The 70299-nt window shown below is 50.1% G+C and overlaps 2 protein-coding genes across 4 annotated transcripts in view; one reads left to right on the plus strand and one right to left on the minus strand.

Moving 5' to 3' along the window:
* Window positions 1-18416: 18416 nt before the first annotated feature.
* TRMT44 (tRNA methyltransferase 44 homolog) lies at window positions 18417-51551 on the minus strand. 2 transcript variants are annotated; one of them, XM_025385940.1, is made up of 11 exons: window positions 50893-51551; window positions 47392-47506; window positions 43814-44033; window positions 41696-41764; window positions 40779-40886; window positions 38975-39046; window positions 30852-30958; window positions 29540-29723; window positions 26762-27194; window positions 23890-24006; window positions 18417-19203 (listed from the first exon to the last, which is right to left on the minus strand). In XM_025385940.1, exons 1-11 carry the CDS (start codon window positions 51509-51511, stop codon window positions 18974-18976), a joined length of 2274 nt encoding a protein of 757 aa, XP_025241725.1. In that variant the 5' UTR covers window positions 51512-51551; the 3' UTR covers window positions 18417-18973. The 2 variants fall into 2 exon arrangements, with proteins under 2 accessions (XP_025241725.1, XP_025241726.1); XM_025385941.1 differs by having other exon boundaries at window positions 43814-44004; window positions 50893-51537.
* An 11842-nt stretch (window positions 51552-63393) lies between these two features.
* Window positions 63394-70299, plus strand: part of ACOX3 (acyl-CoA oxidase 3, pristanoyl) — a 55392-nt gene continuing 48486 nt past the window's right edge. The window contains exons 1-5 of one of the 2 annotated variants that reach the window (XM_025385942.1): window positions 63394-63527; window positions 68139-68296; window positions 68674-68907; window positions 69751-69825; window position 70299. The exon at window position 70299 is cut by the window's right edge and continues 89 nt beyond it. In XM_025385942.1, the coding sequence (XP_025241727.1) occupies window positions 68153-68296; window positions 68674-68907; window positions 69751-69825; window position 70299 (454 nt within the window). In that variant the 5' untranslated portion in view covers window positions 63394-63527; window positions 68139-68152. Of the gene's footprint in view, window positions 63572-68138; window positions 68297-68673; window positions 68908-69750; window positions 69826-70298 lie in introns of both variants that reach the window. The other variant, XM_025385943.1, reaches the window with a different exon arrangement.

Consider the following 70299-nt stretch of genomic DNA (forward strand, 5'->3'; position numbering starts at 1 on the left):
CCTGTGGTGGCCCATGTTCCCCGCCTCCTGGTGCTGACACCTTTGATTAATCTCTGCTGAGTGCAAGTGGGACCTGGGACCTGCGTCTCACCAACAGCATCCACCAAGGCAATGGCACTGCTTCCTTGACAACCTTGCATAAGATGGTAACTGGTTGTGCTGCTGTGTGTGAGCTGACCCTGGGAGCGGGCACTGTGGCCAGGAAAAATCAACCCCACTTTGCCAAGGAGGAAACTGAGGCACAAGAAGTCTCTGGCCAATAGCCAGCAAGGAATCAAATACTGCAAACATCCTGGTGAGTGTGGATGCAGAGCCTGCCCCGGCTGAGCCTCAGCTGAGACCACCACCCTGGCTGGCACCGTGACTGCAGCCTGATGTGACCCTGAGTGGCGAACCCTGCTAAACTGCCCTCATACTTCAGACCCACCACACTGTGAGATAAATATGTGTCCTTGAAATCACTAAGTTCATTGTAGATTTTTAAGCAGCTGAAGATTAGAAATATTCAGAAGCTTCCTCTCCCTCCACCTCACCCCCTGCTCCATCAGAGGCTTGCAGATGTGGTCAACAAACACCAACAGGAAGCAGGCAGGGCAGGATGTCTATTTCACGGCAGCTGCCTGTCCCGAGGACCATCCCCATGGATGCACTCAGGGCAGTTTCTGGAGCCATTCCCAGAAAAGTGTTCTGAAAACATACCCATTAACCTTCAGGAGCCCTCGTTTTATGGGTCAGAACCATTTTGGAGAATGCCATGTTATGACTCACAAAACCAAATTTGTTCTCCCTCTTTGAACAAAACAATCAATAGCCCTTCTGTAAACTTTAGCTGCTGCTCAGAGGACCAGACATGTGTCTCCTCCTGGGAGAGGGGTGACTTCCCCAGGGACCCAGGGAGAGGCGGGAAGCCAGCTGTCCCCAGAGTGGAACCAGTCTCCTCAAAAGATAGACGTGGGCAGGGGTCCGGGCCAAGAGCAACTTCTGGAACCTTCCAGGCAGCCTTCTGGTTTTTGGATGAAGAGGCTGGGGCCCAGAAAGGGCAGGGGCTGCTGAGCTCACAGCCGATGGCAGCAGAGCCTGAGACTCTAGGTGCTGAGGGCCCCAACTAAGCACCTCCCAGCTAGCTTCCCATAGGAAGGAAAAAGGGAAGAAGAGGAAAGGAAAAGGGAAAGGGGCAAAGAGGGAGAGGAAGAGTCCAAAAACATCTTAAATAGCAAAGGAATGTCCCAACTTCCGGAGCCTGGTGTGAAGGCCCTTGTGTGAAATCGCTAACCCTCACAGAGTTCTCACAGTGGCCAAGCGCCCGCTAAAGCTGTTAGATTACAAATGTACTCAACCTTTTCAACAATCCTCTACCAAGATTATCCTCATCCCTGCTTTTCCCAGGAGGAAACTGAGGCACAGGAAGTTGAGTGACTTCCCCAAAGTTGCAGGTTCTTAAGAGGCAGAGCAGGAATTTGAACCCAGGACATCCGGTCCCAGAGCTCACACTGCTATTAATAGCAGCACCCTACACATCATCTCTCAGACTTCTAACTGCAGGGGCCAGTTGGGGGGGAGGGGTCTCTCCTGCCCCACACCCCTGGATAGACCAGGTGTCCCCCCAGGCCCCCTGTCAGCCCCACCACAGGCCACCTCCCGCCCTGTGCATGTACAAGCCATCACCTCTGCTGTCACTCTATCCCCAGCACAAGCCATCACCTCTGCTGTCACTCTATCCCCAACACATGGAATTGCTGGCCACGTAGTAGGCACTCAATCAGATCCACTGAGTGGTGGCACAGCCGCCTGCCCCTCAGCTAGGGGCCTGGCAGGGCTGCATCCAGGTTTCTGGCCCAGGGCAGTGCCTCCTCATACAGCGCTTCCCAAGCCGTTCTCACCCCCACACCGGAGAAGTCGTTCAATCTATGGGTGCTACGGCACAGGGAGGGGGTCCCAGCATCACAGGAAATACACCTGTCTTCCCAGCACTTTGGGAGGCTGAGGTGGGCAGATCCCTTGAGCCCAGGAGTTCAAAAACAGCTTGGTCAACATGGTGAAAACCCCATCTCTACTAAAAATACAAAATAATTTAGCTGGGATTGTTGGTGCATGCCTGTAATCCCAGCTACTCGGGAGGCTGAGGCACAAGAATTGCTTGAAGCCAGGAGGCGGAGGTTGTAGTGAGTCAAGGTCAACGCCACTGCACTCCAGGCTGGGCAACAGAGTGAGACTCTGCCTCAAAAAAAAAAAAAAAAAGAAAAGAAAAAAAAAGTAAAACAGTGCCTGCCAGACACTTGTGAAAAGTGGCAAGACTGGCTTCATTCAGACCCCTGGACTGGGGAAGAGATTCCAGGACAGACTGAGCTCAGCCCCAACTAAGACTAAGGGGACTAGGGCTTTTATTTTATTTTATTTTTATTTTATTTTTTTCAAGAGGCAGTCTCACTCTGTTGCCCAGGCTGGAGTGCAGTGGCATTATATTGGCTCACTGCAACCTCACTCTGCCTCCCAGGTTCAACCGATTCTCTCTTGTGCCTCGGCCTCCCGAGTAGCTGGGATTACAGGTGCATGCCACTAAGCCCAGCTAATTTTTGCATTTTTAGTAGAGACAGGGTTTCACAATGTTGGCCAGGCTTGTCTTGAACTCCTGACCTCAGGTGATCCACCTGCCTCGGCCTCCTAAAGTGCTGGGATTACAGGCATGAGCCACTGCACCTGGCCGTTTTTAATTTTTTAGACACAGAATCTCAGTTGCCCAGGCTGGAACTCCTGGGCTCAAGCAATCCTCCCTGCCTCAGCCTCCGGAGTAGCTAGGACTACAGGCACATGCCACCACTCCCAGCTAATTTTTAATTTTTTCATAGAAACAGGGTCTTGCTATGTTGCCCAGGCTGGATTTGAACTTCTGGACTCAAGCAATCCTCCTGCCTTGGCCTCCTGAAGTGATGGGATTACAGGCATGAGCCACTGTACCCATCGGCTGACAGCTCTCTCTATTTTAGCTTTTATTTCTTGCTCAAGTGTACATGTGCAGGTTTGTTATATAGTAAACTCCTGACTCAGGGATTCAGGCTGCAGATTGTTTCATCACCTGGGTACTCAGCCTAGTACCCAACAGTTTTGTGTTTTCTTCTGAACCTGTCCCTCCTCCCAACCTCCTCCCTCAAGTAGGTTGCCATGTCTATGGTCCTCCTCTTTCTGCCCACGTGTTCTCATTATTTAGTTCCCACTTACAGATGAGGACACGCGGTATTTACTTTATTGTTGGTTTCATCTTTGGTGGTGCTGGTGAAAGAGGCATCACCCTCAACTGACCCTCAGGACACTCCCTTCCCTCCCCACCCCACAATCTCTCACACACACACCCTCACCCCTGCCCCAGCCTACTCAATTCTAAAGGGAGAATAGAGAGGAAACCAAAATTGGAGGGTTGAAGAAGTGGGAAGGCAAAGGCCTGGGGCTCCGTGGATGGAGAATGTATGGAAGGTACAGGAGGAGAATTCCTGGAAAGGGTTTGGCCGGGCAGGCTGCTGTTTGGCAGCATTGCATTTTCTTGTGCAACACCTCAGCTCAGGGGCTGGGGTCACCTTGACAGACACAGCCCAGGGCAGGCGGCCCAGGCAGAAGATGGGGCAAGTCTCTCAGCACAGTGTTGGGGCAAGTCCCCTGTGCCGGATGGCAGTTCACAGCTCACCCCAGAGCCCCAGGCCCCTGGAACCCGGAGCCACATCTCAGGAGGCCACCTCTAACCCAGGCCTCCTCGATGGCCACACTCTGAAGCTTCTGGGGAACTGAATCTCCAGCCCCTCCTCCTGGGCTGAAGGCCACTGCTGCAGCTGCCCCTGCTGCACCTGGAGCCACAGAACCACAGAGAGGGGAAAAGACAAACTCACCTCCCACGAGGGACCCCCTTATCTCTCAAGCTCCAGCTCAAGGGTGCCTCCTCTGGGCAACTGGACCACACAGGGTCCACCATCCCCCGACAGATATAGAGGGCCCCATGGCTCTCACTGTAAAGGTGGGGTTCACTCCCATGCCCCCTGCCCCTGCATCTGCTGACTCCCCACCCAGAACACGTGGCCCCTGGCATCTCCGCACAGGGCACGGGGGCATCATTTCTACTCACAGACCATCAGCCAGACCCGTAGCCCAGGCTAACGCAGGCAGCTGGGAATGAGGGAAGGCGTGGATGTTGGGCGGGTCTCAACATGGGACCCTCCTTCAGCACCCTGGCAGGGGTAGACACTGCATTTTATCAAACCTAAGTAAACAGCAGGAGGCATCATCCTTTCCATAACATTGAGAAAGAAAATCGCGGCCTCTTCTGTCTTCCTCCTGCACTGGCCATATGGAAACATGCCTGCTTCCCCTTTGCCTTCTGCCATGACTGTAAGTCTCCTGAGGCCTCCCCAGAAGCTGAGCAGATGCCAGCATCATGCTCCCTAGACAGCCTGCAGAACCATGAGCCAATTCAACCTCTTTTCTTTGTAAATAGCACAGTCTTGGCTATTTTTTTATAGCAATTTGAGAACAGATGAATACAGGAGTCCACCCCTACAAGAAGGGAGGTGCACAAGGTAGAATCTACATTTACCCGGCTTTCTGGAAGAAACTGCCAGACCACGCAGTGCACAGGCTACAAATCAAGAAAAGTGTCATCTTCACTCCCTGAGGAATCAGGGGATGGAGTTCACAGCTGCCCAAACTACTGCAAATTGAGGAGAAAACCCCAGAGAAGGGGGACCCACAAAGGGAGGATCTCCAAAACCTGCATGTCCACCCTCCTGATGTCTTCCACTGAGTTCTGATTTGCACTGGAGTGGGTGGGAGTCCATAGAGCCTGGGGAGGGACCGTGAGAAGCACAGCTGAGCAACGCTGTGCTCTCAGCCCAGCAGAGGGCACAGCTCCTGCTCCCTGCCCCTGGGATTTTCCCAGCCCTGCCATGACAGCCCTAGTGGCACAGCTCCCATCCACCATGCTATGAAGGTAGCTCAGGTGGGCAAAGGGAAGAACCCTGAGGGGAAAATCCTCACTGCCTCTCACCTGAGTGGCATCTAAAATGTTGTGGGAAATAGAGGACTAGAGAGACGACTGATATGGAGAACAGGAGGATTGTTTATTTTAAGGTACACACCGGCTCAGTGGACTCACATCTAAAAAGCTGAGCCTTGAACAAAGACAGAGCCAGGATTTTATAAGCCGGCTTACAAAAGCAAAACAAAAGCAGTTAATCATATAGTGCATAGCTTGTGGACCTTGCATAGCCAGTGGCCTTGTAGCTGCATCGAAAGAAAAACAAGAACTGGCTAAATACAGACATTTGTAAAACATAATCATGCTTAAGAGACTAAGGAAAGGAATAACAGTAAAGGAATTTGTTTTTTTTTTTTTTTTTTTTTTTTTTTCCGTCAACCTTGCTGTGGAGAAGGAAAAAGTGTCTAAAGCCCATTCCTTTAGCCTTGGCTTTTCAGACAGCGTTATCTTATAACTCCTTGAAGTGAGCTGCTAAATAGAAAAAAACTTGTTCTTTTCTTTTCAGCCCTTGCCTTGCCACATTCTAGGCCTTAGCTTTTACTTTTCTTAGACTGAATAAACACAGTATTTATTTTTCTTTAATTTCTGCTTCAGAATAAGTGAGAGGGAAGCCCAGGGCACCATCATAAAGACCTCTTATGGTCTCCTTTCATTAAAAATCACTAAACTCCTTTTAAAAATTAATTTTTAAAAATTAATTTAAACAAATTTTAACCCCATTTGGTGCTTAAAAAAAAAGAAAAAAAAATCACGGAATTCCTAATTACCATAGAGGTGAAAATTTACTGGGCGCACCTGAGACTCAGTCCTCTCTCCGAGGGAGCCACAGTGACCGCCTGCATCTGCAGGATAGATTAATTTGTGTTTCTAATTAACGACACAGCTCTGTGACGCTGAGCAATTCACTTTCCTTCTTGGGGACCTCTGCATCTCATTTAGAGGAGCTGCCTCTGGTTCACTGCCCAGAGGTCTTTCTACTGTCGAGTGCCCTGCAGCAACCGACAGTCCCAACTACATGGCTAAGCTCCTGCGTGGGGTGGGCTTGAGACGTAAACACCCACTCCTGCCTTCCATTTCAACTGCAGCCTGGCCAGCAGGTGTCCCACCACCGTCTAAGAGATGAGGAGACCAAGGTGCTGCTGCAGCCCAGGCCGGGATGAGAACAAGGAAGTCAGAGACTACTGTTACTGAGTGAGGGCAGTTGTCCAGGTTCTTGGTGTTTTGAACAAAGAATTGGACACAATGCGCAAAGGAAGGAAGTAAAAGCAGAGATTTATTTTAAACAAAAGTACACTCCACAGAGGGAGTGGAGTTGAGCAAGTGGCTCAAGAGCATCTGTCACAGAATTTTCTGGGGTATAAATATCCTCTAGAGGTTTCCCACTGCTTCACTCTATGCAAATGAAGGCTTCCCATTGGTTCACTCTATGCAAATGAAGGTTTCCCATTGGTTCACTATATGCAAATGAAGGTTTTCCATTGCTTCACTCTATACAAATGAAGGTTTCTCATTGGTTCACTCTATGCAAATGAAGTAGTGGCTTGTGACCAGTCTGATTGGCTGCAGGGGGGGAACAATCAGAATGAAGAATAGGCCTTGGCCCACAACCAGTCTGATTGTTTGTGGGAGGGAACCAATCAGAGGTACTTTCATGTTTCAACTGCCACCAAAAAAAGGAGGGGTCAAAAAGGAAGTTGCCTTCGGTATCCAGTCAGCACGAACTGGCCTTAGGTTCCCTGCCTCGAGACTCGATTCTCCTGCCTCACTGTCAGGTGCAAGACAGTGACAGGGTGTGCGCTGAGATGCGGGTGCTGCCTGCTCCTGATTCTGGAAGGAGGCATGAGGCAGTGGTTTCCAAGCTTGCATAATTTGAGGGTTGCCTTTGTGATATCGTCCCTCTCCATGCACCAAAAAAACTGTCACCTAGTTAATATTTTTTATTTAGTTGACCCACTTTTTTTACTGAAATGGATTCATTTTGAAAGCTCCACTTCACCACCAATGAGAAACCACCATCCACCATGACTGGAGGGTAAAAAACAAATGCATGCCCACCCCCAGACTAAACCCCGAGTGTCCCTCTGGTCAAGGGCCTCACAGGGAAGAGCCCTGCCAGGAGGCTGCAGCCCAGCGTGGAAATCCTGACTCTGGCAATTGCTGTGTGACTCTGGGCAAGTCACTTAACCTCTCTGAGCCTCAGTTTTCTCCTCTGTAGCACCAGGTCACTGACACCCCATGGGGGTTTACCTATGACAATGGATGCAGACTGCCAAGTGCAGCAGGGCTGTGAGGAACAGACAGGGGCATAGCTGCCTCCTGTTCCAGGTGTGAACAGTCTCCCTACCCTAACCTGGGGTCTCCAAATGTTGTCTTCTCCTGAATGAGGACTCTCATGGTGGACAAGTCAGGTTGTTCCAAACAGCCATGGCAGCCATTTCCTGGATGAAAGCCAGTGTTGGGAAAGAGCAGCTGGGAGCTGATGAAAGCCCACTGTTCACCCGTGTTTAATGCTTACGCATGCGCTGCATCGCGATGTTTCAGTCCACCACAGAACACACCGACGATGGTGCTCCCGACAATCACCAAGCCACGGGGAAGAGTCAAGCTGGGAACTGCATCAGGCAACCTGCCTCCCATTTTATCCCTAAATAAGACAGCTGCAAAGCCTGAAAAAAAAAAAAGCTTCATACCTCCCTTAGGTATTTGAACCCAAAATATCTGAGACAGGTCTCAACCAATTTAGAAAGTTTACTTTGCCAAGGTTAAGGAGACGCCCATAACACAGCCTCAGGAGGTCCTGATGACATGCGCCCAAGGTAGCCAGAGCACAGTTTGGTTTTATACATTTTAGGGAGACATGAGACATCAATCAACATATGTAAGATGAACACTGGTTTGGTTTGGAAAGGTGGGACCACTGGAAGCAGGGGCTTCCAGGTCACAGGTAGACAAGAGACAAACAGTTGTGTTCTTTTGAGTCTTCGATCAGTCTTTCACTGAATACACAATTTAGTCTGGCTCGGTGAACCTATTATAAACGTAGGACACAGGAAGCCATCAGGTATGCATTTGTCTCAGGTGAGCAGAGGGCTGACTTTGAGCTCTGTCCTTTGTCCTGTACCTGTGAAGATGAGTTATCCATTTACATTGTGAGGGTGAAAGTTAACACAACTGTTTTAGGGTAAAGATCTTGGGGCCCACAAGGAATTTCCCAGGGGACAAACTGTGAGGGAGGTATGTAGCTTTTTAAAATCTATGTAGCCATCTTATTTAGGAATAGAATGGGAGGTTTGCCTAGCGTAGTTCCCGGCTTGACTCTTCTCTTCGGCTGAGTGATTTGGGAGTCCCGAGATTGATTTTCCTTTCACACTTTGTGCGTTCCATCACCCCACAGCTGCCTCACACACCTGGTGTTTTCTGCATCTCTCAATTGCACACTTTTCTCTTGTGCCTGATCTCATGTGGTTTGTTCATCATGGTCCCTAAGCATACGAGATCCACAGCTACTGTTGCTGGTAAGAGACCAGTAAGAGTCATTATTGCCAGTGACTGACCTGCAAATGGAATGACAAGCGACTAAGGACCACGAAGGTGGAAAATCAGAGGCGGTTATGCTCGCCAGGCAGGCAGGTCCCTGATGAGCCCTGATGAGCAAGGACAAAGTGACGGCTGCTCAAAGAGCCCACCTCCGTGAAAGCAAGGCGACCATTGTAAAGTGGATGCCGAAAGGATCCGCTTCGCTGAAAGCAAGGCGACTAACAGAAAGTCGAGAGGTGCCTGGATCCGACATGGACTGAAGACCAGACAGAGCAGCGAATCCCTCTCCGCACTGTAACCGCCCAGTGGGTTCTCCTTGCCCACTGCCTAGACAGAGCCGATGTATCAAGACAGGGAAATTGCAATCAGGAGCTGCATTCACGCAGAGTTGGCTGTGTGGAAGACGGGAGTTTTATTATTATTCAAATCAAACTCAGGGATTGAGGTTTTTAAGGATAACTTGGTGAGTAGAGGGCCAGTGGCTTGGGAGTGCTGATTGGTCGGGTCCAAGATAAAATCTTAGGGAGCTGAAGTTGTCCTCATGAGCTGAGTCCATTCCTGGGTGGGGGGGCCACAAAACCAGATGGGCCAATTTATCTATTTGGGTGGTGCCAGCGGACCCACTGCATACAGGGTCTGCAGAATATGTTACCCACTGATCTTAGGTTATCACAGGAGCAGTTTAAGGAGGTTCAGAATCCCACCCCCTGCAGCTGCGTTACTCCTGAACCATAATTTCTAAGCTCATGGCAAATTTGTTAGTCCCACAAAGGCAGTCTGATCCTCAGGCAGGCAGGGACTTTGTTTGGGAAAAGAGTTGTTATTGTCTTTGTTTCAAAGTTAAAGCATTGTGAACCCCAAATATCTGAGACAGGTCTCAGTCAATTTAGGAAGTTTATTTTGCCAAAGTTAAGGATGTGTGTCCGTGATGCAGCCTCAGGAGGTCCTGAAGACATGTGCCCAAGGTGGTCGGGCACAGCTTGTTCTTATACATTTTAGGGAGATATGAGACGTCGATCAATATATGTAAGGTATACATTGGTTCCGTCTAGAAAGGTGGGACAACTCGAAGCACGGAGGGGACTTCTGGGTCATAGGTCGATAAGAGACAAACGGTTGCATTCTTTTGAGTTTCTGATTGGCCTTTCCAAAGGAGGCAGTCAGAGATGCATCTATCTCAGTGACCAGAGGGGTGGCTTTGAGTTCTGCCAGTTGTCCACAAGGAATGTCCTTGTGAGGGAGGTATGTAGCTTTTTAATCTTAGTAGTTATCTTTTTTTAGGAATAGAACGGGAGGCAGGTTTGCCCTAAGCAGTTCCCAGCTTATCTTTCCCCTTTGGCTTAGTGATTTTGGGGCCCCAAGATTTATTTTCCTTTCACACCATAAACTAAGTTCCTCCCAAAGTCGGTTGAGCCTACGCCTGGGAATGAACAAGGACAGCTTGGAGGTTAGAAGCAAGATGGAGTCGGTTAGGTTAGTTGTCTCTTTCACTGTTATAATTTTGTTATAATTTTTGCAGAGGCGGTTTCAGCACCATGGCGATCATGGCCAGAGCAAAAACTAAGTTTTCAATGTTGAAAGGAAAGGCTGGACCCAACTTTGGTGTCGGATTTACTGCTAGTTCTGGGTGGTTTACATGGTTCGAGAATCGTTACGCATTACATAATGTTCATGTGAGTGCTGGGTCTGTGGGTGCTGACGTGAAGGCAGCTGAAGAGTTTTGCAAGTTCGATTACGGAGGAAATTTACCTGCTACAGCAAATCTTCAATATGGAGGAAACCTCCCTATTCTGGAAACAGATGCCTGAAAGGACTTTTGTATCCGCCCAAGGGATTTTTCCTGTCCACTGCACAAAGACAGACCGTGGCATTTTTGTAGAGAAAGAGTTTAACAGACACAAGGCTGGCCACTCCATGTGGGAGACTGAGTCACTACTCAAATCATTCTCATCCAAAGCTTGTAGGTTAGGGGTTTTTCAAAGGCAGTTTCGGGGAAGGCGTGGGGGTGGCCAGGTAAAAAGTTCCTGCTGCTGATTGGTTGGGGCAGAGATGAAATCAGAGGATCGAAGCTGTCCTCCTGTGGGCTGAATTGCCTCTGTGGGGGCCACAGGAGCAGAGGTTGACGGGTCCAAGTGGAGCCATGGGTGTCAGACATGCAGAAAACCTGAAAAGATACCTCCAAAGGCCAATATTGGGTTCTATAATAGTGATGCTATTTGCAGGAGTAACGGGGGAAGCTGCATGTCTTATACCCTCCGATATAATGGCTGGCAATCACTCATGTCTGTGCCTTAACAGGACTCCTCTCCTCCCCCAGTCTGATGCCTTCCATTAGCTTTACAAAAGCAGTTGAGTTTGGGGCAAGGCCTACTGTAATTTAAACTACAGCCTAGGCTGGGTGCGGTGGCTCACGCCTGTAATTCCAGCACTTTGGAGGGCCAAGGCAGGCTGATCACCTGAGGTCAGGAGTTTGAGACTAGCCTGGCCAACATGGTGAAATCCCATCTCTACTAAAAATACAAAAATTAGTCGGGCGCCTGTAATCCCCTGTAACCCCAGCTACTTGGGAGGCTGAGGCAGGAGAATCGCTTGAACCCAGGAGGCAGAGGTTGCAGTGAGCCAAGATTGCACCACTGAACTCCAGCCTGGGCAACAGAGCGAGACTCCGTTTCAAAAACAACACCACCACCACAACTACAGCCTGTCTTCCAAAGTTAGCCCAGCACTATTAATTCAGGGAAAGGTAAGATGTGGGGTGGGTTAGCTCAGATCTTTCACCGTCATTATTTTCTCACTGATAGAATTTTTGCATAGGTGTTTCACTTTCATCCATAAGAAGGCCAAGTCAATGCCAGGCTTCCAAGCTTTTAAGGACAGGATACCAGCCTTGCCTGGTGGCCATGTTGCAGACTATGTGATCCTGCACAATGAGAGCCCCAGGCCCTTCAAGACAGACAGTGAGCATACAGGGCCAGGGCAGCGCGGGAACAAGGGAGTTAGGAATGGCCCACTCCTCTTCCAAGAGGCCCTCCTGAGTTGCCGGATGACAGTTCCTTTCAAGGTCTTGCCTGTGGGTGGTGCTGCTCCTGCACATCCTGCTCTTACTGGTGATTTTCATCCCTCCTGTGTTGCCAGATAACACAGTTCCTTTCAAGGTCTTGCTTGTTGGTGGTGCTGCACCCATACTTCCTCCTCTTACTGGTGATTTTCACCCCTATGTCACAGTGGCTCCCCCTCCAAACACCACTCTTTTGATCCGATGGACCCAGCACTCACAGCAGCTTTTAAGGCCTCCTGGCTGAGGAGGTCCTTTGCCCGGGCTATAGCTTCAGCTGAAGAGTCTGCCAAGAAGGCACTCATGCAACTGTGGAAGGATGGCAACTAGGGCTGCGCCAGAAACCTTGTTTGAGCTTGTGGTGATGACCCAGGCGTGCTTGCCAAGGTGTGCGTGAGTGGCATCGAGAGGAGGACACGCAAGAGTTCACCCAGGACTTCAAGGGTTTTGCCCAGGATGAGGAGGCTGCAAAACTCAACACGGCCGTGGCTGGGATGGCAAACAACTCCAGCCTGGACTGGAGGAGGACGGCGGTGGGAGCGCCTCCAGGTGGTTCCTGAAGAACTGACCAATGAGGAGCTGTTGGAACTGGAAGATGGACGCAGAGCTGAAGAAGGGGCAAGAGAAAAGGCAAATGGCAAAAAACAAGATGAGCCCCAAGAAAATTTACAAAGAAGGGTTTAGCAAAAGCTTTGCAGACCTCAACAGACACCTTAAGTCTGAAGCATAGACCTCAACACGGAAGGCTTTCTTTCGTAAAGAGGAACGTTCATAGTGCCTTATCTGCTTCCAAGCAAATCTATGATGAAAAAAGGAAACGAAGCACATCACCATGATCATGTTTCTTTAAAGAGTGACGCTTCCTCAAGAAGAACCTCAGGCAGGCCTTTCAGGACGGATTCAGAAGGCAGCCGTTATCATAGGCGGTGACAGCCCTAGGTGTGCTAGTCCCCTAAAGACCTGATGGGACAAGATGAGGAGGCGGGAGACAGTGATATTGACGATCCTGAACCTGTGTAGGCCTAGCCTAGGCTAATGTGTTTCTGCTTTCATTTTTAACAAAAAAGTTTAAAAGTACAAATAAAAAGAAAAACTGATATAATATAAAGAATATTGGCCTGTAACCCCAGCACTTTGGGAGGCCAAGGTGGGAGTGACACAGTAGGCTGGTAGGCGGGCAGCAGCCGGACAGGAAAGGGCTACCCCAACCCACCAGGAATGTCAGGTGAGTGAGTATCAGGTTGACAACGAAGAGAGTAAAACTCTATAAAGTATTTGTTTTCTGTAAAATATTTGAAGAGATTTATTCTGAGCCAAATATGAGTGACCATGGCCGGTGACACAGTCCTCAGGAGGTCCTGGGAACATATGACCAAGGTGGTTGGGGTACAGCCTGGTTTTATACATTTTAGAGATGCATTAGACATCAATCAAATACATTTAAGAAATACATTGGTTTGGTCGGGCGCGGTGGCTCACGCCTGTAATCCCAGCACTTTGAGAGGTCGAGGTAGGCGGATCATGAGGTCAGGAGATAGACGCCATCCTAACATGGTGAAACCCCGTCTCTTCTAAAATACAAAAAATTAGCCACATGTGGTGGCGGGCGCCTGTAGTCCCAGCTACTCGGGAGGCTGAGGCAGGAGAATGGCTTGAACCCAGGAGGTAGAGCTTGCAGTGAGCCGAGATCGCGCCACTGCACTCCAGCCTGGGCGACAGAGCAAGACTCCGTCTCAAAAAAATAAAGAAAGACGGCCGGGCGCGGTGGCTCAAGCCTGTAATCCCAGCACTTTGGGAGGCCGAGACGGGTGGATCACGAGGTCAGAAGATCGAGACCATCCTGGCGAACACGGTGAAACCCCGTCTCTACTAAAAAATACAAAAAACTAGCCGGGCGAGATGGCGGGCGCCTGTAGTCCCAGTTACTTGGGAGGCTGAGGCAGGAGAATGGCGTAAACCCGGGAGGCGGAGCTTGCAGTGAGCTGAGATCCGGCCACTGCACTCCAGCCCGGGCGACAGAGCGAGACTCCGTCTCAAAAAAAAAAATAAAAAAAAAAAAAAATAAAGAAAGAAAGAAATACATTCGTTTCATCCCGAAAGGCAGGACAACTCAAACGTTGGAGCAGGGGAGGGAAGCTTCCAGGCTATTGGTGAATTTAAACATTTTCTGGTTGACAAATGGTTGAGTTTGTCTGAAGACCTGATTGATAGAAAGGGAGTGTTCAGGTTAAGACAAAGATTGTGGAGACCAAAGTTCTTTGAAGTCTTATAGTCGCTGCCCTTAGAGACAATAGATGACAAATGTTTCCTATTCAGACCTTTCAAAGGGTGCTAGACTTTTAATCTCTTTAGGATTGGGAGGGTCTGGAAGAAAAAGATCTAGCTATGTTAACAGAGATTCTTTACAGATGCAAATTCCACCCCCCAACACACACACAGAACAGCTTTGTAGGGCCATTTCAAAATATGGCAAAGAAACACATTTTGAGGTAAACTACTTTGATTTTTCTTCCTTGACTTGTAATGTTATGCCAGAGTCAGGTTGGAAAGTAGGTCATAATATACAGGGTTAAATAAAACCCATCTGATGAGAATTTATGATTTGCAGGGCAGGACTCCCCAGACCCCTTAGACAGGAATTTGGGCGAGATAAACAATCAGTTTAGTCCTCAAGGTGATGGTCCTGCAGTTGTCACTCTGCCTCTCTAAAAATGATCATTGGTCGCACACGCCAGGGAGAGGCAATTTCCCAACAGATAAAGTTACTTGAAATTGGTCACCAATGGCTTCCAGTAAAGTCTCAGGAATTGGGTGAGTGGGCTAGAGCATGCGCATTAGGAGACAAAATGGCAAGAGCATGACCTTCTGGGGGCATCCTACCAGAAAAGGGAAGCAGCCTCAGGTGAACATACATACAACTTTTCAAACACACTGCGAATGCTCACATCCTGAGTGCAAGGAGGGCACCATGCATGCAGGTAGCCCACCCTAAGGTAAGCATCACAGGAAAACAGACACAAGACCCCAGAAGTATGCCAACATATAAAACCCCAAGTCAAAAGGTCAAATGCTGCACTTGACCTCCAGAGTGCATGCTTGGGTCTCTTCCAAGTGTACTTTCTTTTCTTTCCTGCTCTGAAGCTTTTTAATACACTTCCACTCCCAATCGGAAACTTGCCTCAGTCTCCTTTTTCTGCCTTATGCCCTTCAGATGAATTCTTTCTTCCAAGGAGGCAAGAGCTGAGGCTGCTGCAGATTCATTAAATTCGCCACTGACAGCTGGGATATTCGCCACCCCTAACAGGAGGATCGCTTAAGTCTGGGAGTTCAAGACCAGTCTGGGCAACATGGTGGTGCGTGCCTGTGGTCCCAGCTACTTGGGCTGAGGCAGGAGATCAGTTAAGCCCAGGAGGCTGAGGCTTACTGTAGTGAGCAGAGATGGCGCCACTACACTCTAACCTGGGCGACACAACAAGACCCCGTCTCAAAAAAAAGAAAAAGGAAAAACATTTTTATACAGCTGTACAATGTGTGTTTTAAGCTAAGTGTTATTACAAAAGAGTAAAAAATGTTTTTAAAGTTTATAAAATTAAAAAGTTAGAAATAGGCTCAGGTGAATGTGTTATTGAAGGGATTTTTTAGTATAAACTGAGTGTGGCCTAAGTGTGCTGTTCATCCAGCCTGCAGCAGGGCCTCAGAGGCACCCCCCTCCCTCACGGACACCCACAGCCTTGTCCACAGGCCCCAATCAGGGTGAGTGTCCTTCACAGCTGAAGCATGTTTTCTCTTTTACATCATATTTTCACTGTACCTTTTCTATGTTTAGCTGCACAGACACTTATCATCGCGTTACAACTGTACAGCATTCGGCACAGTCAATGAGCCGTGTAGGCGTGTGTTCCGAGAGCGAGAGGCCGTCCCCCATAGCCTGGGTGTGGGGCAGCCTGTCTCATCTGGGAGCGCGGGGCACACTCTCATGTGGCAGGATGATGAAATCACCTAACAACGCATTTCTCAGAATGCATCTGCACTGGTAAGTGACACATGACTGTGCTTTCTCATGCACCACCTTTTCCCAGAACGATGAGGTCCACAATACAGTTTTCTGAGCAAAACCAGCAACAAGGAAGGGTCAGGCAGAAATGAGCTGGGGCAAGTCGGCAGAGGGCTCGGCCTCTTCCCTGGGACTCTCACCCACACAAGGCTCTTCTGCACGAGGCCCGGGTTCCTCATTCTATGAACAGTTGTGGCCCTGGAGAGTAGCCCCAGCGGATGGCAGGATGAGAGGGAAAATACGCGGCCTCAGCCCCTCCTCCAGGAAGCTTGCCCTGCCAACCCCAAGCTCTGGGACAGACCCCAGAGCTTGGCCATGCCATGAGCCAAGGCCTGTGCGACCTGGTGTCTGAATCCCCAGCACCAGTCCAAGGGGCTGCGGTCACCATGGTAACTCCACTAGGGCGCCTGCAGGCCCCAAGACCACAATGCTCACCACAGGTGGGTCTCCTCTGCAGCAGATGGGGCAAGTTCGGGCGCCGGGGGACAGAGGCTCCCTCTCAGCCAGTGAGACCTAGGGCCTGCCTGGCACTAGTCTGGAAAGCAGTGTAGACGCACTGTACTCCTGGCGAGATTCCCCCTCCTGCCCACCTTTGTGGCATTCCCTCAATCCCACCTGTCCAGGGGAGACCCACTCAGGCTCTGAGAAGTCACTGAGAAGCCCTTGGGGCTGGCCACAGCCAGGCTGCCATGATCAGTGCCCCACCCCATCCCCCACCAAACCTCTATCTGCCCACCTTCATCCACAGATGCATCGTTCATTGCTGCAAGGTAACCGTGCTGGACCCCCAGTCACATGACTTGTGGACAGGCGCACAGTGGTGCTGGGGGGTAGTAAGAAACGGTACCTAGAACCTGGAGGTCAGGTCAGGTGATGTGGTCACCAAGGGCCGTTTCTACCAGCTGATTGTGCCAGGTGACACAGAGGGGCCTATGGCCATGGTGGGCCCTACTTAGCACAGCTCTTGGCCTGGCAGGACCCCATCTGGGAGAGCCAGGGCCACCCCACATGCCCCCAGCCCCATCTGATGCTCCTTTGAGATGGTGTCCTTGTAGCTCATGACTGGAAACTGCTGTGCCAAGTGTTGGGGGAGCTCGTCTTCCCCAGGGCCACCACCCTCGCCAGGACTGCAGCACCGGAGCCAGGTTTGGAGTCCAGCCGCATCGAGCGCAGAACCAGGCTCTGTGGCCACTCTCCTGTCTCCCCACACTGGAAAATAAAAGCAGGGGCTCTGGGCTTGGGAAAGACCTGGGAAGGGGAGAGGAGACACGGGCCCAGCAACCTGGAGCTATCCTGGGCCTGGCAGAGGCGGTGCACTCTGGCCTGGGGCACACCTTGGGAGGCCCCGAGGCTTGGGTGGCGTCCTGGGCTTAGCTCAGGAGGTGTGCCCCTTCCAGGAGGCGGTGGCAGGGCTGCTTCTCTGGGCCGGGCTCCCTGCACTCCCCGCTCTGCCATCCCTTGATGTCGCCCTAAGCCCCTCTGTGGTTGGGCTCAGCCCTTCCTGCTGCAGGGAGAGCTCCAGCGAGGCTACAGGGCTGGGAGGCTGAGGGGCATCAGGTCACTTATCCTGAAGTACGTGACCCCGGATATGCTGAGCAACAAAACCCGCAAACCCTGGTGCAGCTTGGCAGGAAGATGCCTCAGGGCCTAACACAGCGATTGAGGGAGGGCGCGGCTCTGTGGCTCATCTTTGGGAAGAGAGTTCTTTCCATCTTCCTGCTCCACCACCCTCGGTGCTAGGCTCCTGGTTGCTACCTCGGGGCTTCTACATTAGGTGTCCCCTGCAGGGAGAACTTCCCAGTGTGGAGACCCCAGAGGCCCCAGCAGAGCTCTCTTGTGCCTCACTAGCCAGAGCTGCAGGGGCTCGACCAACTGGGGCCTGCCCCAAGGGGCCACGGAGCACCAGTCTCCCAGTAAGACGAAGGGTGGACGCTTCCAGGGCCAGGTACCTGCTGGCACATCCTCAGCTTGGGCTCTGGGCTCTGGGACTGACTCGGAACTCAGAGGGCAGGGTCTGGGTCCGTGGCAGCACCGCCCTGGGGTGCTGCAGAGCTGAGGTGCCTTCAGAGTGGATGCCCATTTATTCTCACTGCTCAGGAGTGACGAGTGCGGCGCTGCCATGGAATGCCACACGGCGGCCGCAAATAACCAGGTGGATACACCCAATGGAGAGGCACCAGGGTACGCTGCAGAAAGTCAACGGCAGAACAGTGTGGACTGTATGTGACCTTTTGTATAAAACCACAGAAATAACTTTAAATAGAAACATCGGGGCCAGATGTCATGGCTCGTGGCTGTCATGCCAGCACTTTGGGAGGCTGAGGTGGGAGGACTGCTTGAGCCCAGGAGTTCAAGGCCAGCCTGGGCAACATAGCAAGACCCCCGCCGCTAACATTGGCCAGGCATGGTGACGTGCATCTACAGTCCCAGCCACTTGACAGGCTGAGGCAGAAGGATGGCTGGAGCCCGGGAGTTCAAAGCTACAGTGAGCTATGATCGTGCCACTGCACTCCAGCCTGGGCGAGAGATCAAGACCCCATCTCTCAATAAAATAAAAGAGAAACAAATCAGGATTTTTTTTTTCTAGAAAGACTAAAAAGAACTGCTGCAGTATTTCTGGGGAGAGGGTCTCGTGGAGGAGGGAGGAAGGTGTAGGTCTTACCTTTCTGTCGTCTGTGATATTTACAGTTTTAAAGCCCTGTCAACAATTCACCTATGATTTTTTTTTTCATGCCACTTGAGTGGCCCATGTGAGGAAATTATGGGTGTTTTGTTTTATTCTCTGTAACTGTAAAAACAACCTCAACAGAGCAAGCCTTATACCTTTTTTAAAAATACCAGTCTGGTGGATCCCTGCTCCAGAGCGGCTGCTCTCCAGTGTGGTGAGAAACGCTGGCAGATACGGTCTTGCTTCCTGGGGAGCCCCATCCTCTTCACAGAGCTGGACATGGTGGGGCAGGCGTCGGACAGTGCCCTGGGAGGGGCCTGTGCAAGGCATCCCCAGCTGCTCTCCCCCAGGAGACACTGTAAGGATCCATGCACGATCTTTGTGATACGAAGATGCTGTGTACGTTTCAAGTGGCTGCATCTGAAACAAGCCAGGCAACCAGCTGGGGGCTTCTGAGTAACTGTGGCTTCTCTGGCGGGTGATGTTTATGAAACATGGTTCATCGGCGTGAGGATCTAGAGAAAGCTGGGAGGAGGTGGGCTGAAACACAGCCAGAGCAGAGACCACGGCACTGAGGATTGCTGGGGAAGCTCTCCTTGGTTTGGCCCCCACCGACCAGGCCTTGGCTGGCAAGGACACAGCTCATGGAATCTTCTTCCTTGGGGTGGTCCGGGGTGGCCGCAGCTCCGCAGGCCCATGGGCAAATGGGCAGCAGTCCGCGGACAGAGCACAGCCGTCAGGGTGATGCGTGAAGAACCAGCAGAGGCGGGTTTTGCAGACTTCGGAGAGCACTCTCTGTTTCGCTTCCGGTTGCTTTGTTTCCCACAGCGTCTCCTCTCTCCAGTCGCGGATGTGAACTCTCCCATTCACAACTGTGGTTTGGAACAGAGAAAAGACACACTGAGAAGTAAACCTGAAAGTTCCTTAATTCACCAGCCTCTGCTTAGCTCCCACGCCATGGGAGGTGCCAATCCAGGGTCAGGGATACAACCGTGACACAGCCCAGAGTTCCTGCTGGTCACAGAGAGCCTGCCTCCAGTGGGAGTGACTGAGGTACGGGATGGGTCTTCAGGCAAGGATAGGGAAGGTGAGCCCTGTGGGAGGCGAGCGGCAGCCCCGCGCAGGCCCAGGAAGAGCATTTTAGGCAGAGAAGCAGCAAACCCAAGTGTCCCAGGACAGACTGCACCAGGACAGGCCTCATTTCAGGGACAGCCAGAGGGGAGGGCAGAGGACAGAGCTGGGTCCCAAGTGGCCTCATCGTTGAGGCCCCGACCTTCCCTCTGGCTGAGTGGCAGGTCCTGCAGAGCCACCATTTCAGAAGGATCACTTGAGTGGAGGAAGGATGGAACACAGTGTGAGAGCCAGAACACGAGAAAACATCTGTACTGCAGCCCTAACCTCTGAGGACTGTCTCAGCATCACAGGCAGAAAGAGGGGCAAGACGCAGGTCCCTCCACACAGTCTAAGGACAGGGCTGCTGCAGGGCGGCCTCTGCTTGGTACCATCCTGGTGCACTGGGTTTACATGCACCTCCCAACCGGAGCCCCTCCAGGTGCAAGTGTGGAGTAAGGGAGGCCAAGGGGCTCTGGAAAGGAACAGGAAGGGGTACCCGCCTCTGCGCAGTGGTTTAGATACCCACTCTGGAAGTGCCACTGGGACTCAATGGCCAGGGCTGACCTCCAAACTGGGGAGCTGGAGGGACATCAGAGTGGGGTGGGGCCAGGAGAGGGCTGCTGTGGGCCCGCTCGTCACCTGGGTGCCAGGCCTCGCGGGCCTCCTCCAGGCTGCCTCCTGACCCTGCCCCCCAAATTGGGCCAAGATACCCCCTACACTCCCATTTGGCCGTTTCCTTGTGGGAAGCCAACAACTCCCTGTGACACGTGGCCAAAGCAGCCACCGCCTTCCTGGCTCTCCCTGGAAGCTGGGCAAGCGCTCGCGGCAGAAGGCTGGGGAATAAAGGAGCCTCAGTGAGGAAGTCTGGCGCACCGAATTCCAAGGAGAACTTGAAAGTGTAGGAATTAAAGCTTGAATTCTGCCTTCAAATCACCTTGTGTGTGGCAATAACAAGCCTGTGTGCTTTTGACAGACTGATACTTTAAAAATAGTTTCCCCCTGAAACCAGAGAAATGAGCCTAGAGAGCGGCGCCTCGCTGCATCCAGGGACACAGTTGGGGGCTCACTCTCACAGCCTGGCTGGAAGCACCGCCAAGGCCAGGCCTGACCCCGTTTGCCCTCCCACGGCCGCCTCTCTGTCTCGCCTTCCAACATGGGAGCTGAGGTTGCTTAACCTGAAGGCTACGGTTAAGGCAGTCCCACGACGCTCTGCCGACGTCCTCACAGCAGCACCTCCTGGCGCAGCACAAAAGGGCACATCCCGGCCACTGAGGGATCTGGAACCCTCTGAAGGGTGCTCAGGAGGAGCCCCAGGGGCCAGAGCTTCCCCCCAACTCCCCATGGGGCACATGACCCCAAACACTGAGGGGCCTCTGGCCTGACGCCCTGACCTGTCAAGAGAAGGGGGTGAGGATCACTGAGGCCAAAGGCTGAGCGCAGATTCCCACCCTCAGAGCCAGCCTGGGCACCCCCCTGCCGCAACGTGACAGGCCACCTGGCAGCAGGCCCTCCCAGGTGGCTCTGGAGTTAAGAGCACACCCAGCCATGTTTTGGAAGCAGGACCTGCAGGGTGTCTAAGGACTGAGGAGCGGGCGCTCATGATAGAGATGAGGCTCCCAGGATGGCACAGGCAGGCTCCAGGCTGGCCCAGCCTCGCTGACCCACTCCCCGTGTCTACAACCCTGGACATGGCAGGTAGCTCCCAGCGCCCCCATAACACCTGAGCCCCTATGTGGCCAGGTGCCAGAAGGGGCAGCCTTCCAGGGGCACTCGCTCCAGCCAGCTAGAAAGACAACCAACAGCTAAAAAGACTCTCCTCCTCTGGAAATGCGCTCCTCATTTTGAAATGGAACCACAGGGCCACAGTCTGCTCGACCCAAGCTCCTGCCGCCTCCTCCCTCCCTACTGTGCGCGTCCCCTGGGACTCTCACTCCGCACAGGAACCGCCACCTCCGCCACTGCTTCTGACAGCAGACACTCCCTCTCACCAAGCTGCTCTGAGGAACAGGCTGAGGATTAGAGGCCCCGGATGATGCCGCAGGCTCAGGGGTGCCAGTGCTGGGTCAGACCTGGCCTGGACTGTGGCACGGCCTCTCCACTCACTGGGAGACTTCGGGCCGGCGCGCGGACCTCTCTGAGCCGTGTCTGTAGATTCAAGGAGGAAAGGCCTGCTCTGCCCCGAGTGCAGGATACGATGAGGCCCCACGTGTACCCAGCAGCACGGTGCCAGGTTCCATACCAGCCAGCATGGAGCCACCCCTCGGTGGCCTCAGGAAGGGGCGGGGACAGAGGCAGGGCTGGCCCTCGTGGCCCTCACAGGTCATGCTCAGGCTGACTGACCTGAAGCCATCTGGAAACATTTCCAATTCCTCACTCTCGTAAACATTTTCTGAGACTAGCCACGTTAGCTTAAAACAAAACCTAAACCTCATACAGAGATAAGACCCAGCTTCAGAGCATAGTTTTCTCATGACTGGGGAAGAATGTTTATTTGGAACCCAACCCCCAGGCCTCCTACTCAGAAGTGTTTCCAAAAACAAGTCTGTCCCCCAGGGTGACCTGTACAGAAAAACACTGACACACAGGCAGACTCACCCACGTGGGTGAAAGGACAGTCTTTCAGGAAATCAACAAAAACAAGCGTTGGGAAAACAGAAAGAGGCCCCGTGGAGGCGGGAAATATTCTAACTGCCTGAAGCTCTGTGCAAGGAAGAACAGACTCCAGGCAGCAGGCCCAGCCCAGCCACCACTGCAGGCCCAGTGTCTACCCTGGAGGCAGCCTCAGGAACATGCTTCTGCACCTGTCCCGGGAAACAGAGGCTCCAACCATGCTCACGGGCCCCCCACCCAATAGCAACTGTCACCTAAAGAAGCCAGTTCAGCTAAAAGCCAAGTTCAGCTCTCCAAGAGCAGGCGGGCACCCAAAGGCAGTGTGTGTGTGCACAAACCCACACGCTTGCACTCTTGTGTACACAATAGGCATGGCGCACACACCTGTGCTCTCTCACACATGCACAGAGCCAGATACTGCACTGCACCTGACCCCCATGGCAGCCTCATGGGCAGGGGACCCAGAAGCTAGGGTGTGAGCCAGGCCACTCCTTCCCATTGTGACTTCGGTGTCATCCCTACCCATCCGTCAGAGGCCCAGTCCTTCTCCTGGTCATGGCAGCTATAGCCCCACCAGCTTCCACTCTTGTTCCTCCCAACCCTGGCTCTTCGCAAATGCTGTTCGCTCTGCCTAAAAGCTGTTCTCTGTTCCTGACTCCTCTTTTCCTTCCAGGCCCAGCTCAAGTGTCATTTCCTAAGTAAAGCCCTCCTGAGCCCACTCTGGGCCAGGCCAGTTCTCCCTGCACATTGCGACTCACAGAAATGTGTGCTTAGGGCATGGTGGTGACACAAGACACCTAGTATTTTTAAAGATGCATGTGGAAGTACTTAGGGGTGAAATAGGGTGCTAGCTGGTATTCACTTTAAAATACTTACAGAAAGAGGGGAAAAAAAGCTCCACGAAGTAAGTTACGGCAAACGCCCCAGCTGCCGGCGCTGGTAAACTGTGGCTCCCCCTGTCCCTGCCCCCTCTGTGCACACCTGGAAGCTGCAGGTGATGGAACTGTGTACACCGCCGGCCCCTGGGGGAACACTTGCTACATCTCCCTCTCCCTCACTGCACCGCCAGCTGCAGCAGGCCAGGGATGTGTCTGCCCTGCTTTGTGGGCTGAGTGAATGGACAAGCGGGTGGCAGGCCCTCCTGCCTCCCCCTGCCCTGGCAGTCCTGGAGTCACAGGGCATTGCCCAGCAGTGGAGCTGGGTACCAGGTCCTCCCCATGCCCTGGCAGTCCTGGAGTCACAGGGCATTGCCCAGCAGTGGAGCTGGGTACCAGGACCTCCCCATGCCCTGGCAGTCCTGGAGTCACAGGGCATTGCCCAGCAGTGGAGCTGGGTACCAGGACCTCCCCCTGCCCAGGCCCGCAGAGCGAGGGCCACAGGAGTCCAGGCCTCCGCCTGTGGGGAGGGGTTCACTCTTCCCACTCCCCAGCCTGGCTCTGTGGTTCTGGATGCTTCCAGTTTGCAGCAGCTAAAGACGAAGCCAAACAAGGACCCCCAGCCAAGAGGGGCCTGGCCAGCGGCTGCCCGACTTGCTCTGTCCTGTGTGGAGCAAGTGGAGCTGAGGTGTCAGCAAGTACACATAGGGGGAGGGAGCCCGGCCTGGGGACATCGCATGGGACAAGGTCCAGAGGAGCCAGGAGGAAACGAGGTGACCCACGTCCCACCCCGAGGTCAAATGCTACCCACGTCAGAGCTGGGTGGAGCACCGTAGAACTTGGTGCTTCTGCCAGATTCTTCTGTGAGAGTCTAAACCACTCTAAAATAAAACGTTATTTAACAGAAAAAAGCGGGAAAGGGAAGGAAAGAGAAAAGCGGTGAAGGGGCAGACCCCATACCTCGGAACACCTGGTGGCTGTTCCGGAGCAGCGTTTGCAGGCCCCCACACTCCTGCTTCAGCCTCCGCAGGGTCTCCGTGTCCAGCTCACTGGCTACTTCTGCCAGAGATAGGCTCTCTGTGGAAAAATGGTTTGTTTTTTTTTCCCTAAAACCACAACAAAATATTACAAACCTGTCACACAGGCAGAAACGGTCCATTTTAGTTCCGTACACTCACGCCTTGTGCACTCCAGCACGAAGGACCACGATTCCATCTCAACTAACCCACACCACACCGCAGCCAAACTGTGAGGGCCGCGGTGTCCCCACCCAGCTGAGGTGGCACAGCCTGACGAGGCGCAGCCCCACACATGCCTCCTGCCTGCACAGGGCCAGGCGTCAGGTGATGCTGCCTGCTCTGGGTGGTCACCTCAAGCTCTTCTCGCTGGTGACCCATGAAGGGGGTGGCTGTTTGGAGCCAGGGTTTCTCAGACTAAAGAAGGAAGGCCAAGCTGGCAGGCCTGGGGCCTGAGCCTCCCCAGTGGCTGCTCCAACCATGTGGCAGCAGGCCTGGCGCTACCGGCTCCAGGGTGGCCAGCAAGGCCACACTATGTGTTTAAAAAAAAAGCAACAGCACAGACACCACAGTGATGGTCTCTTTCCCATTCGAATTTCTGCTTTGAGAGCCTGCATGTATTTCAAAATGCTCTAATCAGAAAACCTGGTGACAATAAAGTCATTTATTACCAAAACATCAAACTGGATATGAATGAAAGCTGGTTTTCCTATGTGTATTTGCCAGGAACTTCCTATCTGCCAGGTGCTGCACTTCACGTCTTATCTGCACCCTCCAAGCTGCAGGAGAGCGGAGGAGACGGTGCCTGCCTGCGTGCAGCTGAGCCTGTGGGACCCCCACAGATCAGGGCACCACAATGCTGACCCAGGACCCCGGTGCGGGCAGCCGCTGTTGCAGCTGCTGCGAGAGTCCTTCCTATCCCAGCCCGGCCAGTCTTCTGAGTCAACCTCTCGTCTGTCTCAAATCCATTCTGAGAGGAGTGGGAGTGTTTTAAAAAAGATGACATATCGTCCCAGTCAGCCTTCCCTGTGCCCCTGCCTCTGGCCCGGCACGGACTCCATAACGCGGAATCTCACACTTGCAGCCGTGGGTGCCTCTGGGCCTGGCACATCCAGCCTCTTGGTTACTCATCCTTTGACGTGTGCGGCCTTGACTCCTAGCAACGCAGGACTTGGAGCCTCTTGAGGGCAGGGCCCCTTCCCACCCTGTTTCTCAGCAATGTCCCACAGGGGCAGACGTGGAGCTAGGATGGGTGAGGTCCTGGAGCCAGAGTCACACATGGCCCACAGGCACAGAAACACAGAGGGGCCTGTCTGAGGACACGCTGGGTGGGGGTGAGACCAAAGGCCCTGAAGGCTGCCTGTGGGCAGGAGGGAGGTGGTAGGCTGAGAGGCCAAGGGCACAGCTCCTTCCTTCTCACAGCATGGCCACATGGAGAGCCCCTAACAAGCCCCAGACCCACGGACACCAATCTGGAGGGGATGGGGGTACGGGGCTTGTTAGGCGCCCTGGTTCCCAGGTTCCAAGGGGCAGGCAGGACTGAGCCCACCACTCAGCCACCCCCGCTCTCCATCTCCAGGTCTGTTCCTCCTTCCTCCTCACCCACCAAAAGCTGTCCATCCCAGGCACAGCTGACATCTGTGCACCCGTCATCTCCTGGGAATTTAAAGGTCAAATTGCACTCAAGAACTGTCACTGCTTACTGCACATGGGAACTTTCAGACCACACTGATGTCCCTGGGGCTCTGGGGCCCAGCTGCCTGTGCTGGGATCATGCTCTGCCAGCCTCAGCCTTCCTCCTCTGTGCTCCAGCCCCACCACAGCAGGGTGCCTTTAGTCAGAGGCGCCAACCCAGAGACCCCACAGTGCCTGGTGATTTGCAAGCAGCTAGTCGGCCCCATCAGCCACTGAGCCAGGGCCACTCTCGCCAGATGGCTAGAGGCTCTGCTGACCAGCTACCATCAGGTTCGAATGATTTCTGGAGGGGCCGTCTGTGCTCAATGGCCCGGCCCCATTCCATGTACACATGGCGCAAGAGGACAAAGGATGAAGAAGGAAACGGGCATGATTTTGTCCCAACATTCACAGGTGAGGAAAGCAAGGCCTGGAGAGGAAGGGTTTCCCTCAAACGGGCAGCCAGGCAGGAGTCACTGACGGAGGGGCCAGGAGGGGATGGGGCTCCATGCTCTTCTCCAGTTCCCAAAACCGAGAAGCCAGGCTCTGGCTGCAGCTCCACACCACCCTCTGGCGGCCAAGCAGCATTCCTGCCTGGAAGGAGGCGAGGTCCTTACAGCCCCGGCTGGCTCTCTGAATGCCATTAATTTCAACGCACCACTCACCCCATGAGAACAATCGATGTCATTTTCTCCTTTTGCCATGGCTGGTTTTTGTGTTTTGGGGATTTCAAAGAGAATTAAATTATCGAATCACAACAGCTCCAAATCTTACTGCATACTCAAGGGGACAGTGCCTTTTTCTGGCCTCAGTAACCTGTTTTCTCTTTGGATAATTTCTGGATGGAAAATGAGTAGTTCTAGCCCCTAAACCTGTTTTGTAAAAGTTAATTAAGGGTCCAAACTCTGTCACTTCCTGGCCTGGCCTCGGCCTTCCTCTCTGGAAATACCAAAGTCCTTTATGTTTATAGGAACTATTGGGAAAATTTTAAAGAATTTGCTTGAAGAGAGCCTGTTCACCCACCATCAATGGCTTTTTCAGTGTGTAGTCACAGGGCCACACCATTGTATGCTGGTTATGAACAGGTGAATTCCTGCCCTCAAGCCTGGGAGCACGCTAGCCCGAGGTGGCGGACAGCTTACCTCCCCGATTCCAGGTCTTCAAACTCCCACTTCGAGAACTTCCTGTGTTTAATCGCTTTCCGCCTAACAATACATTCGCCACTTGCAAAACCACTTGGTCAACAAAGCCTCGCGGCAGGGCGGCACAGTTCCTCACGCGCTCAGCCTTTTCTCTGGGATGAAATCCAGGTAGCCAGGCTCCCTCGGCCTGGGGCCCTGCTCCACGCTCAGCGGCCCGGGCCCTGGCTACACACCCGACCCTGGCGCCCAGAGCCTGGTGACCGTCACAGTGACCAGCACTGCCAGCAGCAACCCGGAGTGGAGAAGGGCAAAGCTCCCGTCCAGGTGGGCTTACAGGGCAGCCCCGCCTGCTCTTAATGTACTGAGTCCTCTTTTCATCCACAGAAGCTTCTCTGGAGGGAGGGTATGTTCTGGATTTCCCAATGAGACAGACCTGTGTTTGAAAAGAGCAAAGCAAGTATTTTAGCTGGCTCATCTATTTCAACATTCTCCATGGAATTCTCTCATCCTGGAGTACAAATCACAAGTTTTAAACGTCTATCATGAAAAAATCCTGATTTTAAAAACTGACACCAGTCGGGTACGGTGGCTCACACCGGTAATCCCAGCACTTTGGGAGCCCAAGGTGGGCAGATCACCTGAAGTCAGGAGTTTGAGACCAGCCTGGCCAACATGGCGAAATCCTGTCTCTACTACAAATACAAAAATTAGCTGGGCGTGGTGGCGCACACCTGTATTCCCAGCTACTCAGGAGGCTGAGGCAGGAGAATCACTTGAACCCGGGAGGCAGAGGCAGTGAGCCAAGATTGTGCCAATGCACTCCAGCCCGGGTGACAAGAGCAAAAACTCCATCTCAAAATAAATGAATATAAATAAAAAATAAAAACTGACACCAAATATAAGTTACTTAAAAATTAAAAACAAACAAACAAACAAAAAACAGTAAGAGCCCATGGCTCCCTCTCATCACTTGGAGCTTCACAAGACCTAACAAAGGCGCCTAAACTCAGAATCCACACTCCTAGGCCTGGCAGCCGCACCGTCCTAAAGCTTTCCTGCTGCCGCCCCTCACTCCACCCCTTGGCCACCTGGGCGGGGGCACATGCTGATGGTAACACTGCAGAGTGCCCCAGGGGCTGGGAAGGGAGGCAGCTTTGTCCCCACCTTGCCAGAGCCAGCAAGTGCACATGGGGGCTGAGCAGAGGGCCTGGAGCCACAGAGGCGCTCCACGCATGCTCGCCTTCCTTCCGGCACACCCCGATGGAGGATGCCCTTCAGAGTCCCCTCCGGACAAGCAGGCCCAGCCAACCATGGCACGGGCGCCTTATTTCTGGGCTTCCTCTCCAGGCATCAACTACAAGGCCAGGCGCAGGTGATAAGGAAGCCGACCTCCTCACTACGTGACAGCCACACCTCTGCTCCCCAGCTCTTCCAGGAGGATTTTAAATTCTCAGTGCCTGTCACACACCCAGGCCTCACCAGACATGTGCTGTGTGTGAACTGCTTTAAAAATGACAAAGCACGTTCACATCCACTCTCACATTCCATCCCCAAACCTGCCAGTGATAAGAAAACTGAAGCTCAGAGAGATGAAGCGACAGTCCATGGTCTCTACCAATTAGTAATGGGACAGCAAGTACAAAAATCAAAGCCACAGGCTCCTCGGACCTGCCTAGAGCACCCAAACCTTGGCAGTTTCCCCAAATCAGTTCTGACCTCAGAAGACCAAGACCTGTCAAAACAGAGGACACTGAGAGGATGATAGGACGGTTCAGCAGCAAGTCCTAAGGTAACTTCCCATGGTAGCAGGGCAGTGACAGCGCCAGCAGCCCTGAGGCCTGTGCCACCAGCCAACGCTGCTCCTGGCGCACGGCTATGACTGCAGCCGGCCAGCGAGTGCCCACGACATGCCCTCCCCGCCGTGGCTCTGAAGACATCATCCTGTTAAGCCTCCACAAAGCACCAGACAGCCTCCTGGTCTCACAGAAGCGGACAGGCTTGTGGAGCTCTGCGATCAGTCGGAGTGAACCACGAGCAGCAGAGCTGAGGCTTCGCTCAGATCAGCCGGGCCCTTTCTTGCTAAGGCAGCCATCAAACTCTGTGGCCTGGACGTGATGGGGTTATTTTTTAAAAGCACACTGTCTGCCAGCCACAGACTGTTGTCAAAGTCACCAGAGACTGAGGTGAGCGGCTGTAAACACTTCCATGGTTCTTTAGAAAGGTCAAGCCCTTGGCGCGGCAAGAGGGCCTAAGTCTGCCCTGTCCATACAAGGTTCAGAGGCACGGTCATGCTGCTCACAGAAAGTCCCCGGGCCACCTTCTGCCCACATGACATTTCTGGTGAATCTGAATGAACCAGGCCTTTAATGAGAAAATGGGAAATCACTGTGAACTTCTGAAACACACTTCAAACGCAGCCAATTATTTGCGACTTGAAGGAGCAGGAACTTTCCCCGGGGAGTTCAGCCACAGGCCACACCAAGGCCTCCTCTGGGCAGGTCCCCTGGGGCCGCTCAGAGCTTCTGGAGAGGCAAGGAGGGCTTGGCGAGGACTTCTGCAGGCCTGGAGGAGGGAGCACCGGGGTGCCTTTAAGGAGGGTACCATGAGACAGAACAAGCCTCTGGGCCTCGTCAGTGACAGAGGCACAGAAATCAGCACCAGCATGTTCTGGAACATTTTGAACGTTACAGCATGGTTCACGGCTCTGTGACAGAGTCCTGAGCTCTCCATCCGAACACCGACACACCGCCAAGAACAACAATGAGAATCAAGACGTACTCTTTTGGTTGAAGGAATCCTGAGGCAGTCTTCGGCCACGTGAAACCCACAGGTGAAGCCCACTTCTTTAATGAAGTCAAGGTATTCCCGGTACTGAGTCTTCTTACTCTGCCTCCGGGAGTATTTTCCAATGAAGTCAAAGAAGCAGCAGGGGAGGACAAAGAAGCGGCAATTGTAGGAAGACCTTCAAAAAGAACCGACAACCAGAGCGTCAAGCATCCAGAGCAGACGCAGTCAAGGAAATTTGGCACAAAGCCACAGGGCAATCGCGTAGCAGGGCAAAATAGGGAAGTGATGTTCCTGGCCAATACTGTTTCCTTTTATATACATATAATGTCCACTTTTATTTCAGCTTCAGGGGGTATGTGTGCAGGTTTTGTGGCATGAGTGTACTGCAAGATGCTGAGGTTTGGGCTAAGGCAGATCCCATGACCCAAGTAGTAAGCATAGTAACCACCAGGTGGTTTTTCAACCTTTGCCCTCTCCCTCACTCCCCACCCCAGTAGCCCCAGCGTCTGTTGCTGCCATCTTGATGTCCCTGTGTACTCAACATTTAGCCCCACTTACAAGTGAGAACATGCGGCATTTGGTTTTTGGTTTCTGCAATAGTTTGCTGAGGATAATGGCCTCCAGCTGCACCCATGTTGCTGCAAAGGACATGATTTCCTTTTCTTTATGGCTGTGTCATATTGTTTTTCATATTAAAAGATGAATTAGGCCGGGCATGGTGGCTCACGCCTGTAATCCCAGCACTTTGGGAGGCCGAGGCGGGCAGATGACAAGGTCAGGAGATCAAGACCATCCTGGCTAACACTGTGAAACCCCGTCTCTACTAAAAATACAAAAAATTAGCCGGGCATGGTGGCAGGTGCCTGTAGTCCCAGCTACTCGGGAGGCTGAGGCAGGAGAATGGCGTGAACCCGGGAGGCGGAGCTTGCAGTGAGCTGAGATCCGGCCACTGCACTCCAGCCTGGGCGGCAGAGCGAGACTCCGTCTCAAAAAAAAAAAAAAAAAAAAAAACTGTAGAATAATCACAGTGCCAATCAGTGCTGGCCAGTAGAGATATAATGTGAATAATCTCAGAAATTTTGTATTTTCCAGTAGTCATATTTTAAAAGGTAAAATAAAACAGGTGGAATTTATTTTAAATTTAACCCAATATAGGTGATATGCAAACATTTCAAAAATTGGAAATACCCACATTTCAAGTGCTTGACAGCTGCATGCAGCTAGTGGCTACCCTTTTGGACATCACTATTTAGAAGACGAAGCATTCCCCAGTCATTCACCTGGTAACTCCTCTACTTCTCACCTGGCTGCAATGACAGGTATCCATGGTGTGAGTTCATCAGAATGGTTACCGATTAACCAATCAACATCAGGGAAAAGGGTCTTATCGCTGGGTGTGATTGCATCTTCCTAAAGGAGTAACAAAACAAGACAAAATGTTTTGTGAATCAATGTAGAGCTACTGCGTGGGCAGGACACGGGGGTAGGGTACAGGCTCTGGGGTCACACAGCACAGAGCTGTAGTTCACCTGCTACACGACCAGGAATGGGGAAGTCAATGTATCTGCCCTAGGTCTGCCTAGAGGGCAAGAAATGCTGGCAACTTTTAGGGAAATCACTGGAGAAACTAACACTCTTTTCTGAGTGCTAATCGCCTTTTGATCATTTAAAAGCTGATTTTTCCATAGGCATAAGAAGGAGCTCTAGGAGAGACGGCCACTGAATGGTTTCACCTCTGGCAGAGTATGGGGACAAACAATGGCTTCAGAGGAGGTGAATGGAAGGCAGAGAAGTCTGAGGGTGATTTAAGTGCACAATACAACACAGGGGTCTCACCTCACAGGCCTTTCAATCTAGGAAACCAAGTCTAAGAAGAGACAGAGGGAGAACTTACACATGTCAATACATGTAATTCTTTACCATTAGGCTATTTTTGTAAACTATCATGAAGTGATTAAGATCCCCCTGAAGAGGCATTCTAACCATTCTGACAAATTCTGCAGTTAAGCTGAGGACAGCTTGCTTTTACGATTTCAGAACTTTGAATAGGCACCCTACCCTTTCTGATCTTAGCAGGCCATCATTAACTACTGAAATCAACAGTCTCAATAGCAATTCTGTCAGTAAAAACTGGAAAGAGAGAGGGGGAAGAGAGACTACACAATCACTGAAAATCTTCTCAATTTTCCAGGGGTAGGGTGAGTCCCCAAGATAAGCAAACAGAAGTTATTCCCTGATCGGAACGGGGAAGCCATTCTGAGACACTCCCTCTTCAAGGCTATTCTTTCTAACAGCAAAACCGCAACACAAGAATGTTTTGCAGACATGATATGTAAAAAACTAAAACTGAAATTCTGTATCTCTCTGGTTCTTCAATAAGCACATGTGCTTCTATTTACATAGATGTTAAAATACTGAAAATAGTATTGTTCAAGGTATACGTATAATCTACAGAGAGGTCAAACCTTTGGGACTATTTATTCTTGATTCCCACTCATTCTAGGTTTGTTTGCCCATCTGTCTCTTTAAATGGCGTGAATAAATTAAAGCATAACTGACATTTAGTGAAGACCATAATCATATTTTATATTGCCAACAGCACTAGATATCAAAGCCCCACCTGTTTTATGAAGTTTGTTTTTGTGGGGTTTTTTTGTTTGTTTTCTTTGAGATGGAGTTTCGCTCTTGTTGCCCAGGCTGGGGTGCAGTGGCGTGATCTTGGCTCACTGCAACCTCTGCCTCCCTGGCTCAAGAGATTCTCCTGCCTCAGCCTCCCGAGTAGCTAGGATTACAGGCATGCGCCACCTCACCCGGCTAATTTTGTATTTTTAGTAGAGCCAGGATTTCTCCATGTTGGTCAGACTGGTCTTGAACTCCCAACCTCAGGTGATCCGCCCACCTAGGCCTCCTAAAGTGCTGGGATTACAGGTTGTGAGCCACCATGCCTGGCCTTTATGAAGTTTTGATTGGCATTTTGAACACAGCAGATTCCAATATTCCTGTTTCATATATAGGTTCACACAATTAAGACAATTTGTGATCACCACCATGCTGTTGTTATAAACAGGTGTTTTTAGTTTTTTAACACTCTCTTGCTTGCAATCAAATGACGTTTTTGAAAGAAAGAAAAAAAGTTGTACGCTTGGCCTTTGACTTTCTAGATTGTACCTGTTCATGGAAACCACTCAACTGCAGCTGGGAGGAAATCATTCACTAGAAAATCCACAAACACCACGCACATGTCAACAGAACCACCCTCATTCTGGCCATGCTCCTCCAGGGCAGAAAGCATGACAGAACTCCTGGCATTTACTTAACACTAGAATAAACACGGCTATTTTAGCACCGAGACTGAAGAGTGGGGGGTAACGAGGAAAAAACCTACACACTTGATTATAATACAGCACTCTCACCAGCAGGCCTTCCTTAACTAAGTGCTCGGGGTAGGGTCTCCCCAGGTCAGATAACCCCACAGAAAAGTCTGATGTAGGCTGCTGGGGAACCTCAGCTAAAGAACTAGAGCTTCTGCCCGTTCTCCAAGGGGCACCCCCAGCAGTTCTTCCCTAGGGTCTGGGCTTACACAGATGGCCTACTCACTGTTGCTTGAATTTCCTATCCATAGGTGCTTTTTCACCTGGGGACACATGGAATTTTGTAATCAACCACATTTCTAAATTTCATAAAGCAACATTCTGCCCTCTGGCAGATGAGGCTCTGTGACCTAGTCACATCCAAGCGTTTACGTGGATGAGGTCGTGAGGCAATCTGAGCAGCTAGGAAGCAGCAGCTGTTTGGCGGGAAGGACAACCACGCCCACAGAGCTACACAGAGGGAGAGGCCACGCTCTCTCCACCACCCACAGGGAGAGGCCACGCCCACACAGACTCCCAGAGGCGGCGAGGCTACACCCACACCACCCAGAGGGAGGGTCCACGCCCTGACCACCACCCAGAGGGAGAGGCCACGCCCACACCACCACCCAGAGGAGGCGAGGCGATGCCCAAACCACCACCCAAAGAAAGTGAGGCCGTGCCCACAGGCCCACCCAGAGGGAAAGGCCACTCCCACACCACCCTGGGAAAGTGAGGCCACGCCCACAGAGCCACTATAACCTGTCCTAGGACTGCTCCTGAGGCTACTCATGACTTTTTTCCCATTAGGGAGTCATTTATCTGTCCTCAGTACCAGGCTACTCTTGACCAAGGTCTGACACCTGAGTGCACTTTAAGCTCATGGTCACATGACTCTAGTGCCCAGGACTGGCTGACAGCGAGGAATAGATGGGCTGTCAGGTCCAGAACCCCAGGCATCTGGATGTCTGTAACCCACCCCGGCCCAGCCTCTGTTCCATTATCTTCTCCAGCGGTGGCCACTACGCAACACCCCCGGCCGCCTCCTCAGCACCTGACACCAGCCTCGAACCTGCTGCACGCACTGGCTGTGTGTCTGCAGGTTGTCTGCCTCCCACCCCCTTCCCATGACCATAAAGGCAGGGGTCTTGTCACTGTTGTATCGTCAGCACCTAAGAGTGCCTGGCAGGTAGTGGGCACTCAAATATGTGATCAATCTGTACAGCTGTTTTTTTCTCCTATTGGATGCATCTCTTGTAGTGCTCAGAATTCTTTCTGAAATGAAGTGTATCTGATGTAGGACCTTTTTGAAAAGCAGTATGGCAATATGTATTGAAAATCTTTAAAGTCCAGGTATGAAAAATATTTTTTAAGTGGACTACGATTTACACACAAAGATTTATGTAGTGTAATTTGTAATCTGAAAACAGATGGCCAAGAACAGAAGAGCTGAGTAAATAATTCTGCCTTCACCGCTTGCTGTACACATGGCTGACCTAACGTCCCCAAGTGTACCTCGGTTTCCTTGCCTATAAAATGGGGATAATAAGAGAATCAACCTCCCAGTGCTGTTGTGAGGATTACAGTAAGTTACTGTACATAAAGTACATTTACCTTTAGAAAGACATCCACACACAGCACTGGATGACTGTCAGTTTTTATTACTATCCAGCTGGCCCTTGAACAATGTGGGGATAGGGAGTACTGAACCCCTACACATGCAGTTAAGAATCTGTGTATAACTTTTGGAGACAGAGTCTCACCTGCAGCGCCCAGGCTGCTGTGCAGTGGCACAATCGAGGCTCACCACAGCCTCAACCTCCCAAGCTCAGGTGACCCCCCCAACCTCAGCCTCCAGCATACCTGGGACTACAGGTGCATGCCCCCATGTCTAGCTAATTTTTTTTTTTTTTTAAGTAGAGACAGGGTTTTGCCATGTTGCCCTGGCTGGTCTCACACTCCTGGACTCAAGTGATCCTCACACCTTGGTCTCCCAAACAGCTAGGATTGCAGGTGTGTCACTATACCTGACCCATGTATAACTTCTGACTCCCCCAAAACTGACTACTCATAGCCTATTGGTGACCAGAAGACTTATCAATAATATAAACGTAAAAGTCCATTAAAACACGTTTTGTGTATTATATACTATATCCTTAAAATAAAGCTAGAGAAAATATTATTAAGAAAATCGTGGCTGGGTGCGGTGGTTCAAACCTGTAATCCCAGCACTTTGGGAGGCCGAGGTGGGTGGATCACTTGAGGTCAGGAGTTCGAGACCAACCTGGCCAACATGGTGAAACCCCATCTCTACCAAAAACACAAAAAAATAGCTGGGCATGGTGGTGGGTGCCTGTAAACCCAGCTACTCGAGAGGCTGAACTGCTTGAACCTGGAAGGCAGAGGTTGCAGTGAACCTAGATCACGCCACTGCACTCCAGCCTGGACGACAGAGTGAGACTCTGTCTCAAACAAAAAAAAAAAGAGAAGAGAAAAATAAAAGAAAATCATAAGAAAGAGAAAATGTACTGTTCATTGAGTGGAAGTGGACCGACCATCAAAAAGATCTTCATCCCCATCCTCTTCACACCGAGCAGGCTGAGGACGAGGAGGAGGAAGAGAAGGGATGGGTCTTGCTGTCTCAGGTGTGGAAGATGTGGAGGAGGTGGAAGGGGAGGCGGGAGAGGCAGGCACATTCAGTGTAACTTCATGGAAGTACATCATAATTTCTGTCTACTTTACTTTTTAGTTTCTATGAGTGCCAATCTTTCCACCATTTCCTTTAGTTTCGGTGCGTATCACAGAAGTGAGTATGTCACAAAAGAAGTCAAAGGCAGTCTTGACTAATCAGGACCCTTCTGCCACACTGTCTGATGTCAATTTGCTTTCTGGCACTGTCTCTTTTACATCTTCTTCCTCGTCATCTGGCGCTGGGTTGGAAGCACTCACCTCCATCAGGTGGTCTGTAGTTCATTCCTCTGGAGTGGTGTCTATTAGCTCTGGAATTTCTCAAGAGCCGTATCTTGCACCCTTCGTCTCCCACCTTTGTTTGCCATATCCACAGTCTCTTTCATGATTTCCTTGACTGGCTCTGTTGTAAATCCTGTGAAGTCAGGCCAACATCTGGACACCGTTTTCTTTGGTGGGAATTTGTTTCAGGCTCAGTGGCCTTTATGGCCTTTTCAGTAGCAATGATGGTGTCTTCAGTGGTAAAATCCTTGCAGGATTTTCATGCTGGTCTCTCTCTTTCGTAGTTCTCTTCCGCAGCATCCGATCCTTTCCATTGAATACTGTACATAATGAGGCTTCAAGGTCCTTGTAACTCTCTGAAAAGAGATGCTGTGTTTGGGGTCAAGCAGACCACATCAACACCACTGGTGTTAACTCAAGAGGTTCTGGGTGGCCAGGAGCATTGTCCAGTATCAACAAAACTTTGAAAGGTAGTCCCTTACTAACAAGGTACTTCCTGACTTCAGAGACAAAGCCTTGATGAAATCACAAGAGTTCTTGCTGCCCGGGCCTTCTTGTACAATCGAGCGACTGGCAGCTGGTGTGTCTCCTTTCTCTTTAAAACTGAGGCTTAGCAGCTTTACAGATAAGGGCAGTCCTGATCATAAACCTGACTGCATTTGCACAGAACAGCAGACTAGCCTGTCCCTTCCTGCCTTAAATTCTGGGGCTTGCTTCTCTTCTTTTCGGCATTTTTTTTCCAGAATAGGGCATTTTCATCTGCATTAAAAACCTGTTCAGGCAGACATCCTTTCTCCTTGATGATTTTCTTTTTGTAATGTTTTGTTTATTTTTTGTAGAGATAGGTTGTGTGTGTGTGTGTGGGGGGGTGGTGTCTTGCTATGTTACCCAGGCTGGACTTGAACTCCTGGCCTCAAGCGATCCTCCAGCCTTAGGCTCCCAAAGTGCTAAGATTACAGGCGTGAGCCACCACACCTGGCCTCTCTGGTGATTTTCTTAATGGCGTCTGGGAACTCATCTGCTGCCTCTTGGTCAGCTGAAGCTACTCCTCCTGTTATCTAGATATTTTTAAAACCCAAATCACTTTCTAAAACTATCAAATCATCTTTTGTTGGCATTAAATTCTCCAGCTTTAGAACTTTTACCTTCTTTCTGCTTTGTCATATAATGACTTTGCTTTTTCTTAAATCATATTAGAGTCTATATGTATGCTTTGCTTGTAGCAATCTGGCAACCACATCAAAGCTGCATTCTAAATATGAGATGAAAAGGTATTTTGCAAAAAGTGAAGGTTTTCCCGCCTGCTGGTGTAGCTGCAGTGAGAGTTTCACAAATTTCTTTCCCTCTTTTGCTTTTTTTTTTTTTTTAAATGGTCCTTACACTGGATTCATTTATCTTGAAATGAAATTCATTTATCTGCAACTGCAGCTGCAGACCGAAATCTGTAAGACCTATCAGGGAACTCAGCCTTTTCTTCTAATGCCATGACTTTTCTCTGCTTCTTGGGAGACTTCCAGCAACACCAGTGGCATTGTGCATGGGTTTACAGGACTGCACCAAACACGCTGCAAAATACCGGAGATCACGTTTCACTGGGCTATGCACCTGACTGGAGGAATGAGCGGGTGCCACGGAGGTGATCGGTGTCACTCAGCATTTTAAATGGGCACTGACAACACTTGGGCTCACTGCAGTAGCAACGAGCGGTGACCAGGACATTTTACAGTAGCATAGTATGGACTACAGTTAATTTCATGCAATCAGGATTCAGTACTGCATCTTTACGTTCACATTTCTCTTGACAGAGAATGACACCACATACAGTCTGGGTTTGTGTAAGTTTTGATCGATTTTAACTTTGTATGTATTTCACGGTAGTAAATGGTATATATTTGTATATATATGTAATGGTATAGATTTGTATATATTTCAATAAATGGTAAAACAGACTAGTATGTATGTGTGTTTAATGCATTCAGGACATATCTTTTTCTGAATTTTTTTCAATATTTCTAGGTTATGCATTTCATCTGTAAGTTTTTTCAAATTGTTGCAAATTTCCAAAAAAATTTTCCAACGTATTTATTGAAAAGACTTTGCATACAAGTGGGCCCACAAAGTTCAATCCCGTGTTGTTCAAGGGTCAGCTGTACTTGTTTGTGTTGCTGTTACCTTCAATTCCATGGAACGTTATTCAGCCATTAACAACGTGCTTGCAAATAATTGTCCAAGACTTCAGAAAATGCCTAGGATGGGATGTTAAATGAACAGAAGCAGCCAGGGTCAAAGTTCTGTTATTTTTTAAAACTCTAAATGTGTACATATTGATTTCCCTAAATAAAAGAGAGTGATTATCTCTGGGTAGGGGCATTAAGAAGAGTGAGACTGTCCCTTTCAAGTCCTAAAAAAGGGAAATGTGAAGGGTACAGAGGACTGGCCCAAAGATATGAGAGAACTTACGTGGGGCCACCCAGTCTGCCCTGCACATCATCCGTGTGCCCGGAGGTGATCCCACCGGGGCATCTCACTCCCATGCCGGGCACCTGGCTGCCTCCATTTGCTCATGGGGGTGCTCCAAGAAGCCTTTTCAGAGGCCCCGAGTGGGGTCAAGGTTTAGACGGCTCTGAGTCCCCACAGCCCTGTAAATCTATCCAGCCCTGGCACAGCCACCACCCTAGGTGGCTCAGCTGCAGGTGTCCCCATCCTGGTGGAGTCCTGGCAGGCATGGTAGTCACTGCTTGCTGACTGCAAAGAGCAGCCTTTGGGAGGCCTTGGAGAAGACTTCACAAAGGGCACGGGGCACGGCCCCCACCTCAAGGCGGCACGGGAGCACCCCACACAAGATACAAATGGCACCGACAGACTCAGGGAGAGACAGCACTTTCGCCTGGAGGTCAGCGCCCTAAGTCAGTTTAACCAGAAAGCTCTGCAAGGTCTAGTTTCGTCTTTCTTTCTCTCTTCTCTAATTTCAGAGCACTTAGATGGATGTGAAGGTTTGCTATCAGCATGTCTGCTTGACCTACACAAAGAGACACATTCATTACAGCAGTTTCCACTGGAGGCTAAGCCATGCTGAGCTCAAGGGCATGCATAACAAAGACGGTACCTCTAACTGAGTCTGTGGTCCATACATGTCCCAGATTTTCCTTCTCCGGACATCAATCCCTCTGCCTGGATGCTGAAAACATTAATTTTAGAAATCAAAGGTTAAGCTTAGTACTTCATAATAAGTTAGCAAGAACACATTAAAGCTCTGCAGGCACTGCCAGCAGGACGAAGGGCAAGAGCAGAGTTTCCTGCCAGCAACTCTTACCCCTCCCGGTGCGTCCAGCGTACCAGGTGCCATTACCCCATGATACGATGGCGAGCTTAGCCACTTCCTGCTAGGGGCAACAGCTGGAACCTGCAGCCCAGTCTGGTGGTCCCAAGCTGATTTTCTTCCTGCTGTACTGTACAGTGCTGTACTGATGGGCTGCACATATTTGCCTATGCCTCCAAGAGCTTGAAATGGTTGTTACAATGCCCTTTTTCAAGTGTTGTCATTAGCATTTGCGGATGGCACAAGCACGATTTCTCAGCTGTCTGAAACAGACACCCCCACCCCTGCAAGGCAGGTAAGAAGGTGTACTCTGCTAACAGTCATTATGAGTCTTCAAATGGGCCATGGAGTTGAGTGACCACAGTGGCCTTTAGTGTGGGAACATTTCCAGGGCAGCGCCCCAGGGAGCACACCTGAGAACGTGAACCAATTCTCTGCTCTTAATCAAGGTCAGCTGCCTGCTCTTCTTGCACCTTGGCCACCCTCATTGGCTCTCACAGGGCAAACTTATTTATTCCAAGCCTGCAGAAGAGGAGGGGTGCATAAGACACCTCCCAACTGTCTCCAGGTACCAGCTTCCAAGCTGCCACCTGATACACTACCATCCCCACAACCAGCTTACAGGTATTATGATTAGAAACTCATTCTTCAATAACACACTTGAAAAGGGCATTGTAACAACCATTTCCGGCTCTTGGAGGTGTAGGCAAATATGTGCAGCCCATCAGTACAGCACTGTACAGTACAGCAGGAAGAAAATCAGCTTGGGACCACCAGACTGGGCTGTAGGTTCCAGCTGTTGCTCCCTAGCAGGAAGTGGCTAAGCTCGCCATCATATCATGGGGTAATGGCACCTGGTACGCTGGACGCACCAGGAGGGGTACGAGTTGCTGGCAGGAAGCTCCAGGTACAAGCCACCGAGAGCTGACCCACCCCTACTGACAGTGCTCCCTGGGCAGGTGCCGCTCTCAGCCCAAGACTGGTTTCACTCCATCAGGTGAACATCCAGAAAACAGGGGCAAAACCCAGCACCACACTGTTCCATACTGTCGTCTGTGTATACACGACTGGCCGTCCAAGCCAGAACTGAAGCTTCTCTTATTTGTTTTTATTTTTTTGCAGAGACGGGGTTTCACCATGTTGCCCAGGCTGGTCTCAAACTCCTGGGCTCAAGTGATCCTCCCGCCTCAGCCAAGTGCTGGGATTGCAGGCGTGAGCCCCGTGCCTGGCCTGAAGCTTCTAAAGTGCAGAACCTGCCTTGCTTTTTATCTCCCTCCAGCCCCTTGAGATGGTGGGTTTCAAAAGAAATTTCTGACAGCAAAAAAACATCCACGCTACTCAAAGCCTGTCATTTTATAGGTCCACGCCGGGGCCTAGGGACTTCCACTTAGGTCCAATTCGATTATCACGTTTCCTTTGTTTTATGAGCTGTTTATCAAATTAACAGAAATTTATAAGTCCCTACCTACTCTGATAGCCGGCTAACTCCAAATCCAGGCTGTACCAGCAGAAAAAGATGTCAGTGAACCCTGTGCCTGACCTGAGGAAACTCTGGACAAGTTACCAGAAAAGGTGATGGAGCCGGGCTTACCCCCTCACTGTTCAGGATGTGGACCAGGAGGCCATTTCCACATCCCAGGTCCACAAAGGACTGCCTGGCAGTTAGTCCCCTCTCGGCCCTTTCTTCTTCCCACAGAATCTAAGTGAAGAGAAACACGTAACAAAGTCAGGTAGTAATTCACTCTACACAAGAATAATTCAGACACAAACTGGTCAAAGAAAACTCTGAGTGAGAGGAAACTGGAAATTATCTACATTAAACATTCTTTCTTTTTTTTTTTGAGATGGAGTCTTGCTCTTGCCACCCAGGCTAGAGTGTAATGACGTGATCTTGGCTCACTGCAACCTCCGCCTCCTGGGTTCAAGCAATTCTCCTGCCTCAGCCTCCCCAGTAGCTGGAACTATGGGCACACGCCACCAAGCCCAACTGATTTTTGTATTTTTAGTAGAGACGGGGTTTCACCATGTTGGCCAGGCTGGTCTCAGACTCCTGACCTCAAGTGATCTGCCCGCCTCAGCCTAGCTTACTCTAAACATTCTTATAGATAAGTAAACCAAGATGATTAAATCAGAGGGCATGTCCAAATGTAGCCAGCTAGCGAGCCAGCTGAGGAAAGGGCTAGAAGGTTCTAGGCCAGGGCTGGAAGACACGTGCTCCTCAGTGCTTCCCTGTGCCAGACGGTGCCTCCACGATGACTGCTGAGTGTGGACATACAGTTCCGCCTGCAGGTCAAGTTTGAACCCAAGGTCAAGTTTCAACCCAAACTTGTTCTAGACACATCGAAAGGACCATATGAAGTCAAACTGTTACATGGGTAACCAACCTTGGCCAGCAGAACTGTGAGCACCGGCTGTTACGGATTCGGAAAATGTCCTTCACTACTGGGAACATCTGCCTGTAGCAACCTCCACCCGCTCCAGAGAAGCTACGGTTGCGCACACCCTTACCAGCAGGTATGCCGCGATAGCCACATCTTCATACACGAACTTCTCAGGATCAGTGACTTCAGGCCACACCTAAAACAGTTTCAAGAGCAAATGTAAATTATTCGGTTTTTCCACCACCATTTCCCAATACTTAAGTATCCCTATAAAGCATAAATCAAACTGGACTAATCGTGCATTAAAATAGAAAATACAAGCTCAAAGGCAGGAATTCACAACTGGTTTCTTACAATAAAAGATTTCCATAAAGAAACAAGGCATGCCAAGAACACTACAATCCACAGCAAGATTTCACAATCAACAGAGTGCACCTAAGGCGCTGAGCTGAGACAGTGGACACAGGAAACGCGCAGCTACACGGTGCTCACCGGCCATGCAGATGAGGGCAATGAACAAGGAAACAAGGGGCAGGAGTGAAACTAGGGCAGGGAAGGCCACGAGCCACAGACTAGGAGACCAGTGCTCCAGCCCCTGGTCCATCAGTGGCTGCTGTCGCCCTACCTGTCAAACAGGAATAAAGCCCATGCCTCAACTAACACACAGGATAATCAAGGTGCTCTGAAAACTGTAAAGCACTAGCTGTGCAAAACTGAGCTCTCATTATTAAAAGTAGTCATGTTCAGAAGGGGCATTAGGCAAAAGAGGAAAAACCAATGGCCAATGTTAAAAGTTGAAATTTGTATTTCCAGTCATAGTGCCTTAGACAATCCAGATGAACCGTCTCACTAGAAACAATTTCAAAAGCTGGAAAAACAAAAAGTGTCTTCTGGATGGTACTAAATAGCTAACAAGATGGCAAAGGGCCACAAGGCCAGGATGCGGGAGGGAGCCCAGCCTCAGTCAGCCAACCCCTGCAACCCACAGGTGCTTCAGCAATAATGAAAGGTCACAGCTTTAAGCCTGCGACTTTTGGGGTGCTTTTGTTACAGAGCAAGAGGTGACTGATTAAAAAAATACATGGAAGCCGGGCACAGTTGCTCATGTCTGTAATGCCAGCACTTTGGGAGGCCAAAGCAGGCGGATCACTTGAGCCCAGGAGTTTGAGACCAGCCTGGGAAACATAGCAAAACTTTGTGTCTACAAAAAATAGAAAAAATTAGTCAGGCATGGTAGCATGCGCCTGTGGTCCCAGCGACCAGGGAAGTTGAGCTGGGAGAATCGCTTGAGCCCGGGAGGTTGAGTCTGTGGTGGGTGCACCACTGCACTCCAGCCTGGGCGACAGAGTGAGATTCTGTCTCAAAAACAAAACACAAACAAACAGAAAACCATGGAAATGACAAATTGTGGTTACTCCTCGGAGGGGGAGGAAGATGGGAACTTGGAAGAATATTAAGTAACTTTGACTCTACCAGCAACGCTTTCTTTCTGCCTTAAGCTGGGCATAAATACACAGATGTTTCTTATTACGCTGTTTTTACGTCTCAGAAAGTTTAATCACATGTTATCATGAAATGTATCTCCTTTTGGGAACTGCTCTATTGTACTTGAACTTTTCATATATTTTCTTAAAATATCTTTAGGTTTATACAAAGAATTATGGTAATTTAGTCATTTTTTTTCAAGGTTCCATTACTTTTCAATTAAATATTTCCCTTTAGGTCTCTTGAAAATAAATAATATACAAGATCAATCCTTTTCCATTATGGATCTATGTTTTTGTTGTGTGCACCCCTAAGTATGTCAAAGTACAGCCTGTAACAGAAAAAAACAATTTTACCTGGCAGAGTTTATTTTATCTCATTTAAATTAAGGGAGAGCGGGGCACGGTGGCTCACGCCTGTAACATTAGCACTTTGGGAGGCCGAAACGGGCGAAATGCCCGAGCTCAGGAGTTCGAGACCAGTCTGGGCAACATGGTGAAGCCTCATCTCTAATAAAAATACAAAACATTAGCCAGGCGTGGTGGCATGTGCCTCTAGTCCCAGCTACTCGAGAGGCTGAGGCAGGAGGATCTCTTGAACCCGAGAGGCGGAGGCTGCAGTGAGCCAAGATGATGCAACTTCACTCTGGCCCTTTTTTTTGGGCAACAGAGCAAGACTCTGTCACCAAAAAAACCCCCAAAAAACAAAAAACCAAAACCATGAAGGGGGAAAAATCACAGATACTCTCCACCAGAATTACCTTAACCATTTCCTTATACTTCTCTTTAAGTTCCTGGTAAGCCTTGCTATACTTCATAATGCAGACGAGGGAAAGGGTGCTTTTAAAGCCACTCTTCTTGTTCTCTACAGACCACTTGGCCAACTTGGCCAGCAACTCTTCTCCAAGCCACGTGGGTTTGGGATACACAATTCCATCTGAATGCCATCTTTCTGGACAGAAAATTAAAACAGATATGAACCTTCAAAAATAAGAGAAATATGAATAAGCACAGATATGTTTAATTCTTATTTTAAAATCAACTATTTACCTAATGAAGAGAACAGAAGCTAAGACATCTATAATTATATTACCAAAAACATAAAAGGAACTAGAACGAGTTACAGAACTTTCATCTAACAGAGAAAAACATGTACAAAGCACAGAGAATCCCCTTTTCTTGCAAACTTTGTTAAGAACATACTTACACACCCGTGAAGCCCCTGAGGCAGCCGAACAAATAAAGGACTCTCGCCTGCTGCTTCATGCACAAGGAGCCAGAGTCTAAGCGTCCGAGGATTTTCCTAACATTTCTTTACGCATTTTCACACGTGCAACTCAAATGAGTACACTGGCTCACTGAATGCTACTTGCCAGACAGTGAAGTGCTCAGCCACAGGCCGCTGTGCATTTTGCTGGCTTATTTTGCCTTTCACATGTCTTCTGCCATCAGAAGGTCACGAGGGCAGGGCTTCTGTCTGCCTAGCTCACTGCTCCGCACCCCGGTCCCAGCAGTGCTGACACACGGCAGGCACTGTTCATGGATGCATTCAATACATGAGTAAAAGCTCACAATCCTTGGGAGGACTGGCGGGACAGTCACGAACCCAGATAACAATACACTGCCCAAGGGCTGCATTTGGGGCAGCATAAGGAAGGGGAGGGCATTAAGTTTGCCGGGCAGATGAGAGAAAGCTACCATAAAAGCGCCATTCAATGGACATTCCTGAGAACAAGCAGACCCAGCCACTGGGTGAGTGGGGAGGAGCCGGAGGGCCTGACAGGAGCGCTGAGGGCGCAGCAGCAGCACAGCCCTGGTACAGGGACAATGGCCAGTGGTCCGTCTGATAGGAGCGCTGAGGGCGCAGCAGCAGCACGGCCCTGGTGCAGGGACAACGGCCAGTGGTCCGTCTGGTGAGCGCTGTGGTGTCCAGGTTTTCTGCCGCCACGGTGCCTCAGAGGGACACAAGTCACTTCCAGAACATTCTCCAGAGAGTGACCCCAGAGTGGGTCTGAACCTTTCCCCTGGCCCAATTCCTTCCTCAGGACTGTGAGGTCTGTCCCGCTCAGTCAGAAGCGTTCCTGCTGGGCCCGACACTAACTTCTGTGGCCCCTGCGCGCTGCAGACAGATTCTGCCCAAGGGGCACTCCTTGCTCTTCCCTGGGCCTCGTGCTCTTCCCCAGGGTCCCCCAGAGGTCCACATGGCCTCCTCCTTCATCCGCCTCTCTTCCATGTCCCTTCTCAGAGGTCTTCCCACATACCTTGGCCACACACTGCCATTTCTAATGAGGGGACACAGTCCTGCTCAGTTGTTTTCCTCCCTTCACCACGTGGTATGGGAGCATATTCTCCGCCGCCCCAGGAGACTCGCTTCCCGCTGGGTGCCCAGCCCCAGCACATGCTGGGCATGTAACAAATGTTGCTGAAAACGCATCGAGCTGCGAGGAAGCACGCACGTCGGCAGTGGAGCCTCTCCTTTGTGTTCAACTCAGAAGGCAACACAGCTGGCCCCTCAAGTGTGACCTGTGCCCACAGACTGCGAGGAACAGTTGCCTGGTGAGGCTACGACTAGAAATGCCACCCTGGGAAGGCAGGGGCAGCAGCCATGTCCTCGGTAGCTCATCAAAGAGCAGTGAAGGTCACTCCAATGCAGCAGGCACATGCCGAGCACCTCCTGCAACCCTGCCCTACGCCAGGTGCCCACTGCACACAAGACAAGCACCACCTTCGGGTTAACGGGCACACAGCTCAGCATCGCCGAGCACAGAGGTGCCTGGCACAGGGAAGCCTGGCTTCTCCTAGTGTCTACTGTCCCTCCCCACTCTCCAACAAGGGCGTGCTGGCAGGAAGGGACCTCAGGGCAGGATCCCCTGACAACTAGGGGCAACCTCTGGATGGTTCTCAAAGGGCTTCATGCTACAGGACCTGAGCGCCCTTTTCAAGCGCAAAGGCTGCAACAGGTCCATGTGAGGCCCAGCCCTGCCACCTCCTCAGAGGCTTAGGAATGATTAAACCCATTTCAAGGTGAGCAGACGGAGGGCCAGGAGGTAGAGCACAAACCCAAGACCACACTGCTAGTGGGAAGCCCACACTCTTCTGGCCACACCCCTCTGCCTTCTAGGAAGCCCCGGGCAAACTCATTCCAGTTACTCAGACGTTATCCCCAAGACTGTTTCAGAAAGTACAGGTTGGATGTCGCACTCAGGAAAATATCAGTTGACGAGTAATGAATGAATTCACCCCTCCTCTGACTTTTTTGTTTTAAAAATACCAAACGATCAAGGCCAGGCGCGGTGGCTCACGCCTGTAATCCCAGCACTTTGGGAGGCCAAGGCGGGTGGATCACGAGGTCAGGAGATCGAGACCATTTCCCGGCTAACACGGTGAAACCCTGTCTCTACTAAAAATATAAAAAATTAGCTGGGCATGGTGGCAGGCGCTTGTAGTCCCAGCTACTCGGTGGGCTGAGGCAGGAGAATGGCGAGAACCCGGGAGGCGGAGGTTGCAGTGAGCCGAGATCACGCCACTGCACTACAGCCTGGGCGGCAGAGAGAGACTCCATCTCAAAACAAAACAAAAAACAGTATGAATTAAATTTCATACTTTCTGTACAGGCCCAAATACCACATGGAATTAAGGGTGCTTATTAAACTGTTGCTTTATAGTAAGTATCACTGAATACTTACTATAGAAGGAAGCATCAACTATTCCCCATTACTAAGTCATAAAAAATAACAAAATAGGCTGGGCATGGTGGCTCATGCCTGTAATCCCAGCACTTTGGGAGGCCAAGGCAGGTGGATCACCTGAGGTCAAGAGTTTGAAACCAGCCTGGCCAACATGGTGAAACCCCCTCTCTACTGAAAATACAAAAATTAGCTGGGTGTGGTGGTGGGTGCCTGTAGTCCCAGCTACTCGGAAGACTGAGGCACAAGAATCACTTGAATGCAGGAGGTAGAGGTTGCAGTGAAACGAGATGGCACCAGTGCACTCCAGCCTGGGCAACAGTGTAAGACTGTCTCAATGATAGTAATAATAATAACAATAAAGGAATTTGAGCGTATTTGACTTCAGAGCTAACACTGAGGGTTGCTGAACATCACAGCCACAGGGAAGGTAGAGATTAGAGACCCCAGCCAGGCTGTGACCACCCAGACTCGAGGCACCAACAGGAAGAGCAACATGGCATGGGCACACGAGCTAGCAACTGCATTCCTACAAACCATAACCACCTCAGAGACAAGGACCTTAAGCTCTCTGGCAACCCAGAATCCTTTGGCTACCTAAAGAAATCCTCAATGGAAACCATAAAACTAGGAGTCCACTATCCAGCTCTTACCATTCTTCTTTGCTATGACTGAGCTGAATTTGATATACGTTGCTCATCTTAACCTTTAACTTCCCCTCATCATCTTCTTCCAAAGGCAAAAACGTTACAGTTCCATTGAGGACATCTGGAAAGAAAAAGAGAAGAAGGACAAATTACAACTGCCTAGCTACCATCTCATGAGAAGCAGTATTAAAAATAGGGATGAGTCAGGCACGATGCTCTCAATGCCCCAGCACTCTATCCACAGTGGCACTCCAGGAGAGGAGCTGTTGCCTTTCATTCACTGCTACAGCCCAGAGCCTAGAATGTGCCAGGCACATGGCAGCCCTTCTCAGCAGGTATCTGTTGAAGGACGCATGAGCCAGGACCTGAGGGAAGAGCCAGCCAACGTGGACTCTGTTGGAACTTGAGAGCTACAATCAGAGAAAACAGGGGACCTCTGCCCTAGATGAACGTCTGCCACAGCCTGACCACGATCTTCGAGTGTGAGCAAGGCACAGAACACTGCTCAGCCATCAGAGGCCAGTTCAGGAAAGTGGACATCAGTCCAGGCCCTCCTAACAACGGCTTTATGTTGTGTGGAGCCCTCGCTGCATGGAGGGACTCCGCAGTCACCTTCCCATTAAAATATAAGCAGAGTGGCATACTCCTTAGCTAAATGTACAGCATTCTGTCAGTTTGTGTGGATACTTAAGGTTTGGTTGTATAAAGTTCTATCTCTAAAATCAATCGTGTTTACCTTTGATATTTAAAAATAATGGCAAACTCTCAGTTTAAGAGGAATATACACTTCACAGGCCAAGTATGCACAACTGCGGTTCACCTTCCATAGCAAATGAAAGAACAAGACCTGCCAAAGGGAAGCAGAGGCTAAAGGGGCTGAGTGGATTCAGATGGAAAGCAAGCAGTGTGGGGCCGAGAAAACTCTGACAACCAGAGTCTACTGCTATGGAATACAGGGTGGCCAGGGAAGTCCTCCCTAATAAGGTGACGTTTGAGCAGAGAGCCGAAGGAGGTCGGGGAGTGTGCCATGGGGCACCTAGGGGAAGAGTGTTCCAGACACAGGAGCAGCAACTGCAGAGGCCCTGGGGCAGGCGTGTGCTCAGGTGCCTGGGGAATGGAGGTGAGCGGTGTGGACAAGGTGACAAGTGGTGGCAGGTGAAATCAAAGGGTAACAGGGCCCACCCAGGTCACACAGCGCCTTGCGGTTCACAGAACTACAGTTTTTACTGTGAATGAGACCAGAGAGAAGAGGACTGACACGATGCATCATTCTTTCCATGAATTACCTCATTTAAAAACTGCAAGAGGACTAGGCATGATGGCCCATGCCTGTTGTCCCAGCACTTTGGAAGGCCAAGGTGGGAGGCTCACTTGAAACCAGGAGTTAGAGACCAGACTAAGAAACATACTAAGACCCTATTTATACAAAAAATAAAGTAAAATAAAACTCACATCTTTATCATCCAGTATTATTTTCCCCATCCTCTGGATCAGGGTTTCTCAGCCTCAGCGTCACTGGCATTTGTGGCTGGATAACTCCTTCTTGTTGGGAGTCGTGCTGTGCGCTGTAGGATGTTTACCAGAAGCCCTGGCCCTACCCACTAGATGCCAGCAGCATCCCCTCCCTCCCTACCCAGTGTGGCAACCCCAAATCTGCTGTCACTGTTGTCACTACACAATGACAAATTTCGATTTTTTGTTTGTTTTTTTTTGTTGTTGTTGTTTTTTTTTTTGAGACGGAGTCTCGCTCTGTTCCCCTGGCTGGAGTGCAGTGGCGCGATCTCGGCTCACTGCAAGCTCCGCCTCCCGGGTTCCTGCCATTCTCCTGCCTCAGCCTCCCAAGTAGCTGGGACTACAGGCGCCCGCCACTGCGCCCGGCTAATTTTTTTGTATTTTTAGTAGAGACGGGGTTTCACCGTGGTCTCGAACTCCTGACCTTGTGATCCGCCCGCCTCGGCCTCCCAAAGTGCTGGGATTACAGGCGTGAGCCACCGCGCCCGGCCTCGATTTTTTAAATGTTTAAATTTTTCACTTTTGTGGGTACATAGCAGATACATATATTTATGGGGTACATGGGATGTTTTGATCCAGGCCTGCAATGTGAACTAATCACATCATGGAGAATAGGGCCTCCATCCCCTCAAACATTTATCCTTTGTGTTATAAACAATCCAATTACACTCTTTTCGTTATTTAAAAATGTACAATCATGGCCGGGCGCAGTGGTTCACGCCTGTAACCCCACTTTGGGAGGCCAAGACGGGCGGATCATGTGACGTGAGGAGTTCAAGACAAGCCTGGCCACAGATTCCTTCCCAGAACCTCCAAATAAGAGCCCAGCCGGCAGGCTGTTTGATTTTGGCCTTGTGAGAGAGACCCGGAGCGGAGAAACCAGCAGAGCCAACAGGGATTCCTGACCTACAGAACTGAAACAATCAATTTTTTGTACTGACCAATAAATTTGCAGTAATTTGTTACAGTGGCAATAGGAAACACGCACTGCTGAATAAAGTTTGAGGTAAGAGTGGCTGAGGCTAACTGTCAAGGTCACGGGCAGTAAAAACAAATGCGAGAGATTTAACAAACGCTGAGGACTAGTAGGTTCCCATTCATCCAGTAATTATGCTCTTTCTCAGTTTCTTGTCTCAGCATAAATAGCTCCCTTTATGTTGGGGAAAAGGCTTTTGGGGTGCCTGTATAATTGGCCATAAAAATATGAGACAATAAGTTGTGGAAAGCCACAAGAGGCCTCTGAGGAGGAAAGCCTTCTGATTGCCACGATGTTCCCATGCTCTGAGCGAGACCTACTGTCTTATCTACAAACGCTGTGTTCAAGGAGAAAGACACTCCTTTGAAGCACTGAAATGCGGCCAGACATGCAGGCTCCTAGTTAACCCCGCTCCCACTAGTTACTCTCCGATAAGTTAAAGATATGCTGTATGAGCACAAAGAAGATTCATTTAAATCGCCACTACTATGACGCACTGCCTCCCTTTCACCGTTTCGCCCTGACCGTCCGCTTCTTAGATCTAAGTGATTGTACTCAATAAATAGTGTGGAGACCAGAACTTTGGGTCTTTTGCAGCCTCCATTTTGCAATTGGCCCCCTGGCCCCCACTCTTTATGCACTCTTAACCTGTCTCGTCTCATTCCTTCGTCGCCACCGGACTTTGGGTACCCTGCAGATGGTGTTGAGGCTGGTCCCCAACACTTTTACACCTACAGCTTTACCTGCTAAACTCCTAGTTATCACGCAATATCCAGTTAGTCCTTCACTGTCTCTTTAAAGCCTTCCAGACACCAACCCAACCAATTATCCCATCTTCTGAACTAAGGACACACATTTCTATGCGCGCACTCAAAAAACTATCAAACACCTAACAAACTCCCTAGGACATCGCAGAACAACTGGCATAACAAGTACCCTTACGACCTTTCCATTGACCTGAAGTTCTGTGAATGCTTTTTTTATCTAATCGTATCCGTCTACTATCAAAACACTCTTACCTTGCACGACTATTTCCCTCCTGGGGGCTGTAAGGGGGCAATGTGGGCTAGTTTTCGGGATGACGGTTCTGAGAACCACGTCGAGCTCACGCTGCGCCTCTGGCTGCGATCCCGCCCCGGAGCAGGTGAGGAAGGCCAGCATCTCCGAATTGCCACGGGCGAGACTTCGGGAGAAATCGTCCCAGAGCGAATCCAGATCTGCGGCGGGGAAGTCGCCCTCGTCTCCTTCAGCATGACCGGGGTGCCCGGAGTCCCTCAGGGCCGCCGAGGCGGCTTCCCTCTGTGCCTCCTCTTGCTGGCACTGGCCCTGGGCCTCCTCAAGTTCGCAACATGCCATGCCCTGCTTGGGTTCTGATCGCAGCCTGGGACCCGTGCCCCCTCCGGGCGAACCCTGGCCGGGAACCGGACCCCGCTCCTTCTGCTCCGAGCCTGCGCTCGTCCCTGGGCCGCGGGCCTCGGCGCAGGGCAGGGCAGCGCTCCAGCGGGCCTCCAGGCGGGCGCCGCAAAGCCGTTTGTTGGCCACCTGCGGCCTCTCCAGCCACACCTCCACCGCAGCCCAGAAGCCCCGTGGGAGCACCGCGCCTGGGTCGCGGATGCCTGCTCGGCCCACCTCCGCCATGGCAGCCGGCCGTTGTAGAGCCCTGGAAGCGGCGCGCCGAGATGACGCAGCCCGGTGGCGCGGCCCGTTGACGTCATGGAGGCGGGGTGCTGGGACCTGAAATGAGAATGGCACGGCTGGCGCTCCTTTCCTGTGGACTGTGGAATGTGTGGATGAGGAATTTGACCTTTGTTTTATTCGCTGTGGATCCATCCAAGGGGCATTGCTGCCTGATAGTAACATGATCTGAGCTGAGTTTTGAGAGAATTCTGGAAGTGGTATAGTTACAGAATCAAACATCAGCCAGTCAGCGGGTCTGGAACGCATTGTTCTCAGTACTGATTATCGATAAAAGTCAGGGAGCCTAAGTTTGTGACCGTTGAAGATGAATCCTCTTATGAAAGCTCACTTTTCTCCACTTGGGTTCTGGTTTGCTCTTAGTGCCAGCGTTACAGTCAGTGCCTTCCTAAATCTGAGCGCAGCCATGGCTGTTTCATAAGAATGATGTAACGTTGTCCTATGAGGGATGAAGGTCATCTGTCACCTACTGTAGCAGGAGAAGCGCAGACAAAACTCCTTAGACACCAGATTAAAGAAGGAAGAGGTTTATTCCGGGAGCGTCGGCGGACTTGCGACTTAAGAGCCTAGCTCCCCCAAAAAGAAATTCTTGGCCTTTTTAAAGGCTTACAACTTTAAGGGGTCCACGTGAAAGGGTCGTGATAAATCAAGCAAGCGTGGGAAACATGACTGGGGGCTACATGCATCAGCTAACAACAGAAAGTTTTGCAGTGCTTTTTCATACAGTGTCTGGAATTTACAGGTAACACAAGTAGTTTAGGTCAGGAGTTGATGTTATTATTTTTTTTAACTCCTAGGGCCAGGTGGTGGTGCCAAGGTTGTCTGGCTATTTATCTTACTTTTTTTGCTTCTTTCTAACTTTTTGCTTTCTTTCCTCCTGTCTTGTGAACTAGGCAAGGTGCGGGGGGAGAGGGCAGCAGGAGTAGTAGTGGTCTCCTTTCTTATCCCCCCTCTTTGAGAATTTCGATAATTAGTGGGAGTTCTCACTTTTATTTTTACTTTCTGAGTCTCTTTGGGAGACAGAGTGATAGTGTTTTATGTAATACACTTACAATGAGGGTTTTAAATTCTCTTATAGCTGGAAACTATTTTCTAAATAAAGACCTAGGATCAAACCTGTGTTAAACCTGTACAGGCACATGTGCCAACTTTGTCATTTCCTAAGCAGGTTACTTCTTTTACTGGGTCTTAAAAGCTTTTTCCCTAGCGAGCAACACAGTATTTCTTAATAATAGAAGTTTTTAAGAGCCAGATGCTTGAACTTGGCATCTGCTTAGGGAAAGAGTTAAAGTTATCTTGAGGCATTAACTCTTTTGCTTCTCAAGGCCATTGGTCTCTCATGGTAGCCTTTTTATGAACATAACATGAAGAAACGTCTAGGCTGCCGGCAATGTTTTCAGCCAGCTGAGCAAATAGGTTTTATTTATTTATTTTTTATTATTATTATTATTTTTTTGCTAAAGGAGGAGGCTCTGGTAACTTCTGGTTTATATGTTTAAAGACTAATTTAAAGACTTGGAATTGTTGCTGGGCTGGACGGGTCTGGGTTTCCTGACTAGTATGTGTACAGTGGGGAGACCTTATATAGGTGTTTCTTGTAGCATGGTTATGGGGGGTAACAACAACAAAACGATGTACAGCATATTTATATCCAGCAAGGACAAAAGAGGTCCTTACCTGGGAAAAAGGTTGAATACAGTGACAGAACAATAGGAAAACAGTATTACAGGAAAACTATTAGTCTTAAGATTTTTAGCTACAGTTACTTGCTCGATGAGTCCTCAAGCTTTGGCCGAGCACAGACTAGTCAGCTGCTGGTGTGTGACTAGAGCTAGGCTTGTTGTTTCCTCAAGCTTCAGCCGTGTGTAGACTGGTCAGCCTCCGGAGTGATCAGAGCAGGGCTGTCGTCCCAGCAGCAGCTTGGTCTCGTCTCAGGATCAGCCAGGTTGGATGATCTGCGTCCTGCTGGCTGGTCTACTTGTCCTAAACTGCCAGTGTTAACTGACTGTGATGGATCTAAGACACAACACCTGCAACTTTAACAGCAGTGGGAGTGAACAAGATTACAGTATAGGGCCCATCCTATATGGGTCCTAGAAAAATTAGATTTTACTCTCTAACTTAAACAGAGTCACTAGATTTAAAGGGGTGTCAGGCTTATAGGCATTTTTATGTATTTAATTATAAACACTTTGAATGGCTATTTCTAAAGTCTGCATTTGCTTTCTTTTTTTTTTTTTTAAGACAGAGTCTCGCTGTGTTGCCCAGGCTGGAATGCAGTGGCTGGATCTCAGCTCACTGCAAGCTCCGCCTTCCAGGTTTACGCCATTCTCCTGCCTCAGCCTCCCGAGTAGCTGGGACTACAGGCGCCCGCCACCCCTCCCGGCTAGTTTTTTGTATTTTTTAGTAGAGACAGGGTTTCACCGGGTTAGCCAGGATGGTCTCGATCTCCTGACCTTGTGATCCACCCGTCTCGGCCTCCCAAAGTGCTGGGATTACAGGCTTGAGCCACCGCGCCCGGCCTGCATTTGCTTTCTTAAGTTTAATTCCTTTAGTTCTTGGAGGTCACCTTTAATTTGACCTATGATTTGGGGGTGGCCGACCGAAAAAAATCTTATAGGGCAAATACCTAGTTTGTTTGGTGGGGGTGCATCTGACTCGGAGGAGGATCATAGGCAAAATCCTGATTTTATCTTAAATGAATTTCCTGGCAATATTTTTTCAGTAGCTGCTCGAGCGTCTAGTTCGTGTGTTCCACATTTTCGTGAACTTTGCTTCCAATAGGCTGTATGTAACTTCCATTTTATTTTTAACAGTCTTGTTAAATCTTGCAGTATTTCTGGTACAAAGGCTGGCCTATTGTCTGACTTTAAAGTTAGAGGCAGTTTAAACCTGGGGATAATGTCTTTTAATAGTACTTTAGTCACTTCTTGTACTTTTTCTGTCCTGGTGGGGAAAACTTTAACTTACCCTGATGTAGCAATAGCCTCCAGCACGGGGCAGTTCTGTGACGTCTGTAAGCAAGTTTTCACAAGGAATGGCTCTTTCTCCTGTTTAAGTTTCTTAGAGGAGGGGTTCTTTTTCTTCCCTCCCTTTGTAACTCTATCTAGTGGCTTAGCCATCAGTGAGAAATTGGAATCCAGATGTGGCAGAATCCTGCTGCTTTTAACTTCTAATGTGACCAGGGCCTCCTGGGAGCCTAATGAGAAGGTGCCTAGTCTGCCCTAGTCTTTACATTCTTTAGCTCCTGCCAGCCTGATCAGATCAGTATTTGGTTCCTCCAAGGTGTAGCAGTCCTTGGCTGATGGCCTCTTTGTCTTGCAGCCTTGGCTGTTTCCTTTATTGCCTTCTGAACACTCACCCTTCTAGTGTCCCTTCTTTTTGCATCTCACACATTATTCTCTCTCTAGCCTTGTCTGGCTCTTGAATCCTTGCCTAACTTGACTTCTTCCACGTCTACATCTGCGTCCACATCCTCTCACATTGCTAATCTCTCTTTTTATAAGAGCTGTTGCTAACAGATTGACTTTTTTTCTGAAGTCTTTAATTTATTTTTCTTTTTCCTTCCTAAGTTCTCCTGTTCCTATGGCCAACAGGCAGGGCCGCGCAATGGCATGGGCATTGCTGTCTGTCTCTCCTGTTTTCTTCTGATTCTCTTTTTTACACTTACTTTTAGCTTTCTTTTTGTTTTGCTCTTCTCTTGACACCGGTCTCTAGCCTCCTCTTTTTTTCTAGATAGCGCTGGGCTGGGGAGAGGGATTTAACCTTTGGCGTTCCTACCTGCCACGCTTGTTGCTTTTGCTCTTTCCTGTTTTGTTCCTTGGTCACAGTTAATATACACCTTGGTGGCCAGTTTTATAGACTGGGTGATATTCATGCCTGCAGCTTCTGCTTGATGTTACCCTGGGCTTTCTTTGCAAATGAAGTATTCACTATATGCTGATTTTATTTTATTTTATTTTATTTTATTTTGAGACAGAGTCTCGCTCTGTTGCCCAGGCTGGAGTGCAGTGGCACAATCTCGGCTCACTGCAAGCTCCACCTCCCAGGTTCATGCCATTCTCCTGCCTCAGCCTCCCGAGTAGCTAGAACTACAGGCACCTGTCACCACGCCCGGCTAATTTTTGTGTGTTTTGTTAGTGGAGACGGGGTTTCACCGTGTTAGCCAGGATGGTCTCAATCTCCTGACCTTGTGAGCTGCCTGCCTCGGCCTCCCAAAATGCTGGGATTATAGCCGTGAGCCACCAGCCTCGGGGTTAAATGGGTTATAAAGCCAGAATGCTTTACAGAGTCTCTTATAAAACTGACTTAGGTTCTTGTCAGCTCCTTGAAGCACTTCTGAAATCTTTTTTATATTAATTGCTTTTTTCTACCAACTCTTAGCCTCTGCAGAAGTGCCTCTTGGTACCGCTGCAAACACCGAGTCTGAGTTGCATTCTCTGGGTCTTTTTTCCCCTTTTTCCTGAGTTTAACAGGCCCTTTATATATACATATAATTCTCCAAGCACTTGGAGGGTTAAACAGGCATACCGACAGTCAGTGTAAATATTTAGTCTTACCTTCACTGAGTTCTAAGGCCCAAATTAAAGCAATGAGCTCAGCTTAACAGCAGTGTCCAGGGTTATCACCACATATCCTGCACGTCTCTGTCCTTGTGGGTTGATGAAGCTGCTCCTGTCCGCATATAGCTCCCAGTCTACCGATGCCCAAGGCTGGTCCCGGAGGTCAGGTCTGCTTGAGTCCAACACCTGTATACAGTCATGCTTGACAGGGCTCTAGCTGCCGGGAGCAAGGTGGTGGGTTCAGTGTGTTTCCAGTTTAGTAGATCAATGGTTGAAAAGGGCTGAGAGATGAAAGTCTGCCACCCCACCCCCCGATGTGGGCTTGGTCACTATAATAGACGGGTCCTCGCGTCTCCCTGAGAGGCATTTGCATAGCTCGAGCAAGACCACATCTGAGAGGGTCCTCTTGTCCACTTGACTATCTTGACTTCCTTACTTGGCCTCTCGAGACTCTGATCCTCCCCTTCGAGGTGAAACCTGGGGCGTATTAGCTCCTGAATCTCATTTCTTGGGGGGCTGTTGGCCTTGGTAAAGGAGGGTAGGCTGGGACATATGGAGAAAGAATTTCTGTTATCTCTAGCGGCTCCTGCAAAACTGGCTTCTCTTGCTGTTTCTAGGACTCCCTTGTTTAACTCTGTGTCTGCTGGTGAAGCTGCTCTTACTTTCACTTTTAGCTTTTTTGCAATAAGCTGTTAAACAGGGCTAAATTTATGCCGATTTTTGTCTATATTATATTTAACCACAAATCAATATAAAGGAATTGATCTAGGTACACTGGCTGTCCTCCAACCCCTGGCACCACCTTAAATACATGGCCAGTTGTTCCCTGTCTATAGTTCCTTCGGTGGGCCATCCAACACCAAAAGAGGGCAATTCTAATTCACACAGAGTTCTTAACCTCTGGGAGGTTAACTTAACTCTGTAATCCTCTGCAAAACCTTTCTTAAGGTTCTGTAACATGCATTTCTTTTTTTTTTTTTTTTTTTTTTGAGATGGAGTCTCGCTCTGTCGCCCAGGCTGGAGTGCAGTGGCCGGATCTCAGCTCACTGCAAGCTCCGCCTCCCAGGTTCACGCCATTCTCCTGCCTCAGCCTCCCGAGTAGCTGGGACTACAGGCGCCCGCCACCTCGCCCGGCTAATTTTTTGTATTTTTTAGTGGAGACGGGGTTTCACTGGGTTAGCCAGGATGGTCTCGATCTCCTGACCTCATGATCCGCCCGTCTCGGCCTCCCAAAGTGCTGGGATTACAGACTTGAGCCACCGCACCCGGCTGTAACATGCATTTTAATAGAGTGAGTTTTGATGATTTGATGACTTTCCTTTTATTTTTCTTCTCGAAAATTTTTTTTTAACTCAGTTTCTAGTGGAGTGGGCTTACTTTGTGTTGGACCTATTTTTCTCTCGAGACAAAACAATGTTCACACTACAAGAAGGAAAGGGTAAAAGGTTACTCACTCGTCTAATTCACACTAAATCAAAATCAAAACTAAAACCAAAGTGTCATTAAAGGCATTCGTCAAGCAATTTAAACCAAGTCAAAACCAGAACCAAAACCAAAGTGCCAATAAAGGCACGCCTGTTTATCAAGCAATTCAAGTCAAGTCAAAAACAAAAACCGAAGTGCCAGTACAGGAATGCCGTGGGTGATCAGGCCATGCTTCCACTCAAATGGAGTGGGCAAGTTCCAGAGACCAGTCTTACCAAGTTTCAGATGTCCAGACTTAGGAAAGTGCCAGTTTCTTCCCGGTGTTCAGCCAGTGTGTTGATCCTCTGCGGGGGCCTGCCATGCACTGCTGTGACGAGGCGTTCCACTGGGGCAAATGCCTACCCGACAGCACTCTCAGGATCTGCATCACTCAAACTGGCCAGAGTCCCCCACAGGGATGCTCTACAGGGCAGGCATAAGCTGCTTAAGGGGCTGCCTTGAATGTCCGTTAATCACCTTGCTTCCCAGTCAGGGAACCAAGAATTGTAGCAGGACTAGCAGCAGACAAAACTCCTCAGACACTGGATTAAAGAAGGAAGAGGTTTATTCAGCCGGGAGCATTGGCAGACTTGTGGCTTAAGAGGCAAGCTCCCTGAAAAAGAAATTCTTGGCCTTTTTAAAGGCAACTTTAAGGGGTTCACGTGAAAGGGTTGTGATAAATCAAGCAAGCGTGGGAAACGTGACTGGGGGCTACATGCATCAGCTAACAGAACAGAGAGTTTTGCAATGCTTTTTCATACAGTGTCTGGAATTTACAGATAACACAAATAGTTTAGGTCAGGGTTTGATGTTATTATTTTTTTAACTCCTAGGGCTGGGTGGTGGTGCCAAGGTTGTCTGGCTATTTATCTTACTTTTGTTTCTTTCTAACTTACTGCTTTCTCTCTTTCCTCCTGTCTTGTGAACTAGGCAAGGTGTGAGGGGAGGAGGGCAGCAAGAGTAGTAGAGGTCTCCTTCCTTACTACGTGTCCCCAGGAGGAACAAAGAAGGTTGGATACTGCCAATTTAGTCCAACATCATCAGCAGCTGGTCTGCAGAATCTCTAGCGAAATCCAAAAACCTCTAATATTCTTAATTATTTTTGTACATTAATCCCTCCATTGGGATTTTGCCATTCCCTAAAGGATCTCTGTTGGAGTCAGATAAGTGAAAAAATAATTCAAATCATGTGTTTTATTAGAGAGAAAAGCACAGACCAAATGTCGGTAGAATTAAGTAAAAGGCAAATGAGATATATCCTTGCAGACACACCTGCTCACCCTAGCCTATTCAGTGTTTGATCACATACAGTAATGGATTTTTATGCTGTCTTAGTTTTCCAGGGCAGTTTGGTGGCTTAAAACAACACTCATTTTTTCTCTCATAGTTCTAAAGGCTCTGAGAATCCATTCATCTCTCCTAGTTTGCGGTGGTTGCCAGCACTCATTGGCATTCCTTGACCTATGCCTCCAGCGCTTCAATCTCTGCCTCCGTGGTTACGTGGTGTTCTTGTTTCTCCGAATCTCTTTTCTTCTTCTAATAAGGGCAACGTTCATATTGGATTAGGGCCAACCCTAATCCAGTAGGACCTCATAGTGAATGATTGCTGAATGAAACAGTGACGGAGATGAGGGAGTGTGTCAGGAGAATGGTGCAGATGGCAGAACTATCTCAACTGTTTCCCTGTGGGGAAGCAGGCCCTAGCCAGAGGCTGCTGGGTATAGGGAGCAGGGAGAAAGCTGGAGATACCCAGGCTTAGGCCAAGGACCCACTGCCTGGTGCTGGAAATGGTGTCTACATAGCACTGTCCTATAGGACTTTCTGTAATAATGGCAATGTTCTATGTCTGCACTGTCCAATAAAGTAGTTACTTTTGGCTACTGACCCGCACTTGAGTGCAGCTAGTGCAACTAGGCAACTGATTAAATTAGATTTATGGGAAATTGAATTTATTTAACTGATAGCCACATGAGGCTAGGGGCTACTGTTGAACAATACAGCACTAGAGACATTCACATGGGACCGCTAAAGCCTCTCCATTCTGAGTCGTCAGTGTGTAAGTGCTGGAAGCTGACTGGAACTCGAGAAGCAGCAGTGAAGGCTCTAGCTGGAAGGCCCTGGCTGCTCTGAGCGCCCTAAGTGGCAGCTCTGGTGTGCTGATCAGAATGACGGCTCCAGTCGCTTCACAGCAGCCCCCATTACCTTCCAGGGCCTCAGCCAGAAACTCACCTGATGCCAAGACCTTAATAGCATAGAAACCCTTTAAATTGAATATGTTGAGTTTGTAATTAAAAAAAATTCAGGCCAGGCAGGGTGGCTCACACCTGTAATCCCAGCACTTTGGGAGGCCGAGGTGGGTGGATCACGAGGTCAGGAGATCAAGACTCTCCTGGCTAACACGGTGAAACGCCGTCTGTACTAAAAATACAAAAAATTAGCCAGGCGTGGTGGTGGATGCCTGTCATCTCAGCTACTCGGGAGGCTGAGGCAGGAGAATGGTGTGAACCCAGGAGGCGGAACTTGCCGTGAGCCAAGATGGCACCACTGCACTCCAGTCTGGGCAACAGAGCAAGACTCCATCTCGAAAAACAAAAAATTTCATTGGCTTATGCTGGTAACATTTGCCGTAGGGACAGCCATTTGTATGTGCATCTTTTACAAAACCGCATTTATGTTCCACAACTCTTTCCCCACACCATTCTCAGCTGCCTACCACTTAATGTGGTATGACTAGGGGAAGTGAGGTGGCTGCTGGGTGGTGGTGACCATGGCTGAGCTGTGACGGGTCATTCTTGGTGTCGAATCATCACAACCCATTCCCTTCCCAAGGACCTGGTGACTTCTTCCAGCCACTCTTTTGGGAATGTGGAACCAGCCAGGGAGGTGGTGGTGGGAAAGACAGAAGGGATAAAGGCAGACAAATGACCAGAGGGTGGGAGGCAACTTTAGTTTTAACCATGCGTGCAAATAACCACAATGGCCAATGACAGTCAATAGCACCAAGGTCTAAAACTGAGCAGGGAATGGGTGTGCTGAAGGGAGCAGAGTGGGACAGAAGTCAAGATGAACAAGAGAGGGGGTGGGTGGGGCCCTATGGCAGTTCTCCCATGGGTCGTTGTCCACTGAGTTACTGATGACACTCATCCTACCCCTGCTGTTCACACTAGGGGTCCATGTGCAGCTCCTGGCCGTTTCACCCAGAAATAGCTAACAAACATGTATAAAGAAAGGCAAATTCCCCTATTTTTTTCCCCAAAGTTGCTCCCTTGGTGCCAGTCCCAGTGGCTTCTCCATCCACCCAGGTCCCAGCAATACAACCGAGCATAGCATGACCCCTTCCTCTCTTCCTACCTCCCCACCACCCTGACTCACAGAGAGGCCCGTGTTCCCTGTCAGATGCAGGTCAGCAGTGTCCTCAGGCCCAGGAGAGGAGCACGGGAGTGCTACAGGGTGAGCAGGCAAACACCAGAAGGTGGCCCCAAGGTGAAGCCATGGTCGAAGCTGAGAACTACAGTCTTACCTGCAGACGCCAATCTGGGAAACTAAACGGAGAGAGTGAAGAGTGCCACAGGCCAGCCATGACAAGCCAGAGGGTAGAGGCAGACAAGTGTGAGAAGAGGAGGGTGAAAAGGGAGAAGCAGAGAAGGGAGGGGAGCCTGAGGACCTGACCAAGGCTGGAAACCTGTGCTTTGTTTTCTCCATGTCATTTTGTGATGATGCCCTAACTTAAATAAAACCAATAACAAAAAGTCACTCAGCTCCCTCTCCAGCCTCCGACACCACCAATATGGCCTTATCTCAGGCCCTTGTCTCTTACCTGTACTGGCCACCAGATGCCCTGAGCTCTTCCCCTTTAGCCTGCTTTCCAGTGTCTACCTAGAAATGGCTTCCCTCTCCCTCTCACTCCTGCAGTGGACCCAAATCGTTTCCCAGTGGGAAGATATTTTTATTTTTTGAGATGGAGTTTCACTCTTGTCTCCCAGGCTGGAGTGCAATGGTGCTATCTTGGCTCACTGCAACCTCCACCTCCTGGGTTCAAGCGATTCTGCTGCCTCAGCCTCCCAAGTAGCTGGGATTACAGGCGCCCGCCACCATGCCCAGCTAATTTTTGTATTTTTAGTAGAGATAGGGTTTCACCATGTTGGCCAGGCTGGTCTTGAACTCCTGACCTCAAGTGATCTGCCCACCTTGGCCTCCCAAAGTGCTAGGATTACAGGTGTGCGCCACCACGCCCAGCCGGAAGATGTTTTTCTAATGTCAGTATCACACGTGAACCCAATTTATTAGTAGTTGTAATTTTGGCAGAAATTGTGACCTACAGGAGGTGTGAGTTCTGCAATAAATGGTTATTTTATTACTCTCAACAGTATCTCCAAACATTTGAAAAACAGTGGCGTGTATTTTTATTAGACCATGATGGCTTTGTCTTCAGGCAATCCTGGTTGCTCCTGAGGATTCAGGGACCTTTGCAACAACACAACAGAGCCCTGGCTGGGAAGGCTGGTCTGGATTAAGGATCACTTCTGACTGCTTAGCAGGGTACCTGCCAGGCCTGAAATGATCGTTCAGTCCCTTCCTCCTGCTTTTGCAATCGGATGCTCCCACTGATACCCATAATTATAATTATAGGTCTGTTTTAAATAAGAGTAATAACTGTGAAGAAAAATGTTGCCATGGAATCAAGGTGAAGGTATTTCAGAGTAGAACAGAAGTAGACAATTTCCAAACATGAGCTGAGTATCCCCACCCAGATGTCCTGCCAACATCTTAAACTTGACACACATTTAAAATTGTACTTATCTTTCTCCTCCCCATAACTGAGCTGCGCTGCCCATCTTTTAGTTCCCTGTAAATGCAAACCTTTGGATTTATTTTTCCTTGTTGTGCTTTTTTCACTTTTTTTTGTGTGTTTTGTTTTGTTTTGTTTTAAACACAGAGTTTCACTATGTTGCCCAGGCTAGACTCAAACTCCTGGGCTCAAGTGATTCTCCCGCCTCAGCCTCACAAGTAGTTGGGACTGCAGATGAGAGAGCCATGGCGCACAACGCCTGGCTCTTCCTTGTTCTTAAATGGCGAGTTACTAAGTCTAGTTGATTCTGTCTCTGTAAATTTCATAAGAGGTGTGTGTGTGTGTCTTAGTTTGGATCTCCCCAAACAGACGTTGAGACAAGGATTTCGCTGCAGGTAATTGAATATGGAGCTGATCTCAGAGTGCATGTGTGAGGAAGTGGAAAGTGTGAGACAAAGAAAAACAAGCAAAGGGTGGGTGATTGAGCTGGTTACTGCTCTGGTCAACGAGGGCCCACTTCCACTAGTGGCTCTCTGAGGAACTCTGTAGAACCACGGTTCTCAAACTTCAGCAAGCCCTTGGGCATGCCGGATCTTGCTGTGTTGCCCAGGCTGGTCTCAAACTCCTGGCCTCAAGCGATCCTCCCGCTTTGGCCTCCAAAAACGCTGGGATTACAGGTGTGAGCCATCACGTAGTGCCTGTTGATTAATTTGAAAATGCCGTGCCCCAGACTGGGGGTCCTGATCCAGTAGCCTTGGAGTGGGCCCCAGGAAGGGCCGGGGTGTGAACTGCATCTCAGAACTACGGCGCTCCGAGAGGGCAGCGACTCGCGAGAGTCGGTCAGCCAGGGCTTGCCTAAAGGCGGAGAAGCCAAGAGTGCCCGGAGCGCCTGGGCGAAGCTTCCTGGTTCCCGGCCCTGCCCGGGTGGCAGCGGCGTCCACGTTTCCCGGGCGACGAAGGTGGCGCGGCACGATGACGTCAGGGCGCCCGCGTCCCCGGTCCCGCCCATGGGACGGACGGAGGCCGAGAGGCACTGCGGGACCGCAGTGGGGCCAGGCTGGAGACAGCAGCGCTGCGCGGGCAGGTAGTCCTCATCTTGCCGGGTTGGTCGCGGCCCGACAGGCATCCCCTGAGCGCCTGCTGCGTGAGTTGGACCGTGCAAAGCAGCGGGGACTGGCGAGCCCGAAGGTGGAGGCTGCGTTAGCCCCCGGGGCGCGGTCGCGGCGGGTCGGGAGAGGGGGCACCGCACATGCCAGGCCCTGGGGCGTGGGAGCTGTGCGGATTGGCGGGTGGCGGGGCCAGGGTTACACAGAGCAGGGGCCGGGAGTGCAGGTGGCCCACGTGCTGGGCGTTCGGAGGGCTTTGCACATTGAACTGGGCAGCTGTTCAGGAAAGGGAGAGTGATCCGCACCGCAGGGAGAAGAGTGGTGGAGGCTGTTGCCAGAATAGTGATCTTGAAGCCCCCACTTCCATGCCAGAAGCTGCTCAGAGCCTCTCATATGAATGACAGCAGCCTAGATGGTAGACCCTGGGCACTAGGCAGGCGTCACTGTATTTGGAATGCAGCAGCCCAGACAGTAGACCCTGGGCACTAGCCAGACCTCACCGTATTTGGAATGTAGCAGCCCACACAGTAGACCCTGTCTAGACGCTGGGCACTATCCAGGCATTGTTATTGGTGGATCTTTGCTCCCAGAGCTCCCAAGGTGGTGGCGGGCAGCTCCCAAGGTGGCGGCAAGCCTCTTGCTCTCTGACTTGGGGCTCTTGGCCTCAGGGATTCCAAGCAATGGAACCTTGGGCCATGCAGTGAGTGTTAAAACTTTATGAGAAGCTGTGCGTCACGAAAGAGAACCATGGAACCCAGTGACTAGTGTTCAGCTGGATTAGGAGGAACCCAGGCACTTAGCCACGCAGGAACAGTGGCGAGCCTCTAGCCTGGGAGCGGTAATGGGTGCCTCGCTGGATCAGAGCGCAGCGGACACACTGCTGGATCCCGAGGGGTGGAAGTCAGCGGCGGGTCTGCAACAGTCGCCATCAGCAGTGGTGGGTGGCAAGCGAAAGCTCAGTTCAAGCCGGAACAAACACAGACCAGAAGACTGTGCAGTTGCAAGATTTAATAGAGTGAAAACAGAGCTCCCTGTACAATGGGAGAGGACTCAAAGGGGGTTGCCTAATTCGTCCGGAATGCCTGGGTTTATATCCTGATCGTTGTCCCTCCCCCTGTGCTCTCAGATGATAGATGATCAGATTATTTCTTTACCTCCTGTTGTTAGCGTCACTGGTATTTTAGTGAGCTCTCTTTACTACCTGATTGACTGGGTGTGAGCTGAGTTACAAGCCCCATGTTTAAAGGTGAGTGTGGTCACCTTCCCCAGCTAGGCTTAGGAATTGTTAGTTGGCCTAGGAAATCCAGCTAGTCTTGTCTCTCAGTGCCCCTCTCAACAGGAAAACCCAAGTGCTGTTAGGGAGGTTGGGTGACGACCACTCTAACTGCTTCCTGTTTAATTGAGGCGTAGTAGGGGTTGTGCCGTTGAGATATCCTCAGGAGGGGTGCCTTCGATGTCATCAACATCGGAGCGTGGGCTAGCAGGCCGGTCCGTGGGTCCGTTGTAGATCCGTGGGTCCGTTGTAGATCTTAGGCATGGACTGCATTTGGGGCTCCATTTGAAGAACCATTTGTAGTTTTACAGCTTTGATTTCTGAAAGAGACAAATTTAACAAGGAGGTTAAAGATACAGGGATTGAAATGTATGGCCTGAAGTGCAGGGGCATATAGGTGTGGGCGGTGAAAGTGGGGTTTCCTTTAGAAAAACTCCTGTATGATGGGGCATCAGTATTTCTGGGAAGCCACATTCTCCACAGAAACTCTTGGTAAGGGGAGCTGGTAGTACAGTGGCATGGCCCTGAATGGTCAAGCCTACCTGGCGCTCTGTGAGGGTGATGGCATGGGCTAGCGATTGCCCCGGGTACCCTCAGTCCTGCTGCTGGATCATCTGGTTAGTGGCTTCTGACTGAGAGGACCTTCGTCCCCTGGGGCAATGGGTCTTCCAGTGATTTCCTTGACATAAGGGGCATGGATGAGGGGGCGGCTTATTTCTATTCAGACAGTCTTTCTTAAAGTGTCCTTGTAGACCGCACTGCAAGCAAGCCCTATTAGGCATTCAATTTGCCCAGCCTTTCCCCTTTCCAGAGCCTCCAAAGTCTCCTCCCCTAATTTCTACCCAGCTTACCTCCCCCACTGCGATACAATCTCCAAGCCTTGGTTCCTTGGTCAGGGCCTCAACTGATGACCCAGTACTTTAACAACAGGAACTATGTCTACGACAACACAATAGATCAGGATGAAAGCAGTTGAGTAAATTAAAGCGAGGTGCATATTCCTATAGTAGCAAATGGGGGCGAACGTCCGCTAGCCTGAGGGCCCATTTGTCCCGTTCCGCCTACTCCTCCTGATCTCTTATGAAAAAAAACCCGAGGTTGCCAAGTTCAATAGGGTTTGCCTGCTCCTCATGATCTCTATTTAAAAAAAAAACTGAGGTTGCCAAGTTCAATAGGGTTTGTAAGTTTTACTCTGGGCCTAAGATGGAGTTTTGAAGTTTTTTTCCTGATGTCTGCATTACACTGTTTAACTGACAACAAGGTGGTATTGGAGTGTTACAGGGTCACGGAGAAGACCTTCAATTATCAATTATAGGTTTTAAATTTACCCTGGCTTTTAAAGGAATGGGGTGCACTGTTTTTTCTTAACTACTTGTATATCTCTCTTTTCCTTTCTCTCTTTTACTTTTCGTTTCTCTCTCTCTCTCTGACTTTCTGCCCTTCTCTCTTCCCCCTCTGTCTCTTTCTCTCTCTTCTCTCTCTCTATTTCTCTTTCCCTCTCTTTTTCTCTCTTGGTAGATGGATTTTGGGAACACAGCGGAAGTACATTCGCTCGTTGCCCCATTTGCCACTGTAGGAACATGTGCCTCCCTTTTTTTTTTTTGTTTTTAAATTTAAGTTCTAGGGTACGTGTGCACAACGTGCAGGTTTGTTACATAGGTATACATGTGCCATGTTGGTGTGCTGCACCCATTAACTTGTCATTTACATTAGGTATATCTCCTAATGCTATCCCTCCCCTCTCCCCGTGCCTCCCTTTAATTTACTCAATTCGCTTTCATCCTGATCTATTGTGTTGTTGTAGACCTAGTTCCAGTTGTTAAAGTACTGGGTCATCAGTTCTAAGGCCGTGGCCAAGGAGCTAAGGCTTAGAGATTGTATTGCAGTGGGGGAGGTAAGCTGGGTAGAAACTGGGGGAGGAGAGCATCTTACACAAGGGGAGAGCAATCCTCCTAGCCATTTACAAACTTGGGGCCCTGGCAACAGTGGTAGGTCCCACATAACTGCCCATGTCGAGAGCTGTATACCTAAATTGGGAGGGACGCCAGGGACAAGACTGTCTGGATTCATACCCTAGGTGCCTAAGGACACAGCGTAGAGCTTCCTTAGATCCCTTTGGAGATACAACTTGCTTTAATATTTGGGAGAGGAAGTGAAAGTCTGAAGCATTAGTACCTAGGAGAGATCAGAGGAAGTAGATTCAGAGGTAAGGAGAATTTTGGGGGCTACACTTTCAAGAAAGTCGTGGTTGGGACGCAGGAGGTATGGGTCAGAGGAGAGAGAGGGCGCGCGCATGGGCGACTGTTGAGTAGAGACTTCTGGACCTGCCAATGCTGGGAGTTTGGGGTGACAGCCTCTAGTCAGCCTATGGCTTCCCCAAGAAAACTGTGGAAGTGGAAGCTGGTTCCAGCAGACCAATGCTCAACCCAGGAGGGTTGGGGGTTGTTAGAAAGCCTTTTCCCAGAAAGCCTCATACCTGAGTCTTAAGTCCGGCGGCCACGCTAATCGTTTTTAACCGGCCGGCCAGTGCCCTGTACTTTCCTCCAATTCTAAGGAAGGATAGGACAGAATAGCAAGCCAGACTCAGGCTGCAGCACCGCAGGCTGTTTCAGCTCAAAGGACTCAAAAGTTCCTCTTTCCTCTAGGCCTTAAAGAGTGAAGGTGGGGGGCCCACGCCCAGGACTCAGCCAGACCTGGGTTCACTAGCCATTCCCTTCAATACCTTCATCAGCCAAGCCACTTGGAAAAGGACCCAGTCTATCCAGAAAATTCCAGAATGGTTATTTGGTCAAGAGAGCTGAGTTTGGGAGGCCTGCTGTGTTAGCGGGAAGCCAGGTGTCTATATGTCGAGGGAATATCAGTGCAGAAGCCTGTGCCAGAGGTCCTGTGTCCAGGTGGACCGGCGCCGGTGGGTGGGGACGTGAGGTACCATCGTGTGTGGCCAGAGTGGACTAGCTGGCACTGGCTGGATTCCAGAGGGAATGCTTCCTGACCCTGGGTTTAGTGAGCCTTGGGGATGGGTCTGGATGTCCAAGGTGCTCCCAAGAGGGCACAGTGCTCTCAGGCAAGGCTGTGCAACAGAAAGCAAGGCCTCCGACGAACCCTCTGCACTGTGTGCCTGGTGATCCCCCGGCTGTGCCTGGCTCTCTTCTGTGTCCTTGGCATCTGTCTTCAGGAGTGGATGAGGGAATTCTTCTCGCCTTTTCTTTTGGGAAAATGATGCTAGCCATTCACAGGGCGACTCTCTTTTGCTATCCTTTTGGATTTCGAGTTTGCTTTTCTCTGATTTGTAAGGTGTTGCCAGCTCTCCTGTTGGTGGGGGTGATTTGAACCCACAGATGGGAGCGCGTGGATTCAGGCTGCATGTTTTGTGCAGGCTCTCGTCACACGATGGCACCCACTGTGGAAGGAGGCGATGCAGCTCTGCTCCCGGAATTCCCCAGGGGACCCCTGGACGCCTACCGGGCAAGAGCGTCGTTCAGCTGGAAGGAGCTGGCGCTGTTCACGGAAGGGGAGGACATGCTCCGCTTTAAGGTGAGGTGTGCGGTTGCGTGCAGCTTGTCTTTTTTCCCGGTGGGGTCTTAATTCATTAGCACAATGGAATTTCTGGCTCTTACAGCTCCCCCTCTGCCGGGTGAGGCTCATCCCAGGCAGCGCAGCCGCTCTCCTTTCTGCACCCCAGTATAGGCCTCAGGGAACTGATGAGGAGTCTGGAAATGAACATGGATTGTTGATGTTTCTTAAGCCTGCAGCCCTCTAGTCTGTTGGGAATGATAGTCATATCTCTGTCTGGGTGTCTCTTAAGTCAGACAGCATCCCATGAAGCCTGTGACCTAGAGGTAATATATAAGGGCACATGGAAAGTTCATCTTTTACTCCAAATAAACCTTCCCCATCTCCTGCATTTCCAGAAAACCATCTTCTCAGCTCTCGAGAACGACCCTCTTTTCGCCCGTTCCCCTGGAGCCGATCTGTCCTTGGAGAAGTATCGTGAGCTGAACTTCCTTCGATGCAAGCGGATCTTCGAGTATGACTTCCTCAGTGTCGAAGACATGTTCAAGAGCCCTCTGAAGGTCCCCGCCTTGATTCAGTGCCTGGGGATGTATGACTCTTCTCTGGCTGCCAAGTACCTCCTCCATACCTTGGTGAGCGTGCAGCCTAGGGGAGAAGGACACGGCTTTCGCCTGCTATGCTGAGCCTTGAGGGATGCCTGTCCCAGGGCCAACCGGGAGGCAGAGAAGCTCCAGTGTTTCCAGCTATATTTGCAAATTTTTTAAATTATCTTTTTTAATGTTTTTTTAAAAATTTCAGTCCCCCTTTTCATTCTTTTATTTTCAAGCCCATCCACCATCATGTATTTGCAAATTTACACACATAAGTCCTTGAATAAAATACAATGTGGTGAAGCTTCAAGTCCCATCAGAAGAGGAGCTGGTGGGGCTTTTTTCTTTTTTTTTTTTTTGCCTCATACAAAAAAAGAGACAAATGAAAAAAAAAAAAAAAAAAGTAGGCCAAAGTAAGAAACATGTGTTTTCCTTCCTTTGTAACATACCAGCAGAGCTGAGCTTGGGCAAAATGGCTTTGCCCGTAGCCTTGCCTGCAATGTTTGATGGGCCAGTGGCCTCTGCGCTCCACATGCCCTCCTGTTCTGTCTCCCTGCTGTCCTCAGACCCCCAGGACTCCTTGCAGGCATCTTAAGTCCCAAGTGATTCTGTGTGCCTTACACAAGCTGCTCGGCACAGGGACACAGGTCTTACCACTCACATGAACTCAGGGACCCGGGCCGCTGTGTGTCGGGAGACCCTGGCCTGGGGCATCCGGGCTGCTGGCTAACCTCTCGTTGCTTCGTTCTCCACCTCAGGGAAAGTGCATTGTGGCGGGGAACCAGGGTGGGCGTGGTGTTAGCGTGCCGTCGTCTGTTGTGATGTTCCGGAAGAGCCGTACTCTTCTTACCTGCCCTTGTTAATAGGACAATGTTATACTTTCAGGTTTTTGGATCAGCAGTTTACAGTTCTGGTTCTGAAAGACATCTCACCTATATTCAAAAGATCTTCAGTATGGAGGTAAGTTCTGGTTCCCGGTGAATTGTGAGCCTAGTTCTCTTGCTTGATCTCCGTAGAGATTTGTGAAAAGGGATGATTGTAGTAGTGGGTGCCTAGGGGGCTCATGCTCTTCTTGCTTCCTAGTGTTCTCAGGCTTCTCACCAATTAGCTAGCACTGTTCTTTAGCAAACACAGGCACATTGACTTCCTCAGCACCAGGCGAATTGTCGCTGGGGCCTTCCACTGTCTTCTCCTGACAAGCAGTTCCTGCCACCTTGCTGAGTTGGAGCAGCTGCGGTCAGCTTGGTTTAGGCTGCTGTGGTTGCCAGCCAAGCGTGGCAGCACGACTCAGTCAAGTCACTAGTTGGGTAGATGGAAATTTGGGGCTTTGATATGTGGTTTCATCTTTAAAGGAAAGTTGGCAGCACATGCCTTCTGGGCATGTGCACAAAGAACTTTTCTTGCTTTCCATCGTTTTGTGCTTTGACTTTTAGA

The sequence above is a fragment of the Theropithecus gelada genome, chromosome 5 (assembly GCF_003255815.1).
Source record: "Theropithecus gelada isolate Dixy chromosome 5, Tgel_1.0, whole genome shotgun sequence".
In the NCBI taxonomy this organism is placed as follows: domain Eukaryota; kingdom Metazoa; phylum Chordata; class Mammalia; order Primates; family Cercopithecidae; genus Theropithecus; species Theropithecus gelada.

What these genes read in the sequence shown, in the direction of transcription:
- TRMT44 (XM_025385940.1), bottom strand. Translation starts at nt 51,511, where the DNA reads ATGGCGGAGGTGGGCCGAGCAGGCATCCGCGACCCAGGCGCGGTGCTC. An exon ending in AGTATAAGGAAATGGTTAAG is followed by an intron (nt 41,765 to 43,813) that starts GTAATTCTGGTG and finishes AAACTGTTTTAG; the next exon opens with GTGTGGCCTGAAGTCACTGA. An exon ending in CTATCGCGGCATACCTGCTG is followed by an intron (nt 40,887 to 41,695) that starts GTAAGGGTGTGC and finishes CTCTTCACTTAG; the next exon opens with ATTCTGTGGGAAGAAGAAAG.